This window comes from Bolinopsis microptera, chromosome 8 (assembly GCF_026151205.1).
Source record: "Bolinopsis microptera isolate Bmic1 chromosome 8, MBARI_Bmic_1.0, whole genome shotgun sequence".
Lineage (NCBI taxonomy): Eukaryota > Metazoa > Ctenophora > Tentaculata > Lobata > Bolinopsidae > Bolinopsis > Bolinopsis microptera.
The window spans coordinates 13313075-13385163 of NC_087079.1; the positions used below are offsets into that span (position 1 = coordinate 13313075).

General features: G+C 38.3%; 2 protein-coding genes across 2 annotated transcripts in view; both read right to left on the reverse strand.

Moving 5' to 3' along the window:
* Window positions 1-19715: 19715 nt before the first annotated feature.
* On the reverse strand, window positions 19716-20234 carry LOC134820163 (zonadhesin-like). The gene has a single exon (XM_063830385.1). It carries the CDS (start codon window positions 20232-20234, stop codon window positions 19716-19718), a length of 519 nt encoding a protein of 172 aa, XP_063686455.1.
* A 16117-nt stretch (window positions 20235-36351) lies between these two features.
* LOC134819429 (bifunctional arginine demethylase and lysyl-hydroxylase JMJD6-like) overlaps window positions 36352-72089 on the reverse strand; it is a 36878-nt gene continuing 1140 nt past the window's right edge. Inside the window, exons 2-11 of the mRNA XM_063829377.1 lie at window positions 59046-59136; window positions 58654-58865; window positions 57729-57881; window positions 57074-57174; window positions 56631-56726; window positions 55722-55854; window positions 52465-52653; window positions 43748-43886; window positions 42835-43007; window positions 36352-39845 (exon numbers count right to left, since the gene is read on the reverse strand). Of these exons, the coding sequence (XP_063685447.1) occupies window positions 39756-39845; window positions 42835-43007; window positions 43748-43886; window positions 52465-52653; window positions 55722-55854; window positions 56631-56726; window positions 57074-57174; window positions 57729-57881; window positions 58654-58865; window positions 59046-59124 (1365 nt within the window). The 5' untranslated portion in view covers window positions 59125-59136 and the 3' untranslated portion in view covers window positions 36352-39755. The remainder of the gene's footprint in view (window positions 39846-42834; window positions 43008-43747; window positions 43887-52464; window positions 52654-55721; window positions 55855-56630; window positions 56727-57073; window positions 57175-57728; window positions 57882-58653; window positions 58866-59045; window positions 59137-72089) is intronic.

Genomic DNA, 72089 nt, shown 5'->3' on the forward strand with positions numbered 1-72089 from the left:
GATACATAATGACAATAAATTCCAGACATTCTTAAAGAATGGTGTCATATTTAAGTAATCAATAGAAATGACGTTTTAGGATATAATAAATTAATGAAGCATATAAAACCAGACGACACCACAAATTTGAGCATTCACATCTCCAAACCTCGGCCCATTTCGAAACTTTTAGATTGTTATTCTTGTTCGTGTTGTTAAGATGAAGCAGATACCAGGACTACTCAGTCTGTTAAACATCAATTTGAGGCTACTTTGTGAAAGGTAAGAAAAAAAAACTATGCCGTCATTTGACAAAGTACTCGGTTTAGTCTTTAAAAATGATTTAAGAGCTGATACCTGATATTGAGAAAGATATGGTTATTTTAATTAGCAGATCGTTCATTCTTACACAATGAAGTCAATTCCAAAATGTCAAATATCGCAGTAAACATATCAAAAAACAGCAAAACTTAACTTTTGACTTGCAATTGTGTAGCCACAATTTGCCACATAATTGTTAAGTTACAGCACAAGGCGACAAAAAGTGGCTGACCAAAAACTGCGTTTCTGTCAATACTACGACCACTTTTACAAGTTCAAACCAGGAAGTTTTAAAAAGCAACAAACTTTCTCAAATTTGAAGCAAAACAGTGCAAAGCATCTAAGTATATACTATATATTCGCAGGAGACATGTAAAACTTGTACTATAGTGAGAATAACTGAATGACACGTTTCACAACAGAGCAAATCTTATTTAACGAAGGCAGGGGGTCATTACAATTTTCTAGCCAGCTATGATAATATGCACGCATATATATATAATACAAGGATACTGATTATAGCTACTTTGCCAGTTAATGCGCATCTTATAGCTTTATAGGTTGTGGGACACTTATTATTGTGAAACAACCTCTTTGGATTGGAGTAGAACTTGTCAACTATATTTATACTTTAATTAATGCGTAAATAATCGGCAGTTTTCTTGAGCGTCATCTGTTTTATTTGTTTTATAGTTTTCTGATTAGTGGTGCATGATGAAAGTGCATGCATCTTACTATATAGTTCCTTCTAGTAGTGCTGAAGTTATTGTTAAACAAAACATGACCTGGGTTTTGATTAGAGTGATTTTGTCTCTGTTCTAGAAGGAATCTAGCACGCCCCATGATTTGGTGCGCGTTTTTCTATATTTTTGTTTAATTTAGATTGTTACAATGCTCACTGTTCTGAAGACATTGTTTTCTTTGCTTCATCGGATCCATCTTAATTCCTACCAATCTCTATATCAGGATATTACACGATCTCTATAACATCATCCCGCTAAATTAAGTGCTTTTATTCGTTATTGTATGCCGTAGTAATTGGAAAAACACCCATTCCAGAGAGATGCTCATTCCAGAGCATGCGGGAGATTTGTGCACTATTGTTCAAGGGAGATACCACTTGGCCGGTTCTGCGGATCAACGAACCAAGTCCTGCAACTGTGTCTTCCTAATAGTAAAATAATAATAGTAAATAGATGATCGGATACCCGATTCCTGGTTTCACTGCCCAGATTAACTGCACAACCATCATTCCACGTCTGTGAAAAACCTCTGCTCACTATCTAGTTACTAATCTACTAACTGTTATCGTACGAGTTTAGCAGTTGGTTAAAGTGATATTACGTAGCGAGGGGGAGGATATTTCTAGAATGTTACAATGGGTAATTGGTTGGATATTTAGGTGGAGTCAGGATAATCTTGTGATTATTGGCCCCTCCCTTATGGTTTTATTGGCAATTTGGCACGGTATAATAAAGCTAATTTACTTTTTGAAAGTCATAATTTGCTTATGTGCTTTTTAGTTTGTCAATATGAAAGGATTAACGTAAACAGGGAATGCTGGACCATAATCACCATTTCTTTAACAAGTAAGTTCTTTAACAGTTTAACAAGTATCAACTCATTTTGGAGGCTGTCTTCATAAGTAATAATTTCTATAAGTTACGGTGAGAATTCCTTTTCTCAAGGTTTCTGTCTGATACTGCTTAGCTAGTTAAAAGTTATACACGTCCATTTATTCCTTCTATGTGAAGAAATATACTATTTCTCCTGGTAATATACTATTTCTCCTACCTTAATGTGGGAGGTGCACTAAAAATGCACTATTTCTCCTACCTTAAAGTGGGAGGTGCACTAGAAATACACTATTTCTCCTACCTTAAAGTGGGAGGTGCACTAAAAATGCACTATTTCTCCTACCTTAAAGTGGGAGGTGCACTAGAAATACACTATTTCTCCTACCTTAAAGTGGGAGGTGCACTAGAAATGCACTATTTATCCTACCTTAAAGTGGGAGGTGCACTAGAAATGGCCCGACTCTCCACGCTTCCCTCCACCTTGTTGAAGTAGCCGGGCGCATACTCTGGTGCTTTATACGACTTGTCCCCCGGGCTTGCAAGTCCTATCCCGTTCCTGGTGTTCGTTGCTGAAACAAACTGTCTTGTTAGATGTTGAATATGGTAGGGTGTTCTTTGCGAATATGTGGTCTTTGGGTACAATCACAACAATTATTATTATTCCATTAATGGTTGTTGATTTCTTTTGAAAAAACATAAGCATCAGCAGTTGTCAATCACTGAATTTTTTGAGATCCACTAATTCAGGATTCAGGTTATTTTATTATACTGTAACCAGTAATCCCTCCGCACCAGAAATTAAACTTGGGCTGTTAGATCTTACGTTAGTTTTAAGCAGACACTAAAAAATCATCACTTTAAATAAAAGGGCGTTTTTGTCAGAAAAAAACTTCAAAATCACGTTTAAATATCATGCACAAATTTAATCAATACATTGGTGATTATATTCAATGAATAACATTCATGCATAATTCATGCGCATAATTATTCATGCGTTGTCACAGCACATCAACTCACGACTTCGCTTTTGTTTTATATCATCGTGAGGGAAAACACTGCTCCGCTTCAAGTGATCGTATCGGTGAGATACCCTAATGGTGAAATGTGAGTTGTGCGGCACGACCAACTTGTGCGGCAACTTGTGCGGTACGACCAACTTGTTTATAACCGTTTGTTTGACGGTAGCGAACAGTTTCAACCGTGCTTTTCTCGTGATAGTGTTTGGGAAAGTTAGAAACCTTGCCGTCAGTACCTCGAGCTGTACTTTCATGCACTAATGATAGAGTGAGTGACGTTGCTTTGTTATACAACTGTTATATAACTGATCAGTTTCAAGTGTGCGATCATCGTACTTAATTCAAGCATGGCACTCTATTTAAGAAATGATTGCTTTGTAACTTGCCAAACGAACAATTGTTTATTATTGATTGTCACCGAACTGCTCGAAAATCAGCCGAAAATATCTGCGGCAGCGATTGTGAAGCAAAGCTCAAAGCAAGAGAGCCCCGGAAAGAGAAAGTGCATTAGAAGTAGAAACTACTGTTGTTAAGCAATTGTGGACGCCGATGTGAGAAAGAAATGAAACTGCTTGCTACTAAAAACAAAATAATGGAAATGAAAACCACTAGTCTCAACTTTTAAAAAGCATTTACATTCAGCTATCGTGGTTTGTAGAAGTTTAAACTTAAAGAAGTTTTGAAGGAATATCTGAAATGATAATATTGTTGGAGCCACTTGTAACCACCTGTAACCCCCTGTAACCACCTGTAACCATCTGTAACACCTGTAACCACCTGTAACCACTTGTAACCACCTGTAACCATCTGTAACCACCTGTAACCACCTGTAACGAGTCTGTAACTACCTGTAACCATCTGTTACACCTGTAACACCTGTAACCATCTGTAACACCTGTAACGACCTGTAACGACCTGTAACCATCTGTAACCACCTGTAACCACCTGTAACCACCTGTAACCACTTGTAACCACCTGTAACCATCTGTAACACCTGTAACGACCTGTAACGACCTGTAACGACCTGTAACGACCTGTAACCATCTGTAACCACCTGTAACCACCTGTAACCACCTGTAACCATCTGTAACCACCTGTTACCATCTGTAACGACATGTAACGGCCTGTAACACCTGTAAACACTTGTAACCACTTGTCACCTCGTGTAACACCTGTAACAACCTGTAACACCTGTAACGACCTGTAACACCTGTAACCATCTGTAACACCTGTAACCATCTGTAACACCTGTAACGACCTGTAACGACCTGTAACCATCTGTAACCACCTGTAACCACCTGTAACCATCTGTAACCACCTGTAACCATCTGTAACCACCTGTTACCATCTGTAACGACATGTAACGGCCTGTAACACCTGTAACCACTTGTAACCACTTGTCACCTCATGTAACGACCTATAACCATCTGTAACCACCTGTAACTACCTTAACGACCTGTAACCACCTGTAACTACCTGTAACTACCTGTAACACCTGTAACACCTGTAACTACCTTAACGACCTGTAACGACCTGTAACGACCTGTAACGACCTGTAACGACCTGTAACGACCTGTAACGACCTGTAACGACCTGATCCTCTCTTCACTGAAGAGATAAGTAAGTCTCATTATGTTTAACTTTAATGTTTAACAAATTACCTGTGTTCAAGCTGTGGTGTTCCGTCTCTGCTCACCATATTAGTTTTATCTTGATACCCCAACCGTTTGTGCCTTGTGTAGTCAGGGAAATGACGTCTTCCTGCATCTGAACAGGGATCATCGGTTAGAATAAAAATTATTTAATAGTTAATTAAGCCAATTATTTAAAAATGATAGAGGAGAGATTAATGTATTAATAGAAGTGTAGAATGTAGATAGATAAGAAAGTGCATGTAAGAAGGTATGTGTAAATGAGTGCCGTCCCTGACGAGCACAAGTCATTGTTGAAATTATTAATTTTTGACTTTTGACGTAGAATGAAAATTTTCCTCAATCATTTAAATTGGAAAACAATACGTATCAAATTTAGTATCTACGTATTGTAAAAGCAATATCTCTGTACTTCGTTTATTTTGAATTGCTGGCGTCTTGCAATACGTAACACCTAGGTGCTAGAGTCTGCTAAATGTAGTCTGGGTGTGGTATGATGTGTTTAACAACTTTTCAAGATCAAGAGTGCGACCCATTGTGTCGCGTTGAAGAGATTCCAATACGCCATTTCTATTTCCGAAAATTTGACGTATTTAGCAAAAACTATGTGTTACTCACACCTGGCAAAAAATCAAAGTGCGTGAAGACCGTAGGTTTTATTCATAGAACTTTTTATTAATAAATACTTATTCTGGATCATTATGATAATACAAATTACGTAACTTTCTCTTTTGATAAATATATCCACTTTAGTTTACAGATATATCACATATAAGTGGTGAATAACTGATAAGTGTTGCTCACGCCCAGAAAACCATTAAATGGATGAATCTTGAAAAGTAAAGACGTAAATCTTATATATAGAATTTTATATCCGGATATTGCATAGAATTTTTCATTAGTATATAAAGACTTATTTTGGGTAATAATGTCATTTTCACTTTTGATTGAAATTCTAGACAGCTACACTCTGGCATACATTTTATTTGGTGTAAGGTCAAATTTTAGTTCCTTCGCCAACCACGAAATATTCTTTTATTATCCCCTTTCAAAGAAAGAGTCTTCGTTATATCGATTTTGTTAATACACTTGTGACTCTTCTTGTGGTTGTCACGTGTTAGAATATTGAATATTAATTTATACCTTTCAAACATATTGATTACTGCAATAAAAAGGGGATAGGATAAATATTGTTGGCTATTTAGGACTTTTTACTTGTAAAATCTAACTTCTTCAAATGGTATAATTGGCATTATACTGTCTATAAAATAAGTTTGAAATTAACAATATAATAAAACAAATATAATAATAAAACAAATATTTATTTTTACGGCACAATCAAACAATATCAATAATAAATAAATCAGGGGAGGTTTGAAGAGGTTTCAAGTGCCGAAGGCCACTGCTTATCTTTAGGATTTGAGAGTGACCTGTGCTTGAAACCCCCTCAACCATCCACTACGTCAATATACTAATTACAGTATACAAATATAGAAAAATATAATAATCTTAAATTACTTATTGGTTTAGTTTGGTGACAAAGGAGAGCCCAGTTGAGTTTTAGTTTAGCTTTAGGTTTTGAATCACAGTTTAAAAGGTTAGCCATGTTTCATGGCAGAGAGAGATATCATGTGTGCATAGCCGTACCGGATGTAGAGTTTGAGATATAATATAGATTAGTTACCATGTATTAGGGTCATCTCGATTTTGGAGGGATAGCAAGTGCTTTTTAAGGTTAGATTTAATAACACCTGACGAAGCTGATAAGTCTGAATTCTTGGAAGAACCCGGGATTATCAACCCATCTACATTAGCATCACATATTTCGAATACATAGGGGCTGACACAACATATAAATGAGACTCCTAATAACAGTCTGAGCTACTAATTATAACCTTCCGTCTGGAATTTGGTAGTGGAATTGTGACTTGGTTTTTTGAAACTGCTAATTTTCGATTTTTAATGAGAGTTTGATACACTTAATTTTTCTGTTGCTTTCAGGCCTATACTTACAAGAACTGAATTAAAAGTTCAAGCAATAATTATTTTTCCCGTTCTACAATTTTAAAATCTGGGCGCATTTCTGGGTCCCACACTCTCAGGTGACTTGCCCACCCACTCACATTGTAGATCGACAGGTTCAGGATGCCAAACCATAGCGTTCCTCGTCCCCGAACCAGGTCCACTTGGATATGAAAATACTTCATTGCCCTGAAAAGAAGACATGTTAAAGTTTGCTCCAGTTTCAGAGATCATCAAACTATGAAGATTACAAAGAATTGTGACAGAATATGTGTAAGCATTTACCTCTTCTCGCTTCAAGTCTATTCGTCTTCGGAACAAGTTATCATGTAGACCAAATATCCTGGTATCCTGGCCAGAATTCTTGTTCATTACCCCCATTGTGGACATCTTTAGGTTCTAGTTAACATAAGGAGTGGTGAATAGATCATAATCTTATCCACAAGTAAAATTGAAGCACTGAGTATAAAGAGTCGGTGTCATCATTCCGTGAGTTATAAAAACACACCCAAAGGAAAATATAGTTACAAACTGAGCTACCTACACGCTACACCAGTGAATCTTGGTCACAGGCTTGAGTCTCTAACAGGTCCCTAATAGGTTCTTCCCAAATTGACCCACTGCCCAAAAGTCCAGGACTCTTAAATGTGATTTATAAATTTTTCAGATATTTCCAAAATCGCGTCACATATAAATGGCTTAGTAGCAGTGGCGCTGACCCCGCCGTGGGCAATGTGAGTGGCCAAGGTCGTTTGAATGTAGGGAAATTTAAAAAAACTTAACTGAGGTACTAGCAAAACTGTGCGTTTTGCTCTAGAAACACTCAGCCTATCCTCTAAAATCACCTAATTTTTTCAATTTTAAGAGGGGTGGGGGATGCCAACAGGCAACGTTACGCCACTGGTTGGTAGAGTTGAAAATATCAACAGTCGACTCTGTCAGATGTGTATAGGTTATACGTGGTTCAGTAATATTGCACTTTGTCTGTTGAAGTGAAGCGATTGATAAGTATGGCTCAGGGATTTGTCGATCACCCACCACAATTAAAGGAAAAAAGAGAGTCGAAGAAAGAAGGAAAACAACAATTTTATCGATTATGCTGTTAAATTGTAAATTGTTTGGAACAACAATCTGAACTATTATCTAGAGGTCTGATCAATGAAATCCGTTAACAGCGAGTTTGAACAATTCGAAACAGGCACAAATCACAAAATACTGAGTATGATGGTGTAAAAGTTTCACAGGCGATCATATTTATACGACTTCTGAATGTGCATATAAGGAAGCAAAACAATGGAATCACGTTTAGTAGTTAAACGCGGACGCTCGATTTTGATAATATTTCAAAATCTGTAAAAATTGCGCGGCGTAAATGGTAAATTATTTCATACTTACAGCTAAGCATGCGGGCATGCCTTACGTCTCTTAATAAATCAGAATATAAATCCAAATCATTGTTTATCATTATTTTATTACTATTTATTATTATTGTATTTGAAATAAAAATACATTATTTATTTAACATAAATTCAAATAATATTTAAATTTATGTTGATTATTATAATTAAAGCCGCGCAATGACAGCTAAATAATTAATGGCGTTCCTGTTTGCGCGTATACAAAATTAGCACATTCCTCCGCAATCCAACTAACGGACCAATCACAACCCAGGCCTTGTTTGAAACCGAAAAAGTGGGTACTTGATAAGCGATGTCCTTTTGAAACCTAATAACTCCTCTGCCTCGAAGTCGAATGATTAATGAACATAGTCTCAATCCTAACTACGACTAATCTTATAAATTTGCCTATAACTAATGACTGTCTTGTACCTGGTAAAAGAAAGCATCAGAATATGGATCTCAAGTTTCCAAGAAGCCTAGTTGATTCAGTCCTTTCTAAATCTAAGTACGCTGTTTCACGTCATTTTAAGTCGAATTTGAACCTAATCTTTGTCTTAACCTAATTATTGTTTCACGTTGCTTATTAAATAACATGAATACAGCAGTCACTGTCACGTAAGTTGACTCTCCGTGTCTTATCTGTAACCAGTCTGCACTCCGTCACACGCTTTGTATCCAAATGAATTATCTGAAAGTGACTTCAAATTTGACGTTCGTGTGGCTTATTTAAAGGTGACACGTTAGAATTTGTGGCTTGAGAATTTGTCCGTATAAGTCCGCTCATGGTCGTGTCCTGCTAGTTCATGGCCAGATATCATTTATCGACCATATATGGCGACTTTTACAGTTATAACAGTGATTAATCTGAAAGTTGTTTTTATCACCTTTGAAGAGACGAAGGGATACAAAAGATGGAAATGATACTATTAAATTTCATTCTGTCGAGTTGTAATTGGATGGTTCTAAAAGCTTTTTAATAATTTATATCAGTCCTTGGAGTTCAAGGCTGTTCCTCTTGATAATTAAAGCCGTACTTTTGTAATTTACTTACATGATAACTATCTGAACTATTGGACCAAATTTACCAGCATTTTTTATTGATACTCCCTAACCCCCTACAATTCGGTTGCAAGTTGTTTGGCATCATTACTTCCCAGCAAGATAATTCGTTTATCGCATGACATGTCTAAATTTCGTCTAAACGCTGCCGAATTTAACAATAACCGTAGTTCCACTACTCTCGTCACAGATTCACGTCATGTTTACCCTGATTTGACCACCGAACCACGTTTATCAATTAGTTCAGAACACACAATCTGGTTTATGGTTTGGGCTGATGGTTTTATCCCAATAAGCGCGGTTAATTTATACCCGTCGTTCATTAATGATACTCGCCGTCCAATAATTAATAAGCCAATTAGCGAGCGTTAGTAATTGGCTCACTAGTAGCGTAATGATTAAATAAATTCAACCCAATTTATTTTCCTAATTATCCTCGTTTGGTTGTCGTTGTCTTTGACCATTGGGTGGAGCATTGAGGTTTTATCAATAAATCCATCAGAGTAGATAAAATGGTGAGCGTCACTTCCTTTTTAATCAGATTTAAACATAATCAAATTAAAAGTCGGTGCAGTGTGATTTTTATCTGGTAATATGTCAAATAAGTTAGTATTTAGCCCAGATATAACCTATTCACGGTTCCCATGGAAACGCATTATTTTAGGTGGTCCATTTCCAACGCTCACTGCATTCATCACCACTCCAACTCTCAGTTCACTGATTTGCTCATAATCTTACGTACATACTATTTCATTTTTAATTGCCTAATCGCAGTTTTGTTATTACAGAACGAGGGGAAGATTTGCCTTATATAAGTATAACGATAGGAAACGACGCAAATTGTGTTAGGATGTGATCTATCAATTTGTAAATAAATGCTGGAGAAAAGAAACAAATATTTGTTTCTTTTTCCAGCGTTTATTTGTTATCTTAAGTTCCGTGGAAGCCATAAAACACCTATTGCTAACCTATTAAAACCTCATACCCTATTCAGTTGTTTCACGTTATTTACACCCCACTGTGTATCCAGAATCACAGCTTTCTATTTTGAAATTAAAATCTATTTTCGTACCATTTCCATTTACTGCCTCCAGCATGCTCTAAATTGGAATGATAACACACATAAAAAGATAATGGACACTTAAGTAACGCTAAGTGTCCAGCTCAAATTCGTAATTGGCGATGAAACTACGAGCTAGCTTCACGTTGCTGTAATGGTAGAGTTTGGGCAGTTTCTATTCCCAGAGACCCAGTCATAGATAAGTCATACTATGTGCTGACAAATTTAGTTTCCCTATTTTAAGCCCTTCCTTATTTTGAGGGTAGACTTTTCATATCCACCCACACCGGTAATGTTATTTTACAGTTTAGGTGTTTGGTGTTGATAGGTGTCACAAGTCACTAGTAAGTGTCACTAGGGGAACTGTCACCAGTCACTAGTGTCACAAGTCACTAGTAAGTGTCACTAGGGGAACTGTCACCAGTCACTAGGTATCTGTCACACTGGTTAGTTGTGACACAATGTAAATACGAACACTTAAAAGTAGCTGCTAGGGCTGCAAAGTGCACGTGTCAGGCTTTGCAGTCTACATCTCAATTACTTTCTGATTCATCCTTCCTCTTATCTTCTACCCGAGAGAGAAACCAGCTTTGGAAAACGTCATGTCGTGTAACAGAGCCCAGAGGACATGTTGGGCGAGCATTTAAGTCACAATCATGATTACTAATCCTGGACATTGTCTGACTAAATCAGCCGGTCTAAATCAATAATTGACGGGAAATGAGAGAAAGGGAAAATGTACAAATCGTTAGCTTTAGTAATGTTATAACAACGTTTTGATCTTATTTTGTGCTCACTACACGGGGAAATTAGGGTCATGATTTGCGTCCGAGCGGCTGGTTATCCTCGTAACACGGTGTTTACAGTTCAGGATGATGTCAGGGCTGCCTATTATCAAACGAACATCACATACGGGGAAAATTTCATGACGTTTCCCACCCCGCTCAAAAGTGCGATACCTGATTCCTGAATCGTAAGTCGGAAATATACTTCCCGAGACTAAAATCTCAGTTTATATGTCCGGTATTTCCCCGGAGGTGAGCTGCGTTTGATAATAACGCAGCAATATTATACTTATAGCTCAACAGGTGCAGCGTAATAACGTAATTTGTTTAAAAAGGAGGTGTTTCTCTCCCGTCGCTGCTGCCGGCTCAATTGTGCACTCCGGGCCAAGGTAAAACACACGACGTAATGCAGCTATAAATAGCCACACTTTTGCCGCTCATACCTCCGCTTCCATTCAGCCAATCAAGTTCAGTTAGTGCTGCTTTCAGCCAATCACAGGACAGTATCATGATCACGTGACCTTGTAGGATATAGGAGTTCCTCGCCGGCTTTTGGTTATAGCTCATTTGTTTGTGTTGGGAGACTAAACCAGACAACCCTCCTTCCTCCGTCTCCCGCGGTACCATAACCACGTGACCACTCCCCTGTCCTCTGATTGGCTAATTAGTGAGGAGCTGCTTGTTGATTGGTAGATGGGGTGAAATATGTTGCGGGAAACATGTCTGGTAGGGGATGTCGGGGAGTTATATAGATGAGGTGTCTTGAGGTAACCCAGCCAGTAACCGGGGTAACCCAGCCAGTAACCGGGGTAACCCAGTCTTTAAGAGGTTATTCCAGCTCCTAGAGGTACCACCTCCTCTTGCTTTATTACTACTCCTCGGGCTAGACGTGACCTTTATCTTATTTTAACTATTCTATCTTTTTAATGTCATTTCGTTTATATCAGTCAATACTTGAGACAGGGACCATCTCGTCTGACAGTGACAGTACCAGGACCCTGATAGACATTGCAAAGTTCAAACATTATCACAGATAATCTTTGATAATCTTTGAACTTTGAAATGTCTAGTAAGGTCCTGGTACTTTTAGATTTTAGACTATGTGGGCTGGCCCTACGATACTTACGTTTAACAGCATCTGACAATTCACATTTCGTTTGTATCAGATCCTAGCGTAGACTAGAGAATTCTGCTGCTTGTAAACTGCGTAAAAACTTTGTGTTCCTCGTGGTCCAAACCTCGTGCTGTTGTCCGAGGTATTGTGATCTTTTAAAAACTTAATTCCTGTTATTTTGTCATTGTTATCTTTTAAAAGACACTGACTTCAAGGACAATATCATCGTGGATCATTCTCTAAAGTCACGTCTCTGTTTATCACGTGATGCCAACTAATTGTTTACATGAGTTGAGCTTTAAACAGAGGGCAGTTTTCATTTCCGAGGGTCACGAATTGGTTTGAAAACATCGCTATTCAATAAATTAATTCTGAGTATTTTTGGAGCTTTTCCAAAGAATCGGACCGTTCATTCTTCTTAATTTTCGGTGAGTGAGTCGTCTATTAGCAGGAGTGATACCATTGTCAACTCTCTATTTTCATAACAATTAATGGTACGAGAGTAAAGAATAGGAATCTTCGATTTCTTCGGTCGGGTTTGCGGGTCCATTGTTTTAAGTTCGCCAAGTTCGCTTCATTTTACCCATTTCAATGGGGTCAAAGAGAGGGTGAGGAGGGTGAGTATTAAAGTGGGATGAGTCTTTTGGCTTGGTCAAATTTAAGAACACGTGATTTTCAGCAATAATTCTTAAGTACTCCTTCCGTTTTGTTTTGCAACGTTAGGACAAAGTTTCTGTCGGTAGAATCGTAAAATCCTTTACCAATTATCGTTAAATTAACAGGTAAGCAAAACAGGAAAATGCTTGCGGTTTCGGAAATTTGCTGGAAATTTTATAATTGAAATTTGTCGATACATATCATTGTTTCAGCTGGTTTCAGCGCTTTTAGAAATAATTAAAGCCAACAATTTGGATTTAAAATATCTGTGATCTTATTGCGCTATTTACCAATCCCTTATACCAATTAATCTGCTGGCAATGATCCTATCACGTGACCCTCCCGAACACATATACGAGGGTTCTAGGACTACTTTGTAGTAGTACTATGTTATCCGCAAAGCGGCCGTTTATCTTTGAGCATTCGCAAACTTTAACCAAATCTGTCTGTCTGTCCGGCAAAGCATCCGTAATATTTCATCAATCTAACAGTTTTTAAAATTCCACTCTTGTTTAATGCACTGATAATGACCCGTCGAGAGAGATGTAGACCCGCGGTAATTGTCGCTACTGACGTAAAGAACCCTTTGGGGCCTTTACAGGAAGTTGGCTTGACAGGAAGTTGGTAGAATCAGAGAAAACAAAAACTATCTGAACGGTTATCTTGTACCGTGTGGGTAATAGTGCATTTTTAGTTCTTATTCGCTAGTACCTCCAACTTCAAGGGGTAATGGGATCTGCGATGTTTTAATTAACGATTATTACACGATGTGTACTGGGAGGTATTGGTAAGAAGTACACTTGTAACTTACCTTATCATTCTGTAACACTTTCTTGGTGTTACAGTGATAATCTACTGTAACACCTCCTTGTACCTCTCATAATCTAATGGGCACCTCACTGGAATTTGCGACGTTTTATTGTTTTAATGATTACATAATGCATACATTGTAACATATTACATAGTTACATTATGCGTGCCTGATACTTAAACATAATCTTAAATATTAAATATTATCCGCATATTCCGGGATAGTTACACGATAAACACGATCGTATCCTGCATCAGTGCATGTTGTAATACTTATCTTGTGATTTTCCTGTTAGCATGCAATTTTAAAACTGATCTCCAGTGATGAAATAAACTTGGTACACACTAAAATCTGTTAAATATAGGAATGATAACCGTGCTCTTTTATAAATAAAACAAGTCATTTCACGGTACGTCATTATCCGATTATTTTGTTTAAATCTATTTGGCACGCGAACAGGTGTGTATAATTCTTCAGAAGGCATCCGTATACAAATTTACTAATAAGTTTATCACCGGAACATCTTGGTTTTACCATACACCTGTATTCATAACTACAACAAATAATAATCGCACGTATGACGAAAGTTTTGGGACATTTGACGCAAGTTTGGTGACAACACAACTATGTCACTATGTTTTCAGCTGGTCTCCCTGGTACATTGTAACGTTAGAGTATAAGTTATAGTGTTGTTATAGTGGTTAGCATGCAACCACAGACAGAGTGTCACCAGTGCTCCTTTATAAATAAAACAAGTGATTCCACGGTTACAACTAGCAGGTATCTCCCAGTTCCCCACTTTTAAAAAGGAGGGAATTTGTTATTTACGTAGGTTTTAAGTCTGGTATCTTGCGTTTTTCTCCCCTTTGCATCTCCTTCTGTCCTTGTTTTTTCCTGAACATAAAATATTTTGTGTCCTGCTTTCCTCGTGATCCGTTCGGCTTAGTCTGCTTGTCCCGGTGAAGTTCTTTATTTAGTCCTCTTTGCATCTTTAGGGACAATGGACGTAATTTTGGATACTTATTGTTTCAGATCGTAGCAGTAATTACAGGAAACTGAAACAATCACTATTAATAATGATAATTCCGGCGGCTCGGTTTATATAAATTATAAGGTGTTGCAATAATTTAGTGCCTAGTTCTTTTCTCCGTTATGGTCCTGATCGGAAGAATTAATTTGGTTTGTTGCCAGTGGAATTTGACGGAGGATTGGATATGACTCTATGTACCTGACTTCACTAATCATTCTTCACGACCACAAGTCTCCAGGTTCCCTCACCTAAATGTTCCCCCCGATTTCATACTCTACCATGTTGTGAAATCACTGGGAAAATTTGAATGCCGTGGAGCCTCGAGCCTAGATCATCGTTCGGAGAGGACAGTAGATTTGGTGGAGTGGGTAATTAACACGTTAACAGTTATCTCTCATTCTTAGGATTTGTAGGGGTGAGATCATTTAAACTGTAAATTTGTTATTGCGATCCTCTCGTTCTCCCGATGAAGTTCTAGATTTTAACACTTGCTGATCCGTTACAAACTTCGTCTGAGAGAGGAATTTCCTCTGAAAAATGTGCAACACACACACACACTCACCCGAATAGCCTGTGTTTGGATGGATACCTATAGAGGGGATGATTTGGCACTTTCTGAAATCACTATTTTTAGATCACCGTGGTGTCGATTACTCAACATGATAATCAAATCGATCCCAGCCATTAGTCGTACCAAAATCCTATTTAAAGGATTTTCAGTCAAGTGAAGAGAGGTCTTCTTCTCTCTCTGTCGGGGTTTTAAAGTGTCCGAATTAGTTTCCAACTTCTCGAGAGTTAGTTTCCAACTTCTACGTCGTAGTAATTTGGCGCGTCACTTATTTTTCATGATTTAAACATCCAGTTTTCACACCTACCGGTTCCTGGGTTCTTCAGTTAGGTAACCGTTGATCTGTTCTAATATTGGAGCTATTACATTAACTAAGTACAGTTTGTTATCCTATCCACTATTTGCGTACGTTTATTTCGGTTATCCGCTCTGTGCTTTGTATTACAGGATTTATCTGATTCAATTACGTTTTGAGAACCAAAAGTTTTGCAGTTGAATCAACCTTCTAAGGTTGAGAGTCATTTCCTTGTTTCGAACGCCACGCCTTCCAGTGGTTCATTATCCCGTTTTCGGCTGCGATCGTCATTAATCATGGGTGGTGCTCGTTTCAAATTTCCTATAGCGAATGTGACAGCTTTTTGGGTGGTGTTCATTTTTGACGCGTACGTTCCTCCCATCATTGTTGTTGACGTACAGCTGTGAATTGCACCTCTGGAGCACGGATATGCTGATATATGGTAAACAATATCCTAGATATATGCAGCTGCAACACCTTTAGGACAGACGTATACCACGAAATATTTAACAGTTGTGAAAGATGCCTCTAACAAGGTCTGTCTTCCCGAACCTTCCTAAGGTCTTGGCTTGACGTTGGTGGGGAAGGGAACGTGTGAAATAATACCCAGTTGTTAAAACAACTCCCTGCTCACTAACAGCTCTCTGTTAACCATGGTTAACCATAGCTGGAAGCTGCCCAGTTATCATGTGCAGCCTGTCATTAAGCCAGCCTAGCTGGCTGCTCTGTCTAGTGCAAGTGAGCCAGTGTTTTACGTCGCACTGGAGAGCCAAGGAGAGAGAGAGAAGGGAAATCTCAAAAGTAGTGCTCTGCAAATGTAGGGGTTCTCTTTACTGAGCAGCTTAACTTTCACACCCCACGTCAATGCAGATATCTGATCGGTTAATTTCAGTCAGGAGCGGATTCCGAGGAATTTCACTGATCCGCTCATTCTTGAGTGGTCACTTGAATGGCTTAGGCTAATTAGTTATGATCAATAAGCATTATACATTTCTATCGAGCTTTGACAATTGACATTTATATTTAGATATCAACATGCACGATATATTTAATCAAATCTAACATCGAATAAAGCATTCCAGAGACATGATCTTTGGACTCTATTTTGCAATGCCAAGTTGGATCATGATTGGAGTTGCACCACAAGTCATGAAATGTAAACAAATTGGAATATTATTTGAATTAGAGCATGCTAGATATCTCCACTTTTGGTCTCGGATACCGCACGTATGTGCTAAATACCCCACAACCGGATCTACTCTGTGTTTATGTTTGGGTAATCCTTGACAATCAGAAGTTTACAGCAACTCACGATGTTTGTTTAACACCTAATTGTGAAGCGTGTCACTCCTTTCATCTCTCCGCAACACTGAAACAAGCAAATGCTTTTTGCGTCCACATCCTGCATAAATCATAATTCACAGTCTCTGGAGCCAGAAACTTCTTCCATTTCCTCTTGTTTCCCACCTCTTTTGTTTCAAATATTCTCTTCTAATTCTCACCTCCAGACTGCATGTTGCTGGATTTTAAAATTTCCTCTCACCGCCTTAAAATTAAGATTTAGGGGAGCAGTCACCAAAACAAGCCCGGTTTATTGGCGTGAGTGACAAGAGTTTTTTTGCAGCAAAGCCATAAAAGAGTACCGGGGTCAGGCCTCCAGTCGGGAAGTCTTCGTGCGGAAAGTATCCCTCTTGATAATCAGCAGTTGTGGGGCTGCAGTAGGTTATACTATCAAGTCATGTGACGCGGGTGCGGCTTCCTCATTGGAGGTACAACCTTGGTACCTGCCTAAATCGCATAATGTTGCAGTTGAGCTCGTCCATTTTCATCTTTTCTTCTGATATGTTTGTTCAATGTCCCCTGTCAACTTTGGATTTAATGACAGAATTAGTTCAATAATTACGGCACTCTAAATGTATTGACATCATTTTTAGTTACCAGACTTACTCATTTTGACTTGCCACTGTCAGTCAAGCCATTTTCGGCTGTTTCATAGTTACACCTTTGCATTTGTTTCTGTTTTGCAAATATTCTCTATTGTTTGCGTTCATTCCTGACTCCTGCTTGCTTGTTTTTAATGTCAGTGCGATATTAAGATAGCCAAATTTAAGTGTTTTCGTGTCAACGCCCTGGACCTCAAAAACAATTTGCAGCTGTGCGAATAATATTCAGTTTTACCTGAATAAAATCCAGTTTTTTATTCGAATATTATGCAGGTTTATTCCCAAAACATTGTTGAAAGCTTCAGGAGTTGTTGAAATGTCGGCTAAGAATGTTGGCAAGCTCTGAAGCTCTGGTATATAATAGTATAAGTGATCCTAAAAGGACTTTAGAGTTACTGTCTCCATGGAAGACATTATCAGATCAGCGCGTGATTTAGACCTCTTATCCAAGTCTGATTCCATCTCTCTCAAGCAGTTCTTCATTCCCCTCCATCTTCTCCTCACGCACTACTTTCTTTACCTGTCTGTCATTCACCACCCAGCTCAACCTCTCTCCCTCTCTCTCTCCCTCTCTCTCTCTCTCTCCCTATATCTGGGTTCTCCCTCCCTCCCTCCCTCCCTCTCTCTGACTCTCTCAGTTTTACGTATGGCGTGACTCAGCTCACCAATTAGAACTAGCTGTAACTCCTACGTGTAGCAGTGATTTCAGAGCTCAGTTGTTGATTTGTTGATTTTTGTGGAGCCGGTGTATGTTACGATTTGCAGCTAGTGATAGTGAGCTGGAGGGTGCTAACGTTCTGATAGATCATTGTTCCAGCTCCGTATCTGACAGTCTGCGCTTATATATCTTGCCAAAACTCGCTTCAATTGTTGCACGCTGGTCGCTGAGCAGCTTTGTTTCTACGACGCGTTTGTGATTTTAATGATCTGAGCTATTTTGGTCTGTTTGGTTGGACCGTGTGTTGCTCTGATATTATTATTACTGATATAGCTCACTAATTTCGTGACAGGCTTCCAATATACGCCGTCATCTGTAAGGTATTTTCTGCCTGTTGTAGCGTGCTTATGATTTCACTTCAATGTTGTTCAGTCAGTTGTTGGTCTCAAGAGCTGTTTGCCAAAGCTTGCCAACAGAGCATTGTGTCGGCAAATCATACGATCACCCATAATCTATAAATATTCTCAAAAGAAGTAGAACAATAGTACACCTATTGAGCTGTTTTTAGATCAATTAGAATTCCGATCATAAATAGCGACATATTCAGGTATCCATAGCAATCGGTGTGAGGTTTATTATATTCAATTGCGCAAGCCATATGATTTACTAGACTTCTATATAATGTACAGCAGTTATTACACATATTTTATTTCGCTTAGCTGATGAGTTAATCTCTGATTGTTTCGTAAAATCCCCTCCCATTTCCTTTTCTATCGCCTGCTTTAAATTGCAAGTATTTCTTCACCTTTGTCCGCTTTTTCTTCCGCCTCTCTCCACTCAAAATACCTGTAAAACCCTTGCTAGTGTTAGAGTTTTGTGTTGAGTTGTGTACAGTATGTGCTGCTTCTGTGCCAGCAACTATTGTTCCGGTGCGGGGTATTTCCTTGTTCGTTTCGCTGAAACACCTCTTGTCGGTTCATTATCGGGAAAATCCATCACGGATACCAGGAAAGCTACCAGCCTAGAACTCTTGGCAAGTGTTGAACTATTATTGTCTGATTGTCTGACTGTAAAGAATGTGGGGGTAACTCCAATTATTTGTCTATCTACTCCCGGATCTTAGCCTCGAAACTCTCAGTTGCAATTGTGTCCAGTACTATCCAGGATGCATTTTGAGAGAGTTGCAGTTTCTCAAGTTGTATCCGGATATTACCAGGTCGTAACTCGTGGGTACATTACAGAACCCTGTAAAGTAGATAGTATCTTACAGCTACAGCTGCCTGGTAGCATTACGTCTAAACCCTTACAAGTGTCAGATACACTAATTTGCTTAAGTGTCTAATTTGTCGCATTGTTACCGATTTCTCTGATTTCTCTGATATGAGCGAATAATTTTACTAATTTGACCGCTTTCTAGTCTGTTATCAGTCAAATGATTACCTAATCCTCCGCGCCATTCGCCAATCCGACTAACAGTTACATAGTGTAAAGTGTTATATCATAGAATGCCATTAACATTACCAGAATCTGGTTTGACTTTCGTAATTTCGAGTTAATAGTTATCATTGGCAATCCTAAGTGTTGACTGTTGATTAGAATTTGGCTTCATTCATTTTTAGGTTTACGAATTACGTAACTTGACAACAATAGACATTATAATTGAGTAAATAACAATGGTAAAGAATGCATGCGGAGATTGCTGCAGAAAAAAAAACGCATTATATTTATTGGATACTATCGTTTAAAACGCATGTGCTAAATCTCGTCACTAGTCAATAGTCATAAAGTCACTAGGAAGCAACATCTTGTCACTAGGAAGCAGCATCTTGTCACTAGGAAGCAGCATCTTTTCACTAGGAAGCAGCATCTTGTCACTAAGAAGCAGCATCTTGTCACTAGGAAGCAGCATCTTGTCACTAGGAAGCAGCATCTTGTCACTAGGAAGCAGCATCTTGTCACTAGGAAGCAGCATCTTGTCACTAGGAAGCAACATCTTGTCACTAGGAAGCAGCATCTTGTCACTAGGAAGCAGCATCTTGTCACTAGGAAGCAGCATCTTGTCTCTAGGAAGCAGCATCTTGTAACTAGGAAGCAGCATCTTGTCACTAGGAAGCAGCATCTTGTCACTAGGAAGCAGCATCTTGTAACTAGGAAGCAGCATCTTGTCACTAGGAAGCAGCATCTTGTCTCTAGGAAGCAGCATCTTGTCACTAGGAAGCAGCATCTTGTCACTAGGAAGCAGCATCTTGTCACTAGAAAGCAGCATCTTGTCGCTAAGAAGTATCATATTCACATCATATTCCAGTATATCTTGCTCTAACTGCTCCCGACTTTGCACATGTGTATTGTGACACGCACCTAGATTAATGGCGCGGTTTTGCGTCACGTCCACCAGTCTTCATATCCTCCGCTCTAAACTTGGGTCCTACATTCTTGTCATTTTCCTACGTTAAAAACTCCTGACAACTCGTTAAAGTATTAACAAATAACAACACACGCACTGCAGTTATTCTAGTTCCATCTTATAGGAATTGTTTTTGCTTCCCAATTTCCACTTGTAAAAGCATAGTGTAACATGGAAATGACGGTAAAATTTTCAGTATTTTCTGTAATTGAATTTATCTGTTGGGTGGATCATGGGCTGAGTCCAGCTTGATTAGATTTCACTCTTCTCTCCAATGTGAGGGAGTAACCTATCTGATCTAATAACAAGCTCACGAGCAAGTTTTTCTTGATGCGCATATTTTTTTATTATTCTTATTTCTGCATTTTATTTTGTCTAAAATACACCAAATGTGCCATGAATTAATTGGAAACGGGGGAAATTAAACTCATTCCATCCGCCTTGCTGGGCTTCTTTCCTGTTAAATCTATTTTAAAACGGACAATATATTAATACCATTGCAAGGACGAAACGTTACAATTCGGGCACATAACACAGCATATTTACCTGTTCTTGTTTAAACGTAACACTAACGAGGGCGTAGGATTCAGAAAGCGCTAGATGAATATTATATATGCTATAATATTGCCAGTTTTACAGTTTTAGTTAGGCTTCCCTCCCGTTCTGACGTTTCCCTAGCTTCTATAAAGCTAGTTAGTGCTCTGCCCTAACTTATGCAGATTTATTGTACGCAGATACCTCCTGAAATTTGTGTTATTCGTGTTGCATTTTTATTGGTATACCAAGCCCTCATTTGGTATGTTTCAGCGATGTTTTTGCAAGTTGTTTTGGCCGCTGTTTTGGAATCGGTTATTTCGATTGTTTTTACTGTATGTGACTGATCCTTGTTCGTTGCACAGAAATATGTTGCGAATGATTTGATACCTACCAGATATGGTTTGATATCCTTAAATTCCTCATACATATTTAAGAATCAAAGGAATTCATCCTCCTTACCGACCGATGAAATACAATGAAAGAATGAGCTTTGAATGACGATATACCACAGGTATTGAGTACCATGCACTGATTAGTCTAGAGATGAGGCGCCGTTCCAAATGTTGCTTTATCCAGTTCATTGTTCCAAAATTTGAGATCACTTTATATTTAATTGCTAGGTTGGCTACCATTCAAGGATCACAATGCTTTCCGGTCTGATCAAAAGCTAAGCTTCTGGCCAGCAAGCAATCGCAAACTTAATTCTTTTCAATTAAGACAGCTATTCAGTTTAATTGTTGTACGGCTATGTCACTGATAAGGATCTAACCGTGAACCACTTATCTGTAGAGTAGATGATTTTCTTTGATCTGAACTCCCTGGTGGCCAAGTATTGCCTGATCGAATATAAATTTGTGAATTTGTGACTTCTCAGAAGTCTATATCGGTTACATCTTTGATATTCTTATTTTGAGCGAGTCTCATGTCGCCAAGGTCTGATCTTCCTCTAAATTGACCATCTGGCCTCAAAGATAATATCCTATTCTCTTTCTCGTGTGAGTAGGTAACCCTATTTGAACCTCAGCCAACTCATCTCATGATGTCAACTGTTATCTGTCTGGGTAATGGCTCGTATATAAGCCATTAGATTTCTTTGAAACAGTCCTACTTCTTCTCTGGGATAGATCTAGCCAGTATCTCAAATTCTAGAATTAGTTTCGTCTTCAATTTCAGTGCTCTAATCCCGATTCACGATTCCCGGGGAACATATAATGTTTTAGTTTTGGTTCACAGTTGAGGAGGTTATAGACAAATGAGTTTAGGCTTAATCCAGGGCACAGATTTTATTATTGCTGCTCTACTGACTATAAGATTAATGTGATCACAACCAGATCTCGTATTTCCCCTGTTATCACATGACCATGTTATCACATGACCCCCCTCTCTCCACACATCACCTCCCGTTTGAAATGGCTGCATAACATGGGGCTGAGGTTGAGATAATTCCTATTGGGGGGTGAAGATCACAGGACCTCCACAGGACTCGGGGAATGGCTGGTAATCTTGGTTTATGATTAGGTTATTATGATGTATTTATAGCATTTAGCGCCCTTTCTCCACGACTCCTATTACTAATAATAATCTTATAGATTGGCCATGTTTTATAACATGTTTACACAAGATTCGCTATGTAAACAAAACACATCACCCGTATATCAAGACCTGCATTTGAAACTAGCGTGAAAGTGCTGGTCCCCTCTATTAGGTGTGATTCAATCTTCGTTCTAACGATGATTTATCTCGTGTCAGAGAGAAACTCGTGGGAGTTACTTCAGTGCTATAAACTTACTTCCCAACTATCAGTCCTTCTCTCTCTCTCTCTCTAGCTCCTTACTATATATAACCCCACAATCCACTCTCGAGTGCACAAACTTGTGTCGTTTGTTCCGAGCCTTGTGCTGTGGCCTAGCTTTGTGAGATGATGATGAGCAGTATCACGTGATGCCCATATAAGGTAGGGTTGTTGTTTTCCCCCGGACCTGAAGTAGCCAGCACGTCTATGATAAGTGCTTACTACGCTCACTGACCTGTCAGCTAATTTAACACAGGACACCAGAAAGGGGCCTAACAGTCTGTGCTATTTGCTCGGTACGTGATTTCAGGGTTATTACCTGGTAATCCCCGGTCCGAATAATCCGGGTTTTTGATCTAATTTGCGGTGTTTTGTTTTTCATGCTCAGAAGTTTATCTGCTGCTCAGTTTATATCCCTCTCTCTCCCTCTCTCTCCCTCTCTCTCCCTCTCTCTCCCTCTCTCTCCCCCTCTCTCCCCCTCTCTCCTTCTCTCTCCCCCTCTCTCCCTCTCTCTCCCTCTCTCTCCCTCTCTCTCCCTCTCTCCATCTCTCCCCCTCTCTCCCCTTCTCTCTCCCTCTCTCTCCCTCTCTCTCCTTCTCTCTCCCCCTCTTTCCTTCTCTCTCCCCCTCTCTCCTTCTCTCTTCCCCCCCCTCTCTCTCCTCTCTCTCCTCTCTCTCCTCTCTCTCTCTCTCTCTCTCTCTCTCTCTCTCTCTCTCTCTCTCTCTCTCTCTCTCTCTCTCTCTCTCTCTCTCTCTTTCTCTTTCTGTAGAGAGTGTAACTAGTTACGTCAATATCCCGCAGTAAGTGGTTTGATCCGGGTTTGATCAAATGGTGCGGAAATTGCGTCTCATTATGATCCTGCCAGCTGAGTTCCTCCTCCTCCTCCTCCCCAACTTTACACTATGACGCACAACAACAGTCAAAAGTAGAAGATATCACTGCCACTGTGTAATTGTATACAGTCTGACAGCTACCCTATACACTGTAAAGAGTAAATATAAGATTATATATAAACCAGGATTAGACTGCGAGCGGGGATCATTAACCCTCATTAGGGTCATTAGCTTATTATCTCTCCTCATTAGGTTTTATTGCTGTCTGCAAGAGTAGACAGCTCTCTTTCTCGTGGTGTTACTAAAAATAGACCATTACTCATGATATTTTTGTGTCTACCTGTCTGTATACTGTACATATCACTACTACTACTTAGTACTACTACTACTACTACTACTACATTGTACTATATATAAAAGCTTTGTGAAGATCGTTGTGATGAGTCTTCTCAGATCCGGCCGTCTCTCCTCTGTAGTTGTGACTGATATTATATTATGTGTATTATGTCGCATAATAACATAATAACAGTATACTTTTGTAGTTAATTTGTAAAGTAGCCATCTGTTTTTTGTGTCTAGGCGGAGGTGGGCGATTACTTTTTAATTGCGATCTAATTCGCTTTTGATTTCCTTCAGTTGTAGTTGCGGCCGGCTTACCAGCTGTCTGTCTCAGAAGATGTGATAATATACTGACTAACACAATGAGCAATGAGCTGCTTTTTCCGTACTCAATGCAAACATTATCATTATATTGTCTGTAGCTGCTTTGTTCCATTAGAAACTAATAGTATAGAAGCTGCCTTTTTGTTTTTTACCTGTCCCCATTGTAAGTTAGTTAGCAAACATAAGTTACAAAACTGGTGATTACATAATATGTATCCGTGGCTTGTGCACATTGCACAACCATCTGCTACTTACTACCACTGCAAATTTACAATCAAAACGCTTAAACAATTGCAATGAGACAATCCGCCACGCACAACACATCATCATCTCAAAACTCATCCTCAGCATACAACGTCCTGCACCTCCCATCGATCCTGACATCATTACAACCGTTCAAACTATCTCTAAAATGACACTGATACGTAAGAGCTGAGGATATGATCTTATTCCTGGACTATGATACTTGATACTTGATATCCATCAGTGTGTTAACTGTTAGCAAGTGTTAAGGACTGCGATAAGATAGTGAGTACAGTGTTAAGATAGTGGTAGTATGTAATGCATATGATAATTGATAATGATTTAGTTCATGGTAGGTTGGGAGTGTCGTGTTGGCCGCATATCAGTAGAGTTAGTGCAATCCTTTGACATGCTCACCGTGCTCTGAGCTTATATTTGATAAGCTTTAAATGTAGTTGTTAAGCTTTAAATTTAGTTTCATACATTTAATATGAGTTTTAAAGTTTGTTTGTAAAACCCTTCTAGAAGTTTCGGTAAAATGAGACTGGATATTTTCTATATTGGACTCGTTCTGTTGGAGGATAGTAATTGGCTTCGTCTCTGTCACCCATTTCTCTCGAAGGGGTAGTATAATTTGATGACATACTGCAGCAGCCCAGTCTTATTTACTTCAGTCTTGGGAACATTCCTAACTTTAAGTTCTTCACCTCTGAAACATGCCAGCTCGGGCTATTCTTTTGTGGGTGTCATTTTCTTGCTAAGTCATTTCCCTCCGCAGTCAGTTCTCCCCGCACTTGTTTTTTGTTGTATTTGTTATTGTTAGAGTAATAGTATGCTGGGGGGTGACCTGCCCAACTGCCCTGGTCAGTTATTTACGTGATTTCAGCGGTGATTTAACCCATGACACATTAACTATTTACCCTTCACAACTTTAAGTCCTTACTTTCCAGTCATGTTACCTGGCTTAATGTTACTGTCATTTAAATCACCTATCTTATGATATTGTGTGTCATTTATATCCAAAAATATTGGCATCAACACAGTTACCATGAAAATTGCCACGAATACTGACACTAATTATATTGTTACAACATCTCATTGCTATCTCATGCGATAAGAACAGTTACATAATAAAATTGACAACATGACAGAATAGATTGCAATCCCGCAGAATTTGCAGCTGATTTGTGCAAAATGTAGGAGCCGTCAGCCGAGACTTATTGGAATTCTAAAGGAGACGTTTTTGCAACTTTGCTACAAGTTGCATTACTTATTAGATTTGTTTCCATCAATAGGAAGCGGGGACCGATCCCAACATGCTTGACGCAAGCTCGCTTTGTCTGTGGAACTTAGCACTTTCCAGCCAATGCAGAAAAAAGAGTATTTACGACGTGGGAGGGTCCTGGGGCTGGGTCAATATAAGTAGCAGCGATAACTCCTATTGCTCAATTTCAGACTTCTGCATTACTATTTACTACGCTTTCGAGATTCCGGAAAACGCTTTTGTTGCTTCCTGCAACTTCATGAGCTGCATTAAATTTTCGGTCTGACAGTTGAGGCAGCAGGACTATATATTAAGATACTATAATAATGTCTAGGTACAATGTAACACGATCACTGCTGACGAAAAAGACAGACAAATAATTAAAGAGTAAAATTTACAAGCGGATGCTATAAAAATACAATTTCTCTTGTAACAATGAAGATCGGTATTCCGCATCATAGGTTACAACGTGTTAATTTTGTGGCAATATAAATATATATATTTTTTTACGGCATACTACTCACTCCTTTAAATCGTTTCATTATATAATTAGAAATTTACAACAGTTCAAGCTTGCTGTAGTGGTTGGTAATTTCATGGGTTATATATAATGTACTTTAATTGCTTCTGCAACCATGTTATGACGTGATAGACAAGTCATGTATAGGTAGGGTTTATTTATTGCACATACTGGATTAGATAATAGATACAACCTCCCACCACACTACCTTTCAGTTCATTTGTTGTCATTCCCATTGCTGTTAGAGTTTCAGAGCTCCTCTCCAGATTAAGATGATTCAACGCTGATGTAAGAGAGTTTATACTCAGTTCACATGATTTCACTTCCATCACATCACCCCTAACTTGTCAAATGCAGTTCCCTACACTTCTTCTTTAATTCTAATCAGGCAACGTCTCGCCTCCCCCAAGGTCACGTCACATGACCTGTCCCCATGTCACATGACCTGTCCCCATGTCACATGATCCGTAATCCTTATACCACGTGGTTACTAATCTATTTCCGTCCCCCCCCCCCCTTCACGTGGTCCCTTATCACATGCCCCCAACCTGTCATTCTCATTGCCTCTAATTCCGGCTCTCTACCAATCTTGTGAGGGTCCTGTTTTTCCTAATAACCGGGGGACAAATCCCCTACTTAATGTCGTCATATCTCATGTTAAAATGACGTGAACCCTACCCAGGGAACCCTGCTTACCTGGGAACCCCTCTTACAATCAAATTAAAAACTCCTTATCTCGCACTAGCCGAACTGTCACCCTCTGCTCCTCGTCCACGACCTCCGATCTCGTAATCACGTCAAAACCACCTGACACCTCGTACGCTATTTTAATTTTCTAAATTTAACCGTCCCCTGATATCCCCCTCCTGATACGTGTATTTAAAGGTCTCTGCTCTTGTTGGGAGAGTGTGAGCCTGCAGCACGCGGTGCATAGCTGGCACGAACGAGTCTCCTCACTCGCTGAGATTTAACTTAGTTTAGAGTTTAATTTGGTTACCTATCTGTCTTTACTCACATGGTATATCGTTTACAGAATAATAATAATACAGTCCCCATACCGCACATACAGTTATACCATGAGCGAGCTCCTGTATTTTAGGTATGTGCAGTGTGCACCTACAGTGTTGTATGCCAGTGCTGGATAGCAATGAAATACTCCGAATTCGTGTTTTTTCTTGTTGTGAACTTTATTTTATTTTATTTCCCACGGCTGAAACTTTTAATTTTGTTTACAAACATTATTGGATATATCACTCGTTATTCTTTAGTCCCGACGATTATTAGTATTGTAATTTCCATGTTTTTTTCACAGGTATTTGTAATTTTTTCCGAAAAAATCACGTTCGTCCATTCCTCCCATTATTGATATTGAATCCCCCGCCTAACTGTGATGATGATGATCTAGTCTATCAGGTTTCAGGAGGCGTCCTAATATGGTGCAACTCATATCACTAGGCGTTGAAATTCCGGCACGTTATTCCAACACTGTCATAATATGCCAGTATCCCTCCCCTAACCGTCTTTACATTAAGTGAACAAGTTCACTCCGCAGGCTTTCACTCCGTGTTTGTGGCCTGGAATTAAGGCCGGGTTGCATTTCCTACCAGATGGCGTGGTTTAAGACTCGCCTTCCGGAACTGTTTCTAACGCAATGGACGTTTCTAGTAATCTGTTTGGGTATTTTAACACGGCACAATTTATATTGTTGGTGCCCGCGATTGGTTGCTCAACAGTTCTGATAACTGTTTTGGTTTCACGGGATACTAATGGGATATTGTGTTTCCTTATCATATGCTATTTTTAGTAAATAGTAACTATTCTCCGAGTAATGCTTGTCATGGCCATTAATTCTGCATGTCAGTTCAGCTTTCCACGCGGCATATCCATTTCATAGCTATTAGTCAGGATTCTGCCCTCTGATTGGAGTAAATCTGCCATCTCATCACCTTTTATTTTTACTATTATCTACTATATTTACTCTTCTATCATTCAGCTCTTTCGGCTCACTTTTTGTCAGCTTAATTTTCTTGTAGTACAAGCATATTGCACAACTTGGCAAAACTTATATAAACCTCACTCTGCGTTATAACAACATACGTTGCACTATTTGTTCTCTAGACCTTTCAGTATATAATGAATTTAGGATAGAAATATATTCATTGGATTTAACTTATCTCCGACTTATCAAGCACAGCTCTTTGCTTATTGATCATTGTGCAGCTTTTAACGGCCAGTAAATAATATTAGATGCATGGTGTCGCGGAGAGATATGTTGGCGAATATTTTTTTGACTGGCTCGCAGTAATCCTGCCAACGTGCCATTTGCTCGGCCACTTGGCTTTGCTCGTCGTAGTTTGTCGTATGTTAGTAATTCATGATGAAATTGTCAAGCAAAATCTGACATATTCCTTTTTAAAATTTATTATGTGATTGAGATTCTGTACGGAAGGTTTTCCAAAGTTTCCTATACGAAATTTATACTTGATTCGTATAATGCGATTGAGATTCTGTAAAGTTATTCAAAGTTTCTTGTTTCCAAATGTTCTCAATTTCATGATCACTAACCATCCCTTCTTCTCTAGGTTATCACGTGACATGTTTGTGATCCTCATCTTCGCCGTTATCTTCGGTATGTGTATCATTCACAAGTCGAAGAAGCTCTACAAGTACCAGTATGGATCTTTCTCAAAACAAGTTGTCTCAGCTCTGAACATTATCGAAGATGAACTTAATTCGTCCCATCAGCCTCAGATAATTGATGACAGTGATATGTCCACGATCTTGGACGCATCTAACGTCCATGTACCGGGAACATATATAGACATTTTGAAGGACCTCAAACGGGAGGGACACTTCACTTTGGGGGAGGGATTGTTAATAGCTAGCATGTTAAAAGACAAGCAGAACACAGACAATTATTATCACTTAAAGTCACCTAAGCCTGCCAACAGGAAGATTGAGAAGAAACCAGTCTTCTTGGGCGGTTCTTGTAATCCTACCACCTGGAGAGGGGACATAGTCATCCCCATGTTCCAGGACCGTCACATCGACTTCTACAACCCACAAGTAGATGAGTGGACGGAGGCTCTAGTCCAGGCGGAAGCCAAGGCCAAGGAGCAGGCTCAGCTGCTCTTCTTCGTGCTTGACAACGAGACGCGAGCTCTAGCCAGTATAATGGAGGCTTGCTACTTCTTGGGCACCAGGAAACCCCTGACTCTGATCGTGAAGGAATACGATGGACAGGGCAACAAGTGGGAGATCATGGGCGAGGAACTGGACGAGTACGAGATCGATCTGCTGAACGATCTCAAAAGGTACGTCCTGGAGATCGCCAAGTTGGAGCACATTCCTGTGTTCAAAGACACTGCCACTGCTGCTCACTACGTTTCCGCTCTCTACGATGGTACCGCCGACTTCAAGGCTACCAGCAACAACAAAAGGATGGGAATCTCTGCTCTGAAGACGATAGTCTCACAGGTGAAACACGCTGAAAACGCTTTCGACACCCACTCTTCTAAGTCAGGATTGATAAAGAACAGCGAACAGCTCTCCAAGATCTGCTGTAACTCCTACAAGAGGATGGACTCCGACCCTGAGGTGGAATCAACCATCTCCAGGTTAAGGAAGGTGAAGTACCCACTCGAGAAGGACCAGTACATGGCTTACTACAGCGAGTTGTACAGCGAACTCTCAGCTTCCACCATGTCCATGAGGAGAAAACGCAAGATGTCTTCCAGGAGGCGGATCATTGTTCCTGACTGGAGCGACAACGCCTTCATCAAGAAGAAAAAGGGGGAGATCGAAGCTTTCGAGAACCTTCTCCGGACGAGCGATGCCCCTGTGGAGATCCTACCCTTCTACGACGTGCTGTACGAATCCAGACCCGACGACGTCCACCTGATGATCATACCGGAAGGTGAACACTCGACCTTGTGTATGATGCAAGCTGCCTTCCTCTTAGGACGAGGCAGTCACGTGGTACTCTACATGAAGGACTATTGTGCGGACGGGACCAGGGCCCCACCCTCTCCCACCGCACAGAAGGACTACCGACGGTGTAGGGTGTACCTTCAGGACATGGCCATCCTACATGGGATGCCCATATTCGATAGTCCTGAGGAGTGCGTGGAACATGTTAAACATTCCTTGGTGGGCTCTTAGTACAGATTTGATAATCAGTAGTTTTATTATATTTTACTGTGTTCTAGCAGTCCATTTGAAGTGAATGTTTTCCCAGCTCAATTTGTCCGATTGTTTTGTACTGCAGATTTCTAATGATTTTTACGATGCTTTTATTATGGTTTTATGAACGCACTTGCCTCTGCAGTTGCGTCGCCTGCATGTCCTTGAATAATGAGTTTCCAGATGTATATAAAATTTCACAAAGCACACTGCAGAGGTGATTGTGTTGAAGCCTTTTGCTCAAACTGTTATTTTCCCGCAAACCTTCCAGGGCTGGAACTGGAGTTTGCGGCTTTTATGCGACGAGGTTTAAGTTTTTTTTGCCTATATTATATGATGTATGAAGTGATGTGCGCCGCATTCGGTGCTGCAAAGTTTTATATTATGCCATGGGTTTGAGTAACGAGTTTATTAGCTTACTAGTAATATATTAAGTTAGTGAAATATAGCGTGAGTGTTAAGTTATGACTTATACTAGGTTCCCGTTTGTGCCTAAAAACTCAGTGTACTATGATTACTGTTACAAGTTCGAATCCCATGCTGCAGTAAGTATGTTAATGTGATTTCCTAAAAATTATTAATTTTCTCAAGATTATATGTCTCATCTGATTAATATGTTTAAATAATTTCCCAATTTTGAGATTATAATTCCGATTATAATATTATGTCAAGTGTCAGATTATTAAGTATCCTATCGCGATTATGGTGCCTTGATGGTAAATCAGCGGAATTGTGCTGTAATTTATTTCCTGAAATCTCCCAGTTTAATTTATTGTTGTGTTTTGTTATATATATTCTGTAACCAGTTTTACAAATTTATGTGTTGTAAAAATTGCATTTTTGTTTCCATTTCATTTCTTTCACATATCCTCACAAAGTCCGAGATTTGATGGTGAATTGAGATAAGGTGAAACTTTTCCAATATTATTCGAATATTTTTCGAATACAATACTATTTCAAGCTTGAAGATATCACCATCCACCTAATCTCATTTCTCATTGGATCACAAGTTGTTCATCGAGATTCAAGATGGAAAGCCAGTTTTCTTTCTGACCCTCTCATTGCAAAAGTTTTAAATTCTATCCAAGAAAACGCTAGAATCTGGCTCCGAATCCCACTCGATGTTCATCTGTTCATAGATTGTTAATATTTCTGAAATTATGTCATTATTGTAATATTATTATGGAGATATGTACTGAGATATGTGGTATATAATAGTAGAGAGTAGACCGGTATGTCGTGTGTTTTAGTTGAGTGTAGAAATATCCTAAAGTTTAGCTGCTGATAAAGCCACAACTTTACCCCGACTCTCTGTTCCGAGAAATGGTTTCAACATTTTCCAGACGTTGACATGTTATTTTTCATGCTGTCGACAGATAAGGCAAACCTGTGATCAGTGATTTAGCCGAGAAAACAGGTGATTTTAGAAGTGCTGTGTGACAACTGTTGAAATACCTCAACAGTTTCACACAAGTTGAAATGTTGAACAGAGGTCGGGATGAAGTTGTGGGATTTAGTATTTATTAGCTTACACCCCTTAGTAGTTAGTATTAGAAATAATAAATCAGATGTGATGTGAAAATAGAGGAAACTTGATAAAAACTGACAGATTCCGATCATATTTTAGATAAGAAGTCTGGTCGCAATCAGTTTAATACAAACACCATGTTTCCAATGTGGATCTGGTGTTTCCGGTGGATTATGTCAGTAAAGTTTCCTCAATTAATTAATTAATTAATTGATTTTTCACAGCACATCTGTGGGCCTGGGTTCTAGAGTCTAGACTGTATGTGTTTTGTATGTACGTAGAGAAAAGAGCCTTTTTGTTTTTACCACTTTTTATTTCGCCTCAGCTAGGTGTCTTATGCGTATGATTAGCGAGAAGTTATTGTTGATTAATTAGTTAATTAATTGATTTATTGATCTATTAACTAGTTGGTTTATTATAGTTAATACTATATAGCGAAGCTTTCTTTAGCAGTGTCGAGTGTATTATATATACCATTTCCATCGTTCATTTTTAGAGTAACTCCTTTATCAATAATGTAACTTGTTTTATTTTGTCAAAGCCATCTAATTCCAGATTTCTACAGAAAATATCGAAACAAAAAGTATAAGTATAAGTATCACAAAGTGATTGAATTCTTTGAAAATGTTGAAATTGAAATAAAATTGAAATTTCTGGCCGAATTATCATAAACCTCAGTTGAATCATTGTTCCTTTAACGGTGAAAATGAGTGTCTAAGTGATGGCAAATCCGATCTTTGTTCTCAGCCATCTCCATTCTTCAACTTTCAACAGTTAACCGGTTCCAGGAGGCTTCCTACAACTAACATGCAGAGAGCTTGCAACATATTTTAATCCATGTATCATGAAAACTGATGAGTGCTCATACACATGTTTAAGTACTTGTACATTTTCAAGTAAAAGTGAAATTCTCTGAGTAAAAGGGAGTATCATCTGGATAGTGGCTTCTTTCTGTAAGTATACGCTCTCGGACGTGGAATTTATATTCCCTGTGATAGATTCCTTTACAGCTGCCACATTTTCGTATTGGAATTGTTTTGAAGCTGTGCCAAAAAGGCAAAAGTATGTGACTGGTGCTCAGCTCCTTTTACATTTACAAGACCTGGCAGAGTCGCAGACCGTTGTCTTTTACCTAAACTTATCAGGACATAACAAGATCAATCTGACAGTTGTTTTGGTCTACCCAAAGGCCAAATTTGGGCATTGGAAAGATGGATATTTCCTGTTTTCAATCCCATTAATTGATTACAGATCTTTAACCGTAGGGCCCATACTCTTGTCACCGCTGCTATTATTAATTGATTCAAAACTATAAGGCGGGATGCCGCACCAGGCCGGAAGAACTAAGAAGCGAATCTATTTAAAGTTGATACCGCACAAATGCGTGCCTATCACTATGGTTCCCTGTAAAAAACTCGGCAGAAATTTGACTAATCACCAGGGACTCCGGGGTCATTTCCAAGTACAACAAGTAATATACGGATATCTTGTACTGCAACATCGCCAATATGACTATTAAACGCCAAATCATAATCAACACGCCCTTTATCTGGGTGCCACAGTGTAACACCCTTTATCTGAGTGCTACAGTGTAACACCCTTTATCTGGGTGCCACAGTGTAACACCCTTTATCTGGGTGCCACAGTGTAACACCCTTTATCTGGGTGCCACAGTGTAACACCCTTTATCTGGGTACCACAGTGTAACACCCTTTATCTGGGTGTCACAGTGTAACACCCTTTATCTGAGTGCCACAGTGTAACACCCTTTATCTGGGTGCCACAGTGTAACGCCCTTTATCTGGGTACCACAGTGTAACGCCCTTTATCTGGGTGCCACAGTGTAACACCCTTTATCTGGGTGCCACAGTGTAACACCCTTTATCTGGGTGCCACAGTGTAACGCCCTTTATCTGGGTACCACAGTGTAACGCCCTTTATCTGGGTACCACAGTGTAACACCCTTTATCTGGCTACCACAGTGTAACACCCTTTATCTGGGTGCCACAGTGTAACACCCTTTATCTGGGTGCCACAGTGTAACATCCTTTATCTGGGTGCCACAGTGTAACACCCTTTATCTGAGCTGGGTGGCACAGTGTAACACCCTTTATCTGGGTGGCACAGTGTAACACCCTTTATCTGGGTGGCACAGTGTAACACCCTTTATCTGGGTGTCACAGTGTAACACCCTTTATCTGGGTGCCACAGTGTAACACCCTTTATCTGGGTGTCACAGTGTAACACCCTTTATCTGGGTACCACAGTGTAACACCCTTTATCTGGGTGCCACAGTGTAACACCCTTTATCTGGGTGCCACAGTGTAACATCCTTTATCTGGGTGCCACAGTGTAACACCCTTTATCTGGGTGGCACAGTGTAACACCCTTTATCTGGGTGGCACGGTTTTAACAACCTTTATCTGGGTGTCACAGTGTAACACCCTTTATCTGGGTGCCACAGTGTAACACCCTTTATCTGGGTGCCACAGTGTAACACCCTTTATCTGGGTGCCACAGTGTAACACCCTTTATCTGGGTGTCACAGTGTAACACCCTTAATCTGGGTGCCACAGTGTAACACCCTTTATCTGGGTGTCACAGTGTTACACCCTTTATATGGGTCTCACTGTGTAACACCTCTTGCTGGCCATAATTTAGGCCGATCAAAAATTGCAGAAACTTTACCATTTCCGTAGTATAGTAACTGATTCAGCCTGGAAAGTGGAAGGAAGCATAAAACGATTAAAACTGCAATCCCGCTTGTAGAAATAATAAGCCATTTAAGTAATTGAAACTGCAATAGCAATATCATAGCCAAATCTTCAAATTAAAACATTTCTAGAATATTCTTGAGTAATTAATCTGATTTTATCCTCAATTTCAGAAACTTTTAAGAATCGCTATTTCCTAAAAGTTCCTGCAATCAAGGTAGGAAATTAACAGTTTAGATAAACTGCTCTGAGATTTCATTGTCAATCATCTACTTTTTACCTTATTAGTCTGAGTAATCTAGGGATATTTAAATGCGGGCCGAGAGGTTCATACAACATTTTAGTTCATTAACTCTGCACTCTGTAGGAATCTGGAATAGTTCTTTAAAGTTTGTTCGGTCACGAGTACCAGATCTAAGTGTCATATACGTACAGTTCTTGACCACTGATCATACCAATGAGCCAATGAATCAGGAGGATAGCACGTCAATGTCTAGTTATCCTAGTCTAACGAGGGGAGCAGCGCACTTGTTCATTATTACTGTTGCAGACCATCATTGAGGAAGCATCATACAATCTAACTTTAGATTTTAGGTATTGCTGTGGAAATTTGCATTTCCTTGATTTCAGTAGTGACCAAAAGTTAAGTTTAGAATGCAAAGATTGGTTCATTCGTCTTATTGGTATCATTATATAATATGTTTGAGCTTTTCATTCAGAATTAAAACAAGTCCTTCATATCATGTAGCCAGGGTGAGGACTGGATACACATGTATAATATATAATATTAAATATTTACCTATATATTTAGCTATAGTATATCTAGGTTTAAACTTGAATATAAAACGGTCTGCATCAAAATGTATTTCTGAGATTTCTTACTTGGAATTCAGTGAGCCACGCTGATCGTTATTATGGAATAGAAGCTCTTAATTTGTCAGCCCTTAAAGAATCTCAGCGATCAAACTAAGTCTGTCAGAAAAATAACAGACAGAGTATAGTAGTTTGGAACACATTTAAGTCCCAAAAATAACAGAGAGGACATATTCTCATGGAAAAGAGATAAAATTATTTAAGCCACGAAAAATCGGCATTTATGATACAAATTGATAAAATCTCGTTATCTTCAGGGTGACCTAATTATAATCATTATAATCGTTCTGTTAAAAAATATGGTGCGAGAGTTTTTAAAGTTTACGTTCAAGTACGTGCGATTGTATAATCGTACATCCAGGATACGGAACCGTATCGTTAATTAAGTTGGCAGGCCCGGTCGATGTTCCACGTAAGTTTCTAAAATTGGTACCTACGTCATCTTCGAGATTAGGGGGATCGATGCAATTTGTAACCTAAATTACTCGTTTATGGTACATCCCATCCGGGCAGGGGTTTTATTTCCCGTCCCTGTTAACTACTTGGGCCCGTTTCATTTATTATTAGAATTTCCCTCAATTTGTGATCAACAAAGTGACGTCCATGAAAAGGTTCTGAAGACATCTGACTAAGTTGAAGATTGAGATTAAATTTTCAAGCATATCAAATCCAGTGAAATTTAGGTTCATCGATATCAAATTTTGGGAGCTGAAATGTCGTTTGACGTTTAAATGCGTCATCAGAGCCCATACTTTGATGATATAACTTTCTCAGATAACAAACTTTCCTTCAAGTATGAAAAGGTGACTGTAAATCTAGATTTAGAAGCAAACAAAAAGTACACACATCTCTACACATACACGTCTTTAAAAGGCAGTGTATTAAGATTTAAAGTACAAAATTTATAACATGAACATTTTTGAAACAATCTTCGAAATGTAACCCCAAAACAATTTTATGTATTACCTTATGCCTCGTTTCTTAAAAAGTATAATAAAGTTCAACACATGGTGAAAAGTCTTATTTCATAACCCAATACATATTTGCCATAACTTGAATTCAAGCAATATTAGATTAGGATAAAGGAAAATTCTACTCAGATCCTAAATCTTCTGGATCTTTAAATCGCACATTGCACCACGTCCATCACAATCTAGAAAAACTTTTACTGATAAATATGTGTTATAATCTCAATACTCAAATCTAATTAATAACTCTAATATTCATATTAAACGAATACATTAAAATCAAATCTAAAATAATGTACAGAGAGTAGAAAAAGTTCCCTACAGATTTAAATCTATAAATTTGGATTCCAAACCAAAGAAATTTCTGCAGAGCCAATCGACCGTAGGGGACAATTTAATTCATATAGTATATTTTGGTCACGGTGTAAACATTATTATATGAAGAATGAAAAGACCCAATTAAATAAAACAGTAGGACACCTTATTAAACCGGTCATATGGCTTTTTTAGGAATTCATGGAGTGATCATTTTTCTCAGAATCCAGAAAGTTGTTCATTAGTCTAATTTAAATATGTATTAATTTTATTAAACAATGCCAAAGACCATTTCCATTTTGAGATCCTTAAATGGTTTTTGAATCACTGCACACAGTACTGGGCTTTTTATGTGAACCATTTTGCTTATGTTGAACTTCTTGATTTGTGGATATTTTTAGGGGAATCTTTATAGCATTGTGATAAATTTGTATGTTATTGGTTGATCTAAAAAATCGTAATATAAAAAAACCACAGAGAAAGTGACTGTACAAAACCCCGGGGCCGCGGCGGGCCCAGACCACACTGCCACAACTACACACAGAAACTCATTAGTAAACCGGAAAATCCGGACTAACAACTTGCCAAACCTCACCATACTATCGATTAATAAATTGTTTTTTTCCCCCATAAAATTTGCATCTTTCCAAGATCTTTCTCTTGGAGTTATTTTTCAGAAACTGCCAGACATTTTAACCTTCATGTGCGTCACACACTCACGTGACGTCACCAGGCTAATTGCCCTGTCCCACACTGAGTACTGCTCATAGGTTTACTAATCTCCCAGAGGTTTACTCCTCCCTCTCCCCCTCCTTTTCTCTCCAGGGTGACCGTATATTATGAATTATCTTGTCAGGATTAAACAACATATTTAGGAGAGTATGGCTTCTAATTTTTTTCTGCATTTTTTGTAAAACAGACAAAATTTTCAAATTATCTAGACAAAACTAAAAGTAAAAATATGTCAGACTGCCCTTTGAGCTGTCACTTTTAATTTGGTTTCCTATAAAACCGTTAACAAGAGATTCCATTTAGCCTTTAAAAGATAGCCGGTTGTGTATAATAATACTGGTAAAATGTAGCTTCTAATTGTGGCGACATTAAAGTTATATACCAAGGAAAGAAAGCTGGCTGTCTTTTACATGCAAGAAACATCTGTGTAACGACACGCCTTCTCGAAGGAGAAGGAAACATTTTTCTGCATGACCAGGCAAGAATTTTAAGTTTGGCTTCGGGAAAATCTACGCCTATCTGAGCTTTCACCAACTCAGTTTTTTAGGAGTAGCAGCTAGCTTCCTAGTCACTTTAAAAAAGCTTAACATAGGATCTCAACCCTAATGAGGATATCGGTATTTTTATTGTGGCAACAGGAAATCTTGGTCTTCAGCAGATTGGCTCTCATCAGGCTTCCAGTTAATTAAAAGAATAAGCCGAGGGTTTTAATAAACAAGTCTGGATATTTCGGAATGTCGTCCACAAAATTAGGCTAATAATGTTTACAAGTTGACGAATTATGAGAGCAAATTGTCTGTATGGAGTCGGAACAGTTTCACGCTTATATGGTTTTGGTTATCTGACCATAGCATCCTGTATGCTTTTACTTAGTTTATATCACCGATTATATTCGGAATGTGAATAATCTGTGAATAATCTGAGAATTTCCCGGAAAGTTATCCACAAAATCAAGCGGGTAATGTTAGCAGATTGTCTGGGTGGAAAACCTACCGAGGTGGGGGCACTGTTTCAAGTTTGTAGGGCTTGGTCACTACACCGTTACGTCCATCACAGACCGTATACTCCTACATAGTTTACTATATCTGTGATTATTTTCTCTGCATGGTTAATGGTTATATCTCCTCCCAGTACAGTTTGATCTTGAGCTGGTATTAAACAGTTTAAGAACGAAGCCTCCGCGATCAAAATCTTCCCGAAGTTTTTCTCGCATTTTCCATAGAATCGAAGTTATAACGGTTTAAAATTATGTGTTCCTGAGAAAGTTCTCAGTACGGCGTTCAGGGCCAGAAATATTTGTTATCTGTATTTAAGCCTATCAGTGGGGATGGGATTTAACTTAAATCTTAGTAAAATAGCATTCGTCAAGCATTGTGCTTAACATATTATCTTACCGTTAAACATATACGTTATTATTCCTTGCAAAGATTCATTGTGTTCTCGATCGTTCAATAAGTTATAAATTAATAAATTAGATATGTCGCCAGGAACTATAGTGGTTAAATCATGTACCCATTTTAAAACAGGGTAGGGCTGTGCAAGTCATTCATTCATTCTCCGGATTTTGTTGTTAGTTTATCGGTCTTTCAGATTATTAAAATTTATAATTTGTACGTGGGCATTGTTATTAAGGTATAATTGAGCTAAGCTGATATAACATGTCTTCTGTAGAAATCTGATCGCCGAAACTAATTGTTAATTGATTTCCAGGACACGTGCTTGCAAGTTAGGCCTTTTGTAATTACAGATAGAACGAGTGTTATTCTTTATCGGATCTTAAGCTTGATTATTATTAATGATTTGTCGTTGGTAATTTATCACGGCAGAAAGAGTTTTAGAGGACCAGAAAAGATCAGTCTCCTTTAACCCTAAAACAGGGTGGCTAATTTCACTGAGGGTTAGTCCAGTGGTTCACATTACTATCGTATTGAGTCTTCAAATTTAGTGTTTGGTTTTTCTTGATCCTTAGCATAATTGGGTCACTTGACAATTATAATACAAGATTGTCCCCTTAAAGAATAATTGTGGCATCGATTGGATTTAAATCGCTTCAACTTTTTATACCCAATAATCAAGAACCTTCCCCCTACATTTTAATGCCCATTTTGACATACCATAATAATATAGCATTATTTGTTCAATTTTATAAAATAGTTCCTAACTGTCTAAAAATGAATGGTATGACTTCACGCCACTTGAAGTGTTATTCCACATTTTCTCACGCGTCATAAGAATTAAGATTAGTGCTCTCTTGCAGGGCGGCCTTGGTTGGAATTCTCCGAGCTTCCCTGACGGGAGGATTTACCGCTCTTCTTTTCTTTCTTATCATCCTGAAAAAAACAATCAATTAAAACATGTTTGACACGTCCAAGGTAACGGCAATGACCAGTTTTCTGCCAAAAGATCATAACTTTATTATTATTATAGATAAAAGGTTTCATACACAGTTATTCCATCATAACTCATAAGTAAGTAAATTAAGAAGCCCAACAACCATTAGAACACTGGGACTCTTGACAGCCCTAAATATGTTTGGTAATTGTAGGGGAATTAAACTACATGATTTGTTATTATTCTTATATCATTTGAATTCCTTAGAATAGCTGAAATTCTTTTATTATAAGTAATAGGTATGTCAATTTGTTAACATATAAAGTGAGCGCAACTGAAGTGACATGAAAAATACAAATTATAATGCGCTTCAATATGTGATATTTAAAAAACATAACTAACAATTTACATACATAATTACAACATAATTAACAAAACCTATTTATAGTTATTTTTGTAAGACACTCGTTTAATCGCATCTTTGTAATAGCAAGGGTCGGAGACCGTTGTAATTAATAGGTCCAAAATTATACTCTATTGACAGTCAAAAATCTTATCGGCAAGCTTTTATTATAAAAGCAAAATAGAACTAGTGGTCTAGATACATAGACTCATTGAAATACTTATATTATTCTTTATTCTTTGACTTATATAGTAATAAAATATCAGTTACTTTGGAGGTGAATAACTTTGGCGATAAATAGCTGACAAGCAACGACTGATATCCTTCAATACTTTGACACTTATAAATACCAACAACTTTGGCGATAAATAACTTTGGAGATAAATAACTTTGGAGATGAATAACTTCGGTGACAAATAACTTTGATAAGTAACTCAGGCCGATCTAAAGCAAGTTTGGCGATGGATTAAGTGACACTGAGAGTTACTAAAGGGATAAACAAGGATTTGTCTAGATCAGTCTAACATTATCACAGAATCTCTGATAGTTTAACTACTGCATATACCGACGTGTTAGCTTTACAAGCTGATCTGGAGTAGTATAGTAACTAAATATTACTCCGCAAGCTTTACTCCGCAAGCTTTACATCACAAGCCTTCTGTAACTGACTACTTGAAATGTTTGCACATTAAATCTAGCAGGAGTCATGACAGTACCGTACGTTGCATCACATACCATATTTTATTTTATGATTTACAGTTACCGCTAGGTCAATTTATATTGCTGTCCGGCCTTTTTATTTTACATATGCTCGTTTCTGTGATATAAAATGGTAGTTGAGGGGTTTTTCATTACATTATATTCACATAATAGTTTTGTTACGCCATAGATACTTTTTTTCGAAGATATCTAGAAATTCAAGCAAGATCACGTCAACAATCTTTTTGAAATTTCGAATTGAATGTCATGCTTGGAGTTGACGTTTCCCCTCCCTCTCTCCCTCGTATCGTCACCAAGCAGCACTTGTCATGAGTCAAGTAGCATGCCAGCGATGTCACATGATCTCTGAGGATCACACCCTCACATCACACCCTTGTTTTCCGGTCGGTCGAGCTAAAAATCAAGAATAGGAGTTTTTAGCATGCGAGTCAAAAAGTCCCGGCCACTACACAAATTTCACATTCAAGCAAGATCGCGTCAACAGCGGTTTTGAATTTTCTTACCACCCGAATCATCAGGAATTGTATATTAGTGTCGCTAGGCCTAGTTTCATCATCGCGGCATCAGTCTGACTCTTGTTTTCCGGGGAGCATTAAAATCAAGGATAGGAGTTTTTAGCATGTGAAAATTTTTTTGAGAGAAACCGGTCACTATAAGTTTACCGCACATAGCACTCAAGGTTGGGTTTACCTGGCCACTACACATTGTGCAGAATACTGCAAGGTTGACCTGGCATACAACTCTGCAGGCCGCGGTGATCTGGCACACTGCCAGGCACAGGTCCCACGTATCTAGACAAGATCCGGGATAGTCCCAGACATTACGTATTCAGCTGGGTCCGCTACACTTCCTGGATAGTGCCAGGAATGCCAAATATGCGAGCTATTGATGTTTATTGTGTAATAGCCCAGTATGTTGCCCAGCAACAACATGCAATAGTAACTATGACAACAACACATGATGCAATGCGGAACTCATAGTTCCTGCTGGGGACGTGGTGACCACAACTCAAGCGCAGTATTTATGATTTACTAACATCGCAAACTTGATGCATGAATGCCTTGACATTTGGCAATGCTCACCAACTGTTTCATCGAAATGATGATATTCATGGGAATTTTGATATCCTTTCGACGAAGAGCTTAAGACTTAGCGCACAGTTGACGCATGCTAAGCATATAGTGGAGACACGTTTGACGCAAACACAGCCTTCATCCACTCACTAAAACAGTCCTCTAAGAGGCTCTTATCGAGAAGCGATCGGATAAATAAATGTGGAGCATAGGTCAACTGACATTGTTAAACTACTTAAATTGTTAAAGCGTTTAAATGTAAGGTTTGCTGTTGTTGATGAACATCCGCTAGATCGGGTCTCTTAGGACTACAGATATATCCACAGAAATAGTCATTCTCCCAACTATTAACTCCAAATCATATGGGGGGGGGGGGGGGGGGGGGGGGGGGCATATTACGTTTGTGGATATTTCTTCACTTTATTAAACAAGTTTAATTCCAATTTGTTCACAATGTTATATCTCCGCCCACAATTATGATTTCAATCATAAAATGGTCAACTCAATTTGTTGAATTTTCGTTATCTTATCATTGGGGGAAATCAATTCTATTAGGTAGATGTCAATTCTATTAGGTAGATGGCTTGAGTAGTTCTTTTAATGCTGTACTTGTCCACAGTGGCCCAAACTATGTCAAAATCACATCCCGATGCCAAATCACATATTGTAGACAAATATGGCAGAATTGGAACCAGTGGGGCATACCCGGCATATTATAAATAATTGGTAACCGGTACTAACTGGATCTTAAATTCTTAACCTTCCTTAGTTGACTATTTTAAAATACACTACCTCGCTGTGGGATGGTCGCTTGTTTCTGTAGTTTGTTCTATCTCTCTCCCGCTTAGAACGGTAACGTTTCCTCCTCCCTTCCTCCGACTCATTCCCTCTTTTTCCAGCCTTCTTCTTAGCTGAAGTTTTCTTCCGGCTCACAGGTCTGCTTCGGTCATTGTCCGAGTTGGAATCTGGAAATGTTGTGGTTGTTTTAAATCTTTGTGTGCTAGGTAAATGATTTTATTGAACTTAGATCACAACGTACGTGGTTCGGTCTTCTAGAACAGGTGTGTGTATAACCTGTATCACTTACTGGACTATGAGACGGTTAATTCTTCTATACACTATATTTTGAATTTTCATCCAACAAATTCTTATTCTCATTATACCTCGAAATCTCCAGACCTTTTAAAACGGCAAATTTCCTGTATTTAACTTTAAGTTTGCATCCTTATAATTTGTCTGCATGGCGACTATTAGTTCAACCTTACACCTAAAACCCCTTCATATTTCGTTAAGTAATACTCTACACCAATGACCCCTTCATATGTTGCCTAGATGACAATACAAAATCCGAAAATTACCGAGTATAGTGTATCGTTGTTAAAGTGTAACATTTAAGAAAGTTTGACGCTGTAAAAACTTTTAAAAACCTCTTGAGACAGAGTGGCAGGGGGAATGATGTAATGATCCGTTTATCGTTATACTAAGATTATAGTCACCGAAATATTAAAATCTAGGCCCTACGCTAATGATGATTACACGGTTAAACGTGAGCTTTCTTATTCCAGAATTATTCTAAAAAACTGTCATAAATCTATTGAAAAAAAAATTAGAAAAAATTCCTAAAAGTAAGATCATGATGATGGGGGAAGTCGTTAACAATGAAAATATTCAAGCCCAGATTTGCAGCCCCGCAACCTAAACGCACCAGTAAGACAAGTGCTGCAGGAGCTAGAAGAAGAGGAGGAGCTGGAGGTTGAGCCGTTAGAGGAACTGTCTGATTGTTCTGCTAACTTTACAGAGAGGTCCGTATCATCGGCTATCTTCGCTAGATCCGGTCTGTGCTCCTGAGAAGATAACTTAGTTTTAGTGGGATTACCAGAAGGGGTCTGTTGATGTTCATTAAAATTGGAGTTCAAAAACGGAAGGTGAGGCTTAATGCGAGGCAGATGACTGGTGGTGCACTGGTTAATACGAGGCAGATGACTGGTGCGGTGGTGCACTGCTATTTTTGGTAGAATGAGACGGTGGTGAAGTCCATTCTAATATAAGACTTAGATGAAAGTTGTCGGAAGTTTGAGATAAGCGCGTAGGTATTAATTTTATGGCTTACAAATTGCAGTTGCAGCAGGTCTCAAGCAAATTCCCCGAATTTAACAAATTTTTCAGTATCAATTATGAAACTTGGCACCTGGCATGTCGCAGAAACAACAAAGTAGACACATTAATTTGCGAGAATAATTTCTTAGCTGTTCAAGTCGTCTAGTTTTTTCAAGTCTCATCAGATACAAATTTTGGCTGGTTTTTTACTGAAATCGATTTTCTCGAATAACACGAGGAAGTAAATAATAGTGCAATAATGTTCCAAAGTTTAGTAATAACTATCCTATAACACCTCTTAAGAAATGTATCAACACTGTTCTTTAGAAACACTGCTTTTTAAGAAATATTGTTCTTTAGAAAACAGAAATCCAGTGAAAACATACAAATCTGCGATAAGAATAGTTAAGTTTGGGCATTGAAGCCATTGCCGACCATTACAAATTAAGGAAGTGTAATAATTTTAAGCTAGATTTCTCCAGTATTAACAGTTGTATTAAAGGGTGTTTACTGTGTACGTAACAAGAAATTTGGGGGATGGAACAATTACGACGAGACTCTCTGACTTGATAGTTGATACGGAGACAGGCCAACACATAATAAATTCCATTCCTCCTGCCTTAGGGCTTTAGGATTACTGACCACGGGAGATGCTGGGCAGGGACTACAACCATTAAATAAGGGCCTTTATTTATTTGTGTTAAAATCTTAATATTCTAACCATGTTTCCTCAACGTTAACAAAGCACATCATGTGCAAATTATTTAATGTCAATTTATCAGTCTGGAGTCTGGTAATGGTATCAAGATAATATCTGGTCCAACTTTACCATTACAGTTTGTTACAAGGTCCAACTTTACCATTACAGTTTGTTACAAGGTCCAACTTTACGATTACAGTTTGTTACAAGGTCCAACTTTACCATTACAGTTTGTTACAAGGTCCAACTTTACGATTACAGTTTGTTACAAGGTCCAACTTTACCATTACAGTTTGTTACAAGGTCCAACTTTACCATTACAGTTTGTTACAAGGTCCAACTTTACCATTACAGTTTGTTACAAGGTCCGACTTTACCATTACAGTTTGTTACAAGGTCCAACTTTACCATTACATTTTGTTACAAGGTCCAACTTTACCATTACAGTTTGTTACAAGGTCCAACTTTACCATTACAGTTTGTAACAAGGTCCAACTTTACCATTACAGTTGTTACAAGGTCCACTTTACCATTACAGTTTTGTTACAAGGTCCAACTTTACCATTACAGTTTGTTACAAGTCCAACTTTACCATTACAGTTTGTTACCAAGGTCCCAACTTTACCATTACAGTTTGTAACAAGGTCCAACTTTACCATTACAGGTGTGTTACAAGGTCCAACTTTACCATACAGTTTGTTACAAGGTCCAACTTTACCATTACAGTTTGTTACAAGGTCCGACTTTACCATTACAGTTTGTTACAAGGTCCAACTTTACGATTACAGTTTGTTACAAGGTCCAACTTTACGATTACAGTTTGTTACAAGGTCCAACTTTACCATTACAGTTTGTTACGAGGCGTCATTAGTCATTATCTAATTTGCCTTATCACTTAGATTTACTGTCTTGCAAGGTCTTATTTTCTTTCACACAAAATTCGTCACTTTTCCATAATATTTTAAAATCATATTATCCCCTATCACGTCTTGATAATGATGATAGCATACCAAAACTTTCAACTTTTCATCTTGATAGTTGATACCCAATTTGTTGGCGCCGCCTGGTGTAATAATTACCTTATCACATCATAAATGAATAAATAATACCTAGAATAATAATATTAAGTCATATAAGGCACTATGATAAGATCAATAATTATCATCCTAGTTACATGACTTAATAACTCATAGTTGCATCATAAAATCTCTAGTGATGATCACAAGTATTCCCTTTTTAGGAATTCCGTGATAATAATACTATGACGGTGGGACAGAATATGACGTCACGAAGCACCGCCAGTAGTGTGACGACATAACATTCTTATCCCCTAAATAATTTACCAGAATTATCATGACGTCATCATTAACACATTTAACTAGATTACAACTAGATTCCAGGGAGATTGCTAATAAGATACTAACAGTAATCAGGACCCTGTAATTCGATATAAAGTCTTGTTATTAACCGCAGATCTTCCTCCCCCGAGCTAGAGCTAGAGTTAAGGGATTAAATAGATGAGACCTGAAATTAACTGATTGTTCTGCCAGACTAGTCTGATAAAACTCATCAAGGTATTCACGGGGATCAGATTCCGGTCCTAAATGCTCAGACATAGAATTCCAAGTATCAGGTGTAATGTTAAATTGTTAGATATGTCATTACCATTGTTCCTCGGAGAGCAGGTTAAACGTGAAGGTAGCAGGTACTGGGTACCTATTGTTCGAACTCACTAGAAACTCTAGCGTCAGATGCAGGTACTGGGTACCTATTGTTCGAACTCACTAGAAACTCTAGCGTCAGATGCACCAAATGTGCGCCTTAGTCGTGCAGTCATAATTAATTTTGGCCAACACCGATTATATCCGTGGGCCAAGACTTACGACCTATGTCTGAACTTACGATAAGGCTATCGGAAAAGGTTAACACGCGGGGTTACTGCAGTTTGAATAAGTGTGCAAGCACGCTCGTGCAAGTTTAGGTACGCCCATAGTCCCCCACCCATCCTGATAAACTTATCAATGATATACTGATTATTTGGGATATCAGTCGGGTGCGTGAGCTTATCTTATAAGAATTTCGAGAAATGGAGATGATATCACTACTGATAAGTGGCCAGCCATCGTATAGGTCTCTCAAAAATGATAATGGCATACCAAATCGGACCTTGAAAAGTATGTATACTGTCAGATAAGTATGTCATCATCCGGCAGTTTTGGATGATTTAGGGACATTTTTACGAAACATATCTCTACAGTCTACAACCACAAATCGAATCTTGCGATTAGCGAAGGATCAGATAGACCTCACATTTTTTATATCGCTCATTTGTGGCTCTGTGCGTGTTTGAAATTATATTTCCAAATTGAATGGTCAGTACGATGAATTATGTCATATTTTTCACTAGATAAGCATATAGATTTAGCAAAAAATCTCAATAAAATGATCTTCTATATAACCTGAAGTTAAAATTAACTTTCCGATTCTACGAAATTGAATTAGCAGTTAATAGAAAATAGAACTTTTAAAATAAGATCATTCAACCTCTTATTATATATATATCGGCCTATTTTAGTTTTCTCAGATACTAACATACGCTGAAGACGATGATCGGTAAGCTATTTTTGGCATTCGTTTTCACGGAACCGATATGATGTAACTTCTTAAATTAAGAATCTTAATTCTGTAACGAGAGGTATTGTAGGTATTACAACTATTCTACTTCAAGACTAAGTAGCGGCACCTTGTCACTGACTGACGGAATACTGGCTGAATACTGACGGATCCTATTTTACCGGTGATGACTCATTGTTCTAAGTAATAGGAGAAAGAATTGAGTCCGATCCGAGGGTTTGCTAACTTGTTCCAAGGTCTGAGATGTGTGAATTGTTGAGTAAAAACAAAATACTTTGGCTTCAACAGCCTGACACTATTTTTAGCATATTTGTTATTGAAGATTCAGCACTAAAATTGTCTACGCTGCAATGTGCTATTAATAGCTATCTGCGTAACCCGGTAACCATAAGGAAAATAGATCCGGAGATTCTAGAACAAAGGTATCTGGTAAACAAAACTATACCTTTGTTTACCAAAATTGTAAACTAATTTCACAACAACAATTAAATACATGTATTGAGAATTATGTAATGTAACGTGATGGAAATATTTTAAACGGGGATATCCTGTCCAAAGCCAGGATGCACTAGATGAAGAATTCGTTGTAACTTTGTTTGAAAAGCACTAATACGTTACTTCAATCAGTACCAATATCAGCCCAGGTCAAGATTAGTTTGAAATGGTCGCCTATGGCGTTTTTGATGGTCGTTTTTACATACTCGGCTTCGAGTGTGTACCAATATCAGTTTTTAAATCAATAGTACAAATTACTACAGTGGAGCTACCAGAACCATTCTCAATAGGTTCTCAATACCATTCCCAGTATCAAGATTAGACCACTATAATATGTACCAAGTTATATGTACCACTATATGTACCACCTTAGTGTCACCAATAGGGCATTATGCCTTGACTGTAAATTTGGTCACGCATTTCATGATTATCTAGGTCATTTCTACTTCTTTTACAGTAAAGCCCCAATTATCCACGTCCCAATTTAACGCAAATCCCGCTATCCCCCCCCCCCCCCCCCCCCCACCCCCGAATTTCTATATAAAACATATTGGAACATGTTCGGAGACGACCAAAACCTGGACCACTAGAAAGTGTAACAAGTGATGACGCACGATACAGTGGATCCAGTAAACAAGTACGCTGGGAGGTCGCTGATTATTAACCTAACTCGTTAGTGCCTATCATCTGATAGTAAACTTGTAGTCGTCTACCTACCTGGTACTGTAATGTTTGACATGTACTTCTCCCTTGATACAGGGTTAGTAGACACTCTGTAGTCTGTAATTTAGGTTGATCAACTTTGAGAAGGGTTTTGAAGTTTTTCGCCGTTGGAGTAATATTTCTGTTGCAGACTGCAAAAGAAATGGTTGCAATTTGCAGCCACTGATTTATGATTTTTGCGGGGTTCGAATAGTTATTTTTGTCCACATGAGTTTTGGTGGGTTTTAATGGTTTTTGTGACTAGGTTACCCAAATACCAACCATATCGTTGCTAGGTTACCACATGGTTGTCTGGGATATGTGGGGTGCCACGTACACAAGGACACGGAGAAAGGAGAACCAATAACCTCACAATATTGAAGAGCACGTGACAAACTCCACTGTTAATACTGACAACCTTCCATCAAAGAAGAAGCTTATTACTGGTGCTGATCCTACACCAGCCAACCTGGACCTGTCACCATGACAACCAATCACCTACCTCCCTACCGCCCACGTGTTTCTTATCAACCAATGGGCGGTGACCATGACAACACGACAAGGCTCACAAGATGCCAAAATACCGCACAATAGTGCCGCACTACTAGCACTCCTCCGTAGTATCATCTCCAGGTCCTATACCAGCACATGTAGCAGCACCGACACTATCCTCTCTGTTGATAAATATAATACTTATTACTCGTGTATGTATCGGGCACATACATATTCATCATATCTTGCATAATTAGACCGCCCCACTCCGTGTAGTTATAGTGACCGCCAGGGTCACTCAGCTTATCTCCATTATAGTGTGCTAGATTGCCTCAGTCTTCTTGGATTGTCAATAATGGGTCCTCTGTTAGTGCTTTCTTTTCATTTTCAGCCACTCTCGTTCGATTGGTGATATCTGAGCTTATTAATAATAATATAGTGTGTGGAGAGTTATAGTTTGAGATATAATTCTGTCATCATCTGAACAGATTTACCGTGACTTTATCGTGAATCAGCCATAATCAGTTTAATTTGGTAATTATATTATTTCGACAAATTTTCTCACATTGGACAGTCTATATAATAGGGCTAGAATATGCCATTCCAAAAGCAATTTGGCATGAAAATGACCGTTACAGTCATTTTGTCACCACTCGACATCGTGAGAAAAGGACCAGGCTGCCCAGGAAGTCCTAAATTTGCAACACTATTGTTCAATTCCCGGCAGTTAGCACAATTACGTGTCCTAAATACTTATCTATAGTATTTTTAGAAAAATCGAGAAGTTTTCAGCATTCACGTCCTTATCAGCTGATGTACACGCAAGCAAGCGAAAATCAAATTAAAATCCGGCCAAAAATGTCTTATCAGTTTAAGGACGTGGGAAAAAATAATTCTGCTCTGGATTTCGCAAAAAACTTATAGGAACAGCCCGTACTACTCGTGCCATATGTAGGGTGGATTTCTCCCTGATGTGAAACCTTCAAATAGAGTACCCCGTACGTGACTTCGTAATCTTAATACATACTCCTCAGAGTACTGTAATATTGGCATGTCTGCCGAATTCTGCCGAATTTAACGAGGGATGAGGGTTAACAAAGCAAGCTAAGTACATTAATTGTAAAGGAATGATAGTTGTAATTTAAATTACGAGCGGGAACTCGATAGTGAAAAATGTAAAAATGTTTTCACGAATATTGCCATTTTCACGACGGTGAAATTTTTTTTGGCACATACCGATTCTCCCAACTATAATTACACAACTGTTCACCCAACTATAAATTAGGTAATAAGTGCACAACCAGTGACAAGCTGTAAGATAATTTTCTAACAAAAATCTGGGGCAGAAGAGACAAGAAACTCGTTTAGAGTTGTTCAAAGCAATTCGTCTTCGAGCTGAACAGTGGCTAGAAGATAACGGCTCGAGGGTAAATACCCTCGGTTCTGCGTTGATTACTAAATCCACCTTTGAGATTGTTCTTGTAGTTTTAGGAGTATGCTAAGGAAAATGGAATTTTATTTCTTTGTTATAAATCACGACAGCGTGTTTACATCATATCATATTGTTTTCCTGTCCCATTAGCTCATTTGTCTGACGCAATTTTCCAGCTAAAATGCCTAATGAATACAGATAAAACCTCAACCGAATGCCAATAAAAACCGTAAATTTGTGGCCACCTATTTCATTATAAATATATTAGTACATCCCCCTTTTTATAATAAAATAATTGGTTTCACTAAAGCAAATTTCTTTGTAAAATCTGTTTGACGAAGACTCAAATGAGTTATTATCTTTAATGACAGAAGCGGTCTAAACTTTGCTCTATTTTTTGTTGTCTCAGACCGTTCTTTGCTGGCTTTGCCTTGAATCCTTCTAATCTGCAATTAGCACGGACCCCTGACCAACCCTCTCAAAGAAAACAAAAGACTGTCTAACAATTTCTCAGCAGCCATAAAATACAGTAATATCAGTGCCACTCTTTTACAGCAACACTTTATAGGTATCACCTATAAGCAATGAGTCAAGATCGCCCCCATTTATTTGGTACCTGATATTAGCAATATTCTCAGTTTCTTTTCTTCCCACAATCGCAGACATAGATAGTGGATTATTCCTTATTGTCACACTCTTAATCACTTACCCCATCAGTTCACCAAAATCCCATGATCTGCAGAAAATTCCCCGAGTAACAATCGATCAAAAAATTAATCGACTAGCCCAGTAAATCTTAACTATCATCGATTTGTCGCGCGATTTTCCTTTGCACGGCCTGACGAGAATGGCAGTATAAGAATTAGTATAGTCCATTAATTACTGTTTATCGTGTGTTAAAACTGTTTTGCGTTCTGAACTGTGTCGATGAAATGCGTAAGAGAACCCATAATGTAGCAATAGTTGCTGAAATATCTGCTGATTCATCCGAGTACTCGGTAGTAAAATAAACTGTTGATAACATCAACCACCGTGAAGTGGGGCTCCACTACTGATCTAGGGGAGAATTTGACTGTTTTGAGGCTGGTCAAAACCAGCACACACGCAGTAAAGACAGTCTGCTCTAACAAGCTTGTGAAATTATTCTCCTGCGTTATCACTTGGCTTAGTCGCTTCTTGGAACTCATCAGTGCTATTTTATTGCGGTTCAGATAGGGTATTTCCGTGCATGTGTCCTGGTTTCTCAATTTGTCATCCTGTTAGGGTGGTAACCAAATCATGTTAGAGTAGGGTACTCAAGATCGCGAGCCAAGACCCTGTTCCTTTGACAAATTTTAGGAGGAATTCGTCCGAGTTATTTTAAGACATCCCTATACTGATCAATGATCGCTTGTAAACATCTTTGCAAACAAATTGATTTAATCATATGGTCACCCTCTATTCCTTAGTCGTAGGACTAGCTATTGTTTGCAGTGTTTCGAGACACGCTGTGCCAGCACCGTCATACTGTGGACTGTAGTATCAGATACTATGTTATAGAGTAATGAGACCTCGACACAATTAATATAGGGCCACAACCGGTCACGGTATACGCGTGGATTCTATCATGTGCGTAACGCGCGGGGCACTTTTTCTAACGTCCAGGCTGGATTGTGATATATTTTACGACGCGACGAGCGCCAGGTAGATGAAATCTAATCCGTCAAGTGTCAAGCGTCCTGTCGCAAGTTGGGTGTGTCAATTAATCCTAGATTCTAACTGTAACCGGAAGTTTGCGTGAATACTGAATATCCTAACGGAAAGCCGCACTAATACGCTGACCAGTCCTCTAATAGCGATGAGGGGCTGTATTAACTAAGTGCCAACTTACCCGTAACTGAGCGAGCCATTTCTTGGAGAGCTTTGGCCGTCCTCTCGCCGTTTTGTGCCAGGACGCGGCAAAGTTGGCGGTCGAAACGTAGTTGTGAGTGACGGCCACCGTGTCGGAGACGTTGAGTACAGCATGCCACCATCCCCCAGGTACAAACATCATCTCTCCAGGCCCTTGCAAGCACTCGATCTGAATAAGAGACATTTTATTTAGTAAGATAATGAAGTGCAAACGTTGATAAGCGAGCAGGTTCAATAGTGCGTAGGCAATGTAGGAATGCAACTTAAGGAAAATGTTGGAGGTTTCTTTGGTGGACGAGTCTCAACATCATCGTCTTGTATTCCAATGAAATATTTGCACATACAACTTACCTAAAAGTACTTTTCGTAAATCGTCCGAATAGTTCTTATAAGTTATTGTGCCTTGACTCGCATAATACTTTGGTAGGATTTATTTTCTTTATTTTCTTGCCTCAGATAATCGTTGAGTACGCTCCTTAATGACTCATCAAGCCACTAAGAGAATGAAATAAATAGTCCTAATTATAAGTTGTAATGCATGTACGAGTCTTTCTTGTGATCATCGCACACGTCATTGCACATGCTGAAAGACTTATTACTGCCTAATTACTAGCTAATATGCCAATTAAAATATGCCCTAGTTATTGCATCTCGAGTTCGAAAGATGGAACAGGCCACACGCTTTTTAAACTATTTATTAGTAACGAAGAAACCCTTTTTAATAAGATATGTGATATGTTTCTTGGAGACCGTATGATCAAAGGTGTACGACAAATTATGCAGTGTAAATGCTTGAACGGTAACTGGTCATGACAATTTAGACGAATAACGTTGTCATCTTAATCTTTAAAACCAAGCCAACGATAGGACAAACATATTCCGTGGGAGATTCGAGCCTATCGATACTCATTTACTAATCAATGATTAGTGTCTAATGTCATGTTAATTAACATATTTTAGGATATGTAATGACGAAAGATACTGCTAGTGCAATGAATTCAGGAAAATGAGCACCTAACAGCTACTATTGCTTGTGCGTTTGTTTGTTCTTTTTGCGGGATTACGAGAATACCTCACACTTACGGCACAAGATGGACGTGGAAGTGAAGACAGCTACAGATACATTCGTGGAAGTTGACCGGAAGATTTCGTACTTGGAATGGTTCATGATCTTAACAGGCCCCTTTGTCATGCCTCTGTTTGCACCGTTCATTCTATTATGGGGTGTTAAAACCTACTTGGCAAAGAAAAGAAAGCAAAGGATAAGAGCACTTAATGATAAGGCCATGTTGGTTGGATTGGGACAATGGGCCTATCGAGTCTCGTGTACCTTTGCCTGTTTTGGACTTTTGCTCTTCACCATGATCAAGACTGGAAGATTCGGATGAGAGAACCAAGAAAGATTGAGACCTGAGATGTTTCACACGGAATTTATATTAACACGTGATATCTTCTAAAAACAGGCTGCTGTTTGGCGTGAACTATTGGACAGAGTATTTGTTCTTCATGATGTTTAAATTATTGTTGTTGTTGAAAATTATGTATTTGATGTGTGACTTTTTGTACCTAAAACTTGAATTGAAAATTGGGATTATTTGTGAGGTTTAAGCGTCTTGTTGAAACTTGATAAAAGTCTGTTAAACATATTTATAGTATTGTGTACAGGAAGTCCCAAAAAAGGCGACCAATTTATTTGTGTTAATAACTCACTTCGGATTAAACCTGACGACTTCTCAAGTCATATGCTATGATGCTCTAAAGATTGTGTAACAAATTTCAGGGCAAAACTTTACCAGGCACTGCACTGCTTGGATTTTTAAAGAGCTTATGGCCGTATGGGGCTGCTGCTGAGCAGATTTGCCGTGCACTGCTCAGAATTTGAAACCGAATCGACTTCAAAAATTTCAAGGCTTTTAATTCAGGAGCTGCGTGGCGATTATGTCATCCACTCTGTCAACAGCTCAGCATCACATGACTATCACTTTGTGACCAAGAACAAGCCGATAGCATACAAATTATCAGGAAAGTTGGAAAAAGCGTCATGAGGCTACCACATCCTACTCGAATGAACTAGCGGTCTGAAATTTTTCTCTCGGATCCCGGAGTTCATACCCTAAATAATAAATAACATTTTCAAACCGTTCTTGAGTTATTAACACTGAAAACTTGGTCGCCTTTTTTAAGGACACCCTGTATAATGTTACATTTTACCCAAGCGATCAAAAATACATATTCGTCTTTACTCTTTACGAAATAGACCGACTTTATAAAAGATTAAGCTTGTGTCTAGCATGCAATTGGTTAAAATGCTAGCAACAAAGGCAAGTCAATAAAAGTTTCAATCAATTTTAAATTGTTTAAATAATGCGATGAATCGAGCAGCTGTGTTCTCTGGCCAGTGGTTTTGTCAGTAGATTAGTCAGAAAAATAAAAGATGGTAATGATATTCCAGAACATCAGCACATCATCTTACAATATCTAAACAGTGTTTCTTGCTTAACTCGTACGTTCAGTTGATCCTACAGTGCAGTATAGATGGAGGATTACGAGGTTTCAGACAACTCCAATCACGCACAAAGGCAGAAAGTTGATGAAGTAGAGTACGTGGGAATTGACCGGAAGATATCATGTTTGGAATGGTTCATGATTATAACGGGACCAATTGTTATGCCGCTTTTTGGCCCGTTCATCCTTTTATTTGGAATTAAAACCTACTTGGCGAAGAAAAGACAGCAGAGAACGAAAGCTATGAGGCACAAAGCTATGTTTGTTGGTTTGGGACAGTGGGCCTATAGGGTCTCTTGTTGGTTTTGCTCCGTTGCCATTTTGATATTTATGTTAATCAAGTTTAAGAGATTCGGATGAGAAATGTTTACATCACTGGACAGATAAAGAAGTTATAATTGTAAAATACATTATATGCGGTCATGTTACATTAACTTTATTCCGTGCTGGATTCAATAAATTATGTGTAACATTGGACACATCAAATTATACGGTCGTGTTAAAGTTAGCGTTGATTGATGATTCTGTATTGTATAGACAAATCTAGGGTAACTTTGAATTTGTCTGTGAATTTGTCTGTGTTTTATTTAACCAACCTAAACTACTGTATTTTAATTTGCCAAATAAAACCTAGCCATCGTGAAAATGAGTGAACATTTAACCGTTACGGTAAGAGGTTAAACATTTTCACCGGGGTTGAACATTCCCACCGATAGACAAATTTCAACTCACCGGTTTGCAGTCTTCAGGCCAGTTAGGGTCGTCAGTTTGAGGATGCACAAATTTGAACCACGTGATAGCTTCGCTGTCTGGCAACTTCTGTTTAAGTAACCACCGAGCTGTATGTGTTGGGAACAATATCCACCTGGAAATTTGATAGTAATACATGAGGATTATACTCCATGACAACTTTAAGGTGGGAGGGTAGTGATTTGTCAGTGACCAATCCGGTCCGTCGAAGAATTTATCGGAATCTAATTTAATCTGATAATTATGATCGGATTTAATACGAAGATTACAACGACGAAGGTGCGCCCCGGCCGCATACATAATTAATTTAATTATATTGATATGATATTATGCGCGCAGAAAGCGCGCATAGAAAACCCGCGCAATACTAATATTTTACAGACCGCGCGTTCCAACAAGTATCCTGGGAATTGTCATGTACGATTGACGTCACTGAACAAAGTAAGCTAATTTTAGACTTGTTTACTTAAAACGATCGCAATATAAATCACTGTATACTGCTTCGAGAGTTGGTTGAGCTGATGAATTGCACGGAAGAACTCACAAAACAACTCCGAATAAATTAAGCCGTTGTTCGGGGTAAAAAATGCCAGGAAAGGACAGGAATAGGTGCTACTGCTAAAATTACAAATTTATCGATCTCGAACATTCTTATCTAGAGTCATAAGAGTTTAACCTTTCTCGGACAGTATACCTAAATAACTTATTTAGACTTTGTCTTATGTATATACAAACTAATAACTGCAATGTTGCTAAAAATCTTTAATACATCGCTCTCGAACATTCTCGATAATTCTCTACCAGACTACAGATCTTGCGTTATTCTCCATATGTATACGCAAACTAATAATTGCAAATACAAATTATGCTAGCTATTTAGTGGTTACTAACCTCTTGTATCCAGATACAAGGGCATTCCAAGCGTGGGTTCCTAGGGGGTCTATATGTACTGAAGTTCCTGATCTTTTAGGACCAAATACCACCCAACTGAAATTAAAATAGTTCACACAATAAGGAACATTTTGTCAACATTCCACTCATTCCAGGGGGAAAATAATGATGAACTCATCGGAATATACGCCTTCAGTTTCCTGTGAGATGTCTTATATTTTTATTTTTATTACATTTTCAAACCTCATTCTCCATAATACATATGTTAGCACAACATCAATTAATTCGATTTTGCATGTTTTAATCACAGCAGCTTGAATATTTAAAAATAGCATATTAGGTCCGCAAGGTGGGACCATGTTATTGAAGTAATTCCAATAATTAAAAAAAGATTAAATAAGATATGTGGAAGATGAACACTCCAACATTATTATTAGCTGTACCGATAAGGTGGTCGCCTCTTCTCCCCGACTAGGCGAAAAAGATCCTCTGCGAAATACTCAGGAACTTTGTAGTCCTCCAAAAACTGGCACTTCTTGCGGTGCTGAAATTACAAGGATTATAAGACAATTATTTAGTCAATTTATATATTTGTTAGACCCTTACTTTACTTTACCCTTACTTTACTTTACTTTTTTGTTAGACCCTTACTTTACTTTTACTTTAGCACATACTGTGATAGAATATAGATACTGTAGAACTTTTCCTAAGTAAACAGCACATCCGATGTACAATGTACAATGTACAAAGTACATACCAGGTCACAGTGCATACCAGTAAACTTGCTACAATTCCCAAGTCCCAACCAACTAGTTAAATGTACCCAAAGTCAAATCTAAAATTGAGTCTAGTAGGAAATAGTCAAAACTCAGATTAGTAATATCAAATTTCAAGTGTATCTAAATTATGGTTGTAGCTTCTATTAGTCAGCAGAGACCTACACCAGAGATCTGATGTGAAAAAAATATCTTGGAAATGCGAACAAAATGTTACATATGCCTGTAAAATATAAACAATAGATGTGTTTCAACATTAAACTTTAACCCTAAAACAGCATGATCTAGAATCTGAGCGGAAATAAAGTTACAATTAGCAAACCTCTCCATAGTTCCCATCAAATACATACAGAGGACTATCGTCTTTATTACAAGACACGTAATCCTTGTAGTACTTCAACTTGAGTTTCACAGAGTTACCCCGGTTATCTTCACCTACTTTGAAAGATTGGTTCCGGTACTTCTTGACAAGTTTCTGAAATAAAATTGGCTTAATAACGGTTTGTTATATGTAATATGCGTATAAATTAGCACGAGATCACAAAACCAAAATAAAATAAACAAATGGAGTAACTATTTAAAAACTGTGCTGTAGGAAATAATCAATGAAGGTTATTCAAATAATATTATTACATTTATAATTTATATTTAGTCAAAATCGTTAGAGGAGAGAAATTTTACAGCACAAAGCACTGCTCTCCAGGCTTCACAGTAAAATGAGTTCCGGCAGATATTGAGCCAGGAACTTTGTCAGTATTTTCCACAAAAATTACTGGAGACAAATCTATAGACCTCAGGGATTTACAGAAACTGCCAATATGTTTAAAAGTGATGATCTGCTTTAGAAATTACAAGCGTATATAAGTAATATTATAAAGATTTTTAAGTATATAGCCTGAATTCTCTTGAATATGATAATATAAACGAAACATGTACACAAATGATATGCCCAATTGCTTTGCTCGCAATTTTCAGCGTTATTACATATTACCTTACTCGACGTATCAACATGTGACCGAATTTGGCTGATTTTGAATCTGCAATATTTGGCAGGTCTCTTAAAAAGAGAATTATTTGTTACTACTTTATTTTAAAATAAGGTAAACACATCAAAGAGTCGAGTAAGGTAATGTTGAGAGACAGAGCGTGTTATAGCAAGTTGTAACGGGGTTGTAACCAGTAGTAACTATAGTAACTACTTGTATTGTAACCAGGAGGACAAATTCAAAAAGTTAAACGGCCCATACTTTCATAGTCCACTTGGTCATAGCGGGCCAATCTTCCATCAAATGAGTCAACACTATTGGAATTCGTGGTATTTCATACTTGTTTCTGAATTCCTCGCACGACAAAGATCGGGCGTCAACACGTGGGACTGTGTCGACCACAGGGGGGAGGAGCTTGTCACAGGTTTCGTGGTAGTTGTTCTTTACCCAGTCTTTCTTCTGGTCTTTTAGTTCTGCGTGATTATGTTGTTTTGGTTATTGTTTTGTGGATTTTTCAGAATATCACAATACAATCATGGAGTTTGCGATATATTTAACGGTATATAAGAACCAGACAGAAACAAAGTGTGAAGGGCCTGAACAACAAAATTGTATAATATTCACATGTTTAATTTCCCTTGTAAACATCTTACCTTCCCTAGCTTTATGTCTAGCTCGGTTTATCCTTTTTAGAGCTCGTGGTGTTAATTCAGGAAAGTCCAACCGCTCCATGATTAGTCACAGCTAAATGTTAGTCAAGAAAATATTATGTAGATCAATTTGATACAATTTTGAAAGAAAACAATGAAAGTTAGTAAAATTAATAATGTAAACTACATATTAATTTAGTCTGTTGAAGTATAATAACCACCAGTACACGAAGAGAGTACATACAGATTATCTAGACTAAGTTGTTACAGTCAAGCAGCCCTTATTTACCGGGGCCAATATGCAAAAAATCATCTGAATTATTCTCATTTTACACAATTTCTGTAAAGTTGCAATAATAATCAATCATTTATGTTCTTGAGGAAAGCCAATCTTCGTTCAACTTTAAAACAGGATGAACAGCAGTCAAAATCAACTAGGACTAACACAATAATATTAGAACATTGTACAATATGGGACACAAATAGATGGCAAAAGTAATATAATAAATCAGGATGCAAAAAGTTTATCAGATATTTATTACATCCATTTAAACAATTCAAAGCATGATAGAGTAAATAGGGCTTAAAATGCACAATGTAAATTAAAATATCCCACTTTACCGCGAACCCGATTTACTGCAGCTTTTTCCTTTCTTCCAAACTCCACAGTAAATTTCTTATGAAATGCAAATATCAGTGCAGCCTAATTCCATGAAGTGTTATATAAACTAAAGGCTTCAGTTAAAAAATTCTAAGAAGTTCTTATAATCTAACCAATTTCCTGGTAAACTGTTATTCTCAAAATCAAGAAAGTTCATAAGATTGTGACCCAGATTAGGTTTGAAAATAGGATCATAATTTGGGGGATCACTCATAAAATGTCCACTGGCTTTATCAATCATATGACTTCTATCGGAGGAGAAGGTCTCCAGAAATTCAGAGCCTTCAATGGGTCTAAAGTAATGTCCAGTTAACAAAGCAAACTGTACCCACCCTGGAGGAATTGCTGAGGCAGAGGGTCTAAAACATTGAGAAGCATACAAGGCAAGGGGGCAGGGAAATCCCAAGCTTGTATCAAAGTCAAACACACAAGTCTCCGAAGATTTTCTTGCAACCGCAACAACGTGATAGTCCCAGCAGACTGGTGTCACATCAGGTTCTTCAGACTTTTGTTGGCACCAGATGACACATTGTTGGCGCGGGTTTGATATGAAAACAGCGTAAACTTCATCAAACTGATCAGAATACTTTTCAATGAACTTGTAGATGTTCTCTTCACAGTAACAGCCAGTGTACACACAATCTTCAGATTTTATCATGACAAGCCTATTTGAGCATCTACTTTATCTTATTCAGCCTAAAAACAATTTATATAAGGTTTGTTTATATAAAAGCAATTTATACAAGGTATAACAATAATAAACTTGCTTTGCCATAACATCAAGGAAGCATGATAGAGATAACCTGGTCAGGGTAGTCCACTAATCACCAGATATAACTGGAAGTAAATTCCTCATTTACTATTTTCGAATTATACTGTTTTGACTGCTCCTGTGGTCATGAAGAACAAACTGCAATTCATATACTGACTAGCTGTGCAGTTGCCGAAGACCTTAGGGACCAAGCCTCATATCTTCTCAGTGTTGGTAACGAGGTCTCCAGTCTGGGAGATATGGGTACTCTACACTTGGATGTGTAAATGTGTAAATAATGATGACCTCAAGCTAAGAAGGAAGATCTGTATTTCTACTACAGGGCCCACCCACGCCTAGCTGGGGAGTCTAGTCCTTATATTAGACGGCCAATGCTCTATCCATTGGTATGTATAAGTAAAATACAATTTTAAGTAAAATACAATTTTTATTTTCCACAGAAGAACCAATACATATTGAATTATAAATATCCGATAATTCCATTAATAATCATTAAAAGTTGTTTTGTCATTTGTAAAATCAAAAACGAAAAGCCGTACGCTGAACGCCGCGCGCGGCATTTTTTTGCAGCTGCCTAGCTTGTAGCCGCTAACATCAAAGCCGCCGCGCGCGCCTAGTGCTGGGGTGCATTCTCATTGACAATTAAACTTGGTCAAAGATATTTATATACAATTCCTAAATTAAATCAATAATCATGTTAATATGAGTATTCAACACTACTCGACAACAAATATTTGCCGGCCCATCGACGATTCAGTCAAACAAAAATCAAATGTTTGCTTTTTCGTTTCGGGAACTGTTTGAACTCAGTACTATATCCGACTTATCACTCCATCTGTCAAATTATATGTTTAGAATCATCCATGACAATTGTCCTACAAACTTTATGAACAAATTTAGTTACATATCAGGAGGTAGTAGGAGCGGCGAAAGCTGCAACCTATATGTTAATAGATCAACATCACATAAAAACTTTCAATACTTGGGGGCAAAATGTTGGAATAATGTTCCAATAGATCTACAAAATCTGCCCGATGTTAAAAGCTTTAGTGATTTGTATAAGAAACAGCTACTCTCATCTATAACAACAGACCCTAATTATACCGTCGACAATTCATATGACAAATTTTACACTGCAATCATAGTCGACGATAACTAAGTATCTTCTAATTCTTTTAAATCTGAAGCATATATAATTGATGTATCGAAAGGATATTCCCTTTTTTACCACCTTACCATTCTGCTTGATTTTGCACATGACTGACATGTTTTAACTGGAGAAGGGGTTCGCACAGTGGTAGTTTTATAAACCACTTTTAATTTATTGACCTATTATACCTAGTGGTAGTTTTATAGACCACATTTAATTTATTAACTTATTATACTTAGTATTTATTTTTGGTGACTGTATCACCCAGTTTTAACATTTGATAATTGTACAGTTTATTGACGACACATTGACTGAATGTTATTTTATATTCTAATTTATATTCTAGATATTTTATTTATTTTTCAACAGACGACAACTTCCTGTTTTTTCTTCTATATTAGTTACTCATATCTCTTGTACAGACTGTTTTACAAGGACATTGACAGATGATACTCACATTAGGCATTCATTATTGCATCTAAATTATTTCACTTGCATTAGGTTTAGAAATTTATTCTCTGGTTAACAGATTTCAAATGTTTAATTAATTTGTAGTATTCGCAGTAAGGTATATAAGAAGTTATTTAATTTTGCTTGGGCTATTATATTGACTATTGAGGTTTAATGATGATATGGAATTTGAATTCTATATAAATTTACACTATGTGGTTGGGGCATTTTGCATAGTAAATATATGGTTACTACTCCTATATATCATATTATTTAATTGGTATTCGATTTCTGATTATTTCTTAGGAATATGATTATTATTAGGGGTGGGCACGAAAATGCAAATTTTCCAAATTTTTAAACGGCCCTGTTTTTTGGGTAAAGGGACCTCCAAAATGAAAAAATAACTTGGTTTGGGGTCAAAAAAGCCCAAAATAAATATTTCCCGCCCCGTTTTCGGTTAGCGGGAGGGTCATTTTTGACGTTTTTGACTAAAATTGGCTTTATTTAATTAATTTTCACCTTTTACACCTCATTGTTACCCATGATTGTGAATCATTATTGACAAACCAGGTAGGGTAAATGATTTCAGCCATCTACAAATTTTCTGAAGACCCCCAGGGTGCCCGTATCCATGGAAACGGGTCGTTTTGAAAAAAAATTAAGCGAAATCAGCCAAAATGTTTGTTTTTACCCCTTTTTGCCATTCAAAGACTTTTAACATGGCCAAAAGTATCCAGAAAGACCATTATTGTATATTGTAACTTGTATGTCAACTATAATAGGTATAAAAACATGATGTTAGGTGTTTTAGTGGTATTTTTGGGCCTTAGCAACGCCTAGCAACGGAGCGTTTTAGGCATTTTAGGCATTTTAGAGGTTAATACATGTCATTTTAATATCTTACACTCTATTGTTACTAATGAATGTTGATTATTATTAACATACCAGGTAGGGTTGATGATTTCAAGCTTCCAGAGCTCATCTGGAGGCATATTGGGTGCCCGTAACCATGGAAACTCGTCTTTTTTACGAAAAATTAAGATTTCAGTGAAAATTAGGGTTTTTTATAACTTTATCCATAAATATTATACTAGTTATCCTTTATAAACCCTATGACAGTTGTGTATTGGGAGATAAAATGGTAACTAATGTCTAACACTTCAGGGAGATAAGTTTTCCCACTATTTAGGCCCCTAGCAACCCATAGCAACGACGATTTCCATGCAAAATAAGGCATAAAATACCACTATTTGACCCAAAACTGCTGAAAATTGACCTGGGTCATGGTAACAACGGTTTAAAACAGTAAAGTGATTACAATTAAACTATTGATGTTAGGGTTCCTCACTATGTAGGCCCCTAGCAACCCATAGCAACACCTAGTTACGTGAGTCTTGGTCGTACCCTCATATCAATACCGATTGTCTGTAAGGTATGAGTGCCTTTCCTAACTTGCCAAATCCTGGCAAATCCAGTAACGTGTAGATCCTTTAACAGAACTCATGAAAGTTATGGTTGCAGAATCCCCATTCACACTGAGGACCTCCCTTGGGTAAAATGTATCCTCAAACAGCCCTATTACACAGTTGTTCTTCTTAGGAGGCGAACTCTCATCAGTTTCACCACACTAAACTTGATCTGGATAACTATGACCAATAGAATGGGGCTGTAAGGGTTCTAACTGCTCTTCAACAACTCTGGGGCTTGACTTGGTAACTGGGAGATCCTCTACACTTACTGGGGCAATACTTTTACCCTGATAGCCAATGATAGCAGCCTCCAGATCGTCTACTTCATATCCTTCCTGGCCTATATCATGACCTATTAACTTACCCAAAGGATTTGACATCGCTTGATTTTCGTTCGTGCCCTCCTTTCCTCCAGTCATACTGGCTGTATCAATTCGATCAGAAGACCATCCTTACGAGGTCGATGTTTGTAAGTAACATTTTAAGACATTCAAATTTGAAGGGGAACAGAAGCAGTCACTCAAGAGTGTGTTCCAGCAGGAAGCTGACTTGCTGTGTGAAGAAACCAAGGTGGTGGAAGTTATTACAAAATGTAAAGCTTCGCACGTTCTACAAGATCTTGTTTAAACAATTGGCTAACTAAACCGGTATCAGAAAAGCCCCAGAGTTGTTGAAGAGCAGTGAGAACCCTTACAGCCCCATTCTATTGGTCATGGTAATCCAGATCAAGTTCAGTTTGGTAATACTGATGAGAGTTTGCCATGTAAGAAGAACAACTGTGTAATAGGGCTGTTTGAGGATACATTTTACCCAGGGGAAGTCCTCAGTGTGAATGGGGATTCTGCAACCATAACTTTCATGAGTTATGTTAAAGGATCTACACGTTACTGGATTTGCCAAGATTTGGCCAGCTAGGAAAGGCACCCAGACCTTACAGAGACAATCAGTATTGAAGGTACGACCAAGACTGGAGGTCTCACAAATGAATACGGTCCATTTTGTCATATTTAATTTTGTTAACCATGACGATGTTCAAAAATGGTCAAAAGTTAAGACTTTTAATTAGAAATTTCGATTGAAAGCAATTAAAGTCAAGTTCTAAAATAGTTTATTTGATATTGTAACATAAAATTGAACAATTGTTGAAAATTTGACATTCTAGTTTTTACTCGTGTCACGTAACTAGGTGCTGCTATTGGTTGCTATGGGCCTATGCCCTACATAGTGAGGAACCCTAACATCAATAGTTCAATTGCAACCATAACTTTCATGAGTTCTGTTAAAGGATCTACACGTTACTGGATTTGCCAGGATTTGGCAAGTTAGGAAAGGCACTCATACCTTACAGACAATCGGTATTGAAGGTACAACCAAGACTCGCGTAACTAGGTGTTGCTATGGGTTGCTAGGGGCCTACATAGTGAGGAACCCTAACATCAATAGTTTAATTGTAGTCACTTTACTGTTTTAAACCGTTGTTACCATGACCCAGGTCAATTTTCAGCAGTTTTGGGTCAAATAGTGGTATTTTATGCCTTTTTTTGCATGTAAATCGTCGTTGCTATGGGTTGCTAGGGGCCTAAATAGTGGGAAAACTTATCTCCCTGAAGTGTTAGACATTAGTTACCATTTTATCTCCCAATACACAACTGTCATAGGGTTTATAAAGGATAACTAGTATAATATTTATGGATCATAATTCATAAAGTTATAAAAAACCCTAATTTTCACCAAAATCTCAATTTTTCGTAAAAAAGAGAGTTTCCATGGTTACGGGCACCCAATATGCCTCCAGATGAGCTCTGGAAGCTTGAAATCATCAACCCTACCTGGTATGTTAATAATAATCAACATTCATTAGTAACAATAGAGTGTAAGATATTAAAATGACATGTATTAACCTCTAAAATGCCTAAAACGCCCCGTTGCTAGGCGTTGCTAAGGCCCAAAAATACCACTAAAACACCTAACATCATGTTTTTATACCTATTATAGTTGACATACAAGTTGCAATGTACAATTATGGTCTTTCTGGATACTTTTGGCCATGTTAAAAGTCTTAGAATGGCAAAAAGGGGTAAAAACAAACATGTTCGCTGATTTCGCTTAATTTTTTTTCAAAACGACCCGTTTCCATGGATACGGGCACCCTGGGGGTCTTCAGAAAATTTTAAGATAGCTGAAATCATTCACCCTACCTGGTTTGTCAATAATGATTCACAATCATGGGTAACAATGAGGTGTAAAAGGTGAAATTGAATTAAATAAAGCCAATTTTAGTCAAAAACGTCAAAAATGACCCTCCCGCTAACCGAAAACGGGGCGGGAAATATTTATTTTGGGCTTTTTTGACCCCAAACCAAGTTATTTTTTCATTTTGGAGGTCCCTTTACCCAAAAAACAGGGCCGTTTAAAAATTCATGACATCACCCAAAAATATCGCTATCCGTGCCCACCCCTATTATTATATCTCAATTTGGCTTTAGGTAGGGTGACCCGCTAAAAGAACTGGATTCTTCCAGGAAGCATCCCGTGCACAGACCTTGGTCTACATATATATTAAATTATTAACCATTCATTCTGTATGTGCACAAAAATTTATTTCAATCAAAATCACACTTTGTAATGGTTAAAAAACGAAGTAAAAAGATTTTCCTCGATGGGCCGGCATTCGCAACTGCAAAACGTTTTGAGTACGACAAACGATGACACCACCACCAGCCCTTAATTGATAAGTCCATGGGTGACGGGATAAAGTTCAAGTAAGATGTGTAATTTCATATTGCCTATCACCTATCACCTAAGTTACTTTGCATATACTGCTTCTAGTTACACGATAGCGATCTCAGTTTCCAATAACGTGTGACCCAACAGAAGGGATTGTGGAAGGACACGTACATTTTTCATTAACACGTGCCCTGATTACCTCCTCCTTGAGCTACTATACGGGGAACGTTGATCGCCAGTCTGTAGTCAGATAGTTAATAAATTGGTTGCCGGGCGATGGTGTCAGTGAGAGCCGTTAGGTTAATGGGGAGTCCCTCTTAGGACGACCAGTGCTAGACACTGTTTACTACTGACTGAATGGAAACCTACTTAACTCTTTGGATTGGTAGAACCTGTCTGGTTACATGAACATTGGAGCTAGTTTTAGATTAACTCACATGATATTATTGTCGACTTAGACTGCTTGGATGTATCAATGAAACAAGAAATTTCAATGAAACAAGAAATTTAATTTTAGCACATTTTTACAGAATAAAAAGATGTAAAACAATTCATAAAATATAATGCCCATTTGGTGTATGACTTTTTGTCCTTGACTGCTAGTTTGGTTTTGGAAGGACAGGTAACTAACGGGGCAAGGAATGCGCGTGCCTGGAAGCTTTTGCACACACCGAAACGCTAGTTCAGTTAAGTTTATAGAGACAAGGCTCAGATTAGGACTAGAAGAAAAATTGTAAGCAGACATTAGGGGTTCTGTTTATAGTTGTTATTATAGGTTGCAGTCTTGTTGTGACAAAAAGTCTACACTAAAACATTCTTTGGTTTATATTGTGTAGTTCAAGGATATAAAATGCAGCTTCAAGCTTTCAAGGTGGATATTGGAGAGCTGGCGAAAGATTATGGCCTTTGTATCAATGGTTATAATAAGCTATAAATATCTTAAACTATACAGTGCTAATTAAAATTTCTTTAAACTTCATTCTCAAATTAGATTTTTAAAATTCAAAAGTAAATATACAATAATTTTATTAAAACTTTCTCACACATACTTTACTCACAGGACAAGACTTGGAAAACAGTAGCCTAGGGTAAATTTTAATTGAGATGTGTGTGACCAGCCAGTTATAATGTTTGGGAAATAAGATTTGCGCAGTCAAAATCTTTGACAGTCCAATCAAGCAGGGCGTGATTATGTTGATTCGTTAATAGCGCACGTTTTAGCTTACCTCGCAAGCACATTACACTAGAAGTAAAGTCAGTCATTCTGAATTTTGGGGTTAAAATGTTAAAAATTTTGGTTGATCTAGTGTTGTGATTGTCAGGTGGGTCTGCCTGACAGATTAGAAGGCAGGGTTTCCTCGAGGAACACGTGTAACCTTCATGTAAGGATATTGGAGCACGGAATTTCATTATCTTGTAGAGCTCGAGGTAACTGTGGTATGTATAGAGATTTTGTATAGCTAGAATATTATTATGCTTAAATATCGGTTTGGTGTGCTCTTTTATGAAAAATTTTTGGTCAAGTTTCTGGTGTCCTATAGGCCTAGTACGTGCACAAGTCTTAAACTTATCAAGGTACGCCAGCCTGTCACCAAATAGTACTCTGAGACAGTACTTCTGAGCAGTAAATAATGAGCTTATACGTTGTTTCGCTGCCCCACCCCATACAGATATACAGTAGGAAAGATGTGATTCGAACAGGGTATAATATAATTGTTGGTGTAGAAATTCTGGAAGGGAGCAGCGAAGTCTACATAAAGTGGATGTGGAATGATTTAGAGTTCGCTTAAGTGCTTTGATGTGATCTTCCCATGATAGGTTCTCGTCAATTATAACACCCAGAAATTTTGCGGATGAAACCTTTTTGATTGGAAAGTTGTCTATAGTTAATACAACTTCAGGGTGTGATAAAGTCTCTAACTTAGAACCTGCCATGGTGGGTTTGAAGTGTATGTAGCAGCACTTAGACATGTTTATATGTAACTTATTCGCTCTCATATAAGACTTTAATGATGACAAAAGCTCATTTCCTCGTTCATATGCCTCACGTTTTGTTTTTCCGACAACAAATATATTGGTATCATCAGCAAAGGTAACAAATGATCCTAGTTTAGAACTGTTTGTGATGTCGTTCATACAAAGAAGAAATAGGAGAGGTCCAAGAATTGAACCCTGTGGGACACCAAATTGAATAGATAGGGTATCTGATTTTTCTCCTACAACTTCGGTGTATTGTTGCCTGTTTGTCAAGTAGCTTTTAATGAGGTTATTTGCAACTCCTCTCACTCCACATCCCTCTAGTTTTATAAGAAGTGTTGAATGGTCGATAGTGTCAAAAGCTTTGCTTAGGTCAATGAATATTCCTAAAACATGATTCTTAAGTTTAAGAGATTTCGTGATTAAATTTACAGAGTAATTGACTGCATGAGATGTAGAGTGAGATTTCCTAAATCCAAACTGCGTCTTCGATATAACTCCCTGGGAGCTAACAAATCCGTATATTCTAGAATATATGAGCTTTTCAAAGATCTTACCGAAGACGGACAGTGTGGAGATGGGACGGTAGTTCTCAATTTCTTCTGGGTTACCTTTCTTATATACAGGTGTTATTTTACCAGTTTTCAGGACATCAGGAAATATACCTTTGGTCATAAGGATATTGAAGTAATTCGACAATACAGGTGCAATTACATGAGATGACTTTTTTACTACACTTATGGGAATGTCACTGGCTTTACCATTTTCGAACTCGCTTATGATTTTCAATATTTCGTTCGAGGAGCAATCTTCTAGCCTAATATTTTTTTCATTTCTTGGGTTCAGGAAGTCATAGAAAGTTTTCATGGGTAATATAGGCAGGCCATCAGATAGATTATGCAGTGTCTCATTCAGCTTTGGTGCAATAGAGACAAACCAAGCATTGAATCCATTAGCAATTGCTCTTCTATCAACTATTCTTTGGTTATCAATGATAAATGGGGGCTTGGTTTGCCTCTTCTTTTTGCCCCTGAGTTCGTTAATAATTTGCCAGGTTTTCTTGCTGTTTTCACAGTTGTTTACGATTTCGTTACAGTAATGCCAACGTTTGGCAGCTTTAATGATAGCTTTGAGCATCCTACGATAATCACTAAATACTTGGTAGAGCAAGAAATTACCACCAGGGTTCTTATTAGTAACGGTGTCAGACCACTCCTTACGCAGTTCATGCTTTCTTTCTACAGACTGGATGATACTGTCTGTAATCCATGGGTTAAGTTTGGGAGTTCTTTTTGTCACTTTTGGTACCTCCAGTTTGCAGTGTTTGTCAAGTGTCTGGTCAAAACATGCCGTGAACTCATCAAATTTTGTTGAAGGAGTGAGCTGGTTTACCCTCACCTCAAGTTCAGATACAAAGCTTTTTAATTTGGAACTTGAGTAATCATAATAGCGGACATGTTTCTGAGGCTCTGTATTGCGAGGGGTCTCTACTGAAGTGAAGGTAAATATAGGGGCATGCTCACCAAGCCGTTCTTCAATAACACCTGATAAGACTATATTCTCAATTTTATTTGTTAAAATGTTATCGATGCAGGAACTTTTACAGTTTTGACGAAAATGTGTTGCAATGGAGATAGTCGGGTAAAAGCCATTTCTGTATAAAGTATCCTCAAAGAGCTGGGAACTGGTAGATATATTAAGTATGTTTGAGTTAAAGTCTCCCAACAAATTGACAGTTTTCCCATTTAGCTGCTTTGCAAGTAATTCAAGGGTTTCACAAAAGCTATCAAAGCAGCCATTAGGGGGTCGGTAGATGACTCCATGAACAATTTTGCAGCCTGCGCTATCTGTGCTTTCAACAAAGAGACTCTCAATATTTGTAGTACAGTGTGATACATTTTCTAAGACCACAGTGTTTAAATGGTCAGATACATAGAGTGCAACACCTGTGCCTTTTTTCTTACCTGCCAATGTTTCTTGATAGAATCCTGCGTATGCTGGAATTTGGTACAGACCCTGCTGTGCAGGATCAGTATTGGTTTCAGCAAGACCAATCATATCAAACGAGTGCCCTATACTTTTGAGTTCAATTAGGAAGCTATCAAAGTTAGATGCGTTTCCATCTATATTGTAGAATAAAGTTGATAACATAGATTTTTTTGAGGAATTGAGCTGCTTGATTGCATTTAAGAACTCGAGTTTAGAGTAGCGACGGCAACTTTCAAGTACATGGGCATATGATGCAATTAAGGCATCCTCCTGGTTTCTATTATCATAGAATCTATCAGAATCAATAGATTCCTCATCAGATGGAAATGGGCAGTACCGTTCTTCTGCAGAACTGGCACACTCGCAGCACATCCATAGTCCATTTTTGCATGAATATTTAGCTGATTTGAAACACTTAGTATGAATGGCATTATTACAGTTTTCACACTCTAGTAAAGGTTGTCCGATATTAATAGATCTACTGCATGGCTCACACACATCTTTAATAATTTTCATAATCATTTTTACTAAGTGGGGTTGTTAGACCCCACTGACTGGTTGTGTTTTCCACGTCTTGTCCGTTCTTGCCTCTCTCTCACATACACCCAATGCTTCACACACCTCACAAATTTGGTAATACCATAAACTCCTAAGTGAATATCATCACCACCTCTGGTCAGGTTGGTGGCAAGGAGTCCCTTGCTATCTAAAAAGTGTCCAACTCCAAGGTGCCACACACTCTGGTTAAAGTTGGCACTCAACATTTCTCCAACAAGCCGATTGAAGGTCATGATATTCTCGTTCATTTGAGGTAGCCTGGTTGGAAGGACTGCTGCTACAAAAACTTTGATCCTAGGGGAGAGCTTTTTTATCTGTTGGATTTTCATGTGGAGAATGTCAACCAGCTGATGGATTGAATTTTCTCCTCTAAGGCTGTCTGCTCGGAGGTCATTTGTACCACAAACAAGAACAGCGTTGCTGTATCCGATACAGTGACAAGGGTCAATCAAACTAACTTTGCTTGCCTTAACTCTTTCACCCGGGAATGATTGACCCATTGTTCCAGCACCACTACCAAACTTTATTGTTTTGGTGTTCGAATCTCCAAGTATGATGGTGCTTCTCCTAAATTTTTTGTCAATTGCTCTAAGGGTAATGGAATACCGGCCCATAGACGGGTTTACCGGAGTCTGTTGGGTGGGTTTAATCCCGTGTTTGAACCATGCCTGTGAGAAACGTGTCATGGTGTAGACTGAGTTCGATTCTAGGGACATTTCAGTATTTTTTGTAGGTGATTGTCCTTCATGGATGGGCATAAAACTTATTTTTCTAACTTCTCCTATGGAAATTGTTGCTATATCAGAGCCAGCAAGAATCTCTGGCTCGTCGTCACAGTGGAAGGGTAACATACTTTCCTCTGTACCACTTGGAGGGAAGTAGTTTATAAGTACAGAGTTAGGCTTGTGCGTGAGTTTACACTGAGAAGTGACTCTATCAATGGCTGCTGATAATACTGGTGGGATGGCTGGTGAGGACGGGGGATTTGAGTCTCCGGAATAAGTGTAGCTTTCGCCGTATTTGAGCACTGACCTTCCATTCATCTGGTTAAACTTACCAGATTCTTTGCACTCAGTGAGAAATCTGGATACCTCGTCAAGCAGTTCTTCATCCAAGATGTCTACTTGGTAGTCCTTTAACGGCACCCTTACACATTTAGGGAGAGCTACTGATGGTTTACTCTCTTGTATAACTGCTGCAGCATAGGCAGAGGTGGAATGATTCCTAGATTTCTGGAAGGAGTGGATCTCTCCACTCAGTTGCGAAAGTCTTGCTTCCAACGATGAAATCT

What these genes read in the sequence shown, in the direction of transcription:
- LOC134820163 (XM_063830385.1), bottom strand. Translation starts at nt 20,234, where the DNA reads ATGATACTTCTTAGCGACAAGATGCTGCTTTCTAGTGACAAGATGCTG.